This window comes from Rhododendron vialii, chromosome 7a (assembly GCF_030253575.1).
Source record: "Rhododendron vialii isolate Sample 1 chromosome 7a, ASM3025357v1".
NCBI lineage: Eukaryota > Viridiplantae > Streptophyta > Magnoliopsida > Ericales > Ericaceae > Rhododendron > Rhododendron vialii.
The window spans coordinates 14,911,109-14,977,242 of NC_080563.1; the positions used below are offsets into that span (position 1 = coordinate 14,911,109).

Here is a 66,134-nt window from a genome sequence, read left to right on the forward strand (position 1 = left end):
TATGAGAGAAGTAGAAGAAGTAGATGAAGAAAATATCAAAATAAATAAATAAATAAAATAAATACAAGACCACATGGGATTAATTGTTGATTATTTATAGCTCAACCACCTTCCAGTACTAACCCTGTAACTAACTGAGATTCTTCTCTAACTCAACACCCCTAACGACTTGCTTAATGACTAACTAACTAGCTAACTGACTTCATTTGATTAACTTGCTTGTGATGGATTGAGAATAGTTGTTAACTTATAAACTTTCTCCATGATGAAATGATAATCAACCTCCACATGCTCCGTACGAGCATGATAAATTGTCAACTCAGGACGGGAGACAACATGGGTGTTGTTCCCATCCCGACCGTCCATTTCGGCAATGGACGGCTCAAATTTCATCTTAGCCAAACAAATTTCAGTCGTTCATCCGTGTATTGTCGAGATAAAAGACCTATACACTCATTGGCAATTGATTTTAAGTTAGATATAGAGTTTCCACAAGTGGCTCGTTTATTTATCTTTTCTTATTTGCTAAAGAAAACAAGCTAAATAGATGGTTTGGTTGACTATAGTTGCTTATTTAATTACTTAACTCATCAACAAGATTAAAGGGAAAAAACAAATAACCAATTGAATGTCAAATAGTTTTGTTTATTCTGTGTCTTTCATAAGCAAATGTCCAAATAGTTTTGTTACTAGTTTATTCTGTGTCTTTCAAAAAAACAAGATAAAATAATAAGCAAATAAGGAAGGTAACCAAATGAGTGGAAGGTAAACCAAACGAGGCCTCAAATGAGTAGTGGGTTTTTTTTTTAATTCCATTCTGCATGAGCACCAATGTTGTTATGTTTATTCATCATTTTTCCTGATTGAAGTCCGGTAATTGGAATATAGTAATTCTGAGACGTTTTAACTATTATCATGGAGTATCAAAAATTTAATGTCAAAAGATTTTCTGAATCGTCAAGGCTCAAAACTTAGGAATTCGTTCCGTTTTAGCTGCTAGTACTAACTTTTACAAGAATCGGTCCATACGACACTTTATCCCGATTTCAAATCAACCTCCGCTAGTCAACGATCAGATTGGTCACCCATAACTTAAATAAACTGCTGTAAGTGAGATATAAAACCACGAACTACTACTCCCTCCGTCCCTTTTTAAGTGTCCTCTTGTTTCGTAACTCCAACTTACTAAAAAGACATCATCATTATACATTTCACGTCAACTTTTTCTTCCACTTTTCCTACTTACCCGTCATCATTATACTGTTACTCACTAACTTTTCAAAATGGATTATACTTTTAGGGACAAAATAGACAATGCACCAACTTTTACCAAATAACTTTACAAAATGGACATTTATTAATGGACAACCCAAAATGAAATACTGAACTCTAAATAAGGGACGGAATGAGTACTATACAAGGGATACGATGACGTAGCACTCGACAGTTGTATTGAAGATTTCCCTGTGATGTGGGTCTCTTTCATAGTTTTTTCTTTTGGAGCAAATGAAATGGGATTATTTTCAATGGACATTGTCAAAGAGAGCGGAGCTAACAGGGGATCGATCAAGGTCGGCAACAGAGACTTCTTCAATTACCGCATCACGGACGCACGCGCATTTGGCATCATGATTTGCATGCATCAAAGTCAGCTCTCTCTCACTTGCAAGCTGGAAAACCCCACCCCCCCCCCCAGTGACGACGATTGGGTTGTCTCGTGGCACGGCACCGTCACGCGGTACTACCACTCCCTTAATTATGATGAGTTAGGACAGAGGTGGACACAGGGGTGCAAGCGGGACCTGCGTCCCCGCAAACTCTTTAATTATCGCAATATTTCTATTATATTTTAGGTTTTGTATATAAAAATTATGAAGAAATGTTCCCTCAAAATTGTGTTATTGCTGTATGAGGATGATATTTTGGTATTAATTTATGTAAAAAATTGTGATTTGGTCCTCCCACGCCAAGAATCCTGCGCCCGCCACCGAGTTAGAATGTCTGGGTCAATTTACGCAATCATAACAAAGCACCCCTACTGATAAGAGAAGATCTATACAACAGAGAGCGGTTTTGTAAAATATCCTTCTCACAATTGTGCAAATTGAAAGGCTCGGATTAAAACCCAAAAATCTGCGACAGGTGGCGATGGAAAATCAAACTTAATATGTGTTTTACAAGGAAACTACTAAAAGCATAATACTTTGGTTGATGTGGATTGGCGGGGCTCCGTTTACCGTCGTCCCCATTCACTTGCCAGCTTCTCTCTCTCTCTCTCTCTCTCTCTCTCTCTCTCTCTCTCTCCAACGGCTACCTAGACAGGAAAACCATATAAATGTGGACTCATTAACTACAAATTAATCACCACGGAGTACAAAACAGCTCCCCCCCAAAAAAACAAAATACTTTGATTAATTTATTTTCGTATATTGATCGTCAATAGCCGTTGGAATGCCCATTCAATCACATCCCAACAAGCCTCTTCCCCCATCACAATAAGTACCTTCTCTTTCCCTCCCAAACGAAGCAAAAAAATCCCAATCCACACCCTCTAAAATCCCCCAAATACCCACATCCAATACTCATACTTGTATATATACACGCATCGGTATAAACCACCAACGTCCGATGGACTGCTTGATTCTGCCCGTGTCGGTACTGAAAGCGCGGTGTTTGTGCTCCCGGCGAGGGTACCGGGCGCTGTCCGACGAGGATTTCGGCGATTCCGATGATCCGGTGACGGTGGTGGTGGGGAAGGAGAAGAGGGAGTTCGTGGTCGAACCTTTCGTCCTAGAAGAGAACCCGTTTCGGGTGTTGATCGATTTGCTCAAGGAAGACAACTGTGTGAATTATGTCAAGAAGAAGAGGGTGGTTTACGTGGACGTGGATGTTATTTTGTTTGAGCACATGTTGTGGCTGATGAAGAATGATTGTTCTTACTTGTTTCAGCTCAATCTCAGGGACATTGTTGATTTCTATGCTCAAGAATAGGTAGAGTTAAATAAGGGGGGAAAAACAGAGGAAAAAGGTATACTCTTTTTTATTATTATTATTATTTTTAATTGGGATAATTTAATGTTGTAAAGAAACAAACAAACAATTCGTATTCATGTGTTATGATCTGACGGAATTGGATCTTCAAATTTGCAAAATTGTCGTTTGATCAGAAATTCGATAAACAAAATTGGGTGTTCTTTTGGAAAAAAAAGAAGCGTTGAAAATCATTTTCCTGTGTTATTTGTCCTGTTTATCTATTTGCAGACATGTTGGTAGCTTTGATTAACGGGTTAAAATTGAAAGTGGTGATCATATATGTTCACACTAGAGGCCTTGTAAGCCCTTGTAAGCAAAGGAGGTTACTTCTCCTCAAATTAGCAGCAAATCCCTCCAATATTTTCAGCACTATCCCCTTTTCTTCTTCTTCTTTGTAATCAAAGGGTGGAAGAGGGGACAACGAAGCGCAGCAGGCTAGCAGTCTCCTCTGAGCGTGACCATGTGGACTCTAAACGCGCAGTAGGCCTGGAAGGGACCAAAATGCTAGAGAAGAAGGACAAAGTCTTAGAGGACGTCGTTGGCACGACTCGAAACTTGGACCTCTTGACCTCCCAAACCACATGGGAGTAAGCCTTAAGCCACTATGCTACCACCCTTGGTGGTTATCGGCTTTCTTCTTCTTCTCCTCTTTTTTTTTTTTATTGTCCATTTAAGCACTATCCTGAATTTTTTTTTAAAAATGGAAAAAAGAAATTCTCACCTAAATTATTCTATATATTTTTAGCTCAAATTCACCATTGACTTGTTTTTGAGTTCTTGCCAATTTGGCTTGGGCTCATTTTAGTCGGCTGAGCAGAGTAATGCTGCAACAAATTTGTGCTTCTGCTCACTCAGGCTCAATTCCAGTTTGGCTTGAGCTCAACTCCAATCTGTCTCTATCGAGCTCAATGGCTAAAGAGCTCTAGCTATTCCACTTTCCTCACGTGTAGCATGCATAGTTGTGTTGATTATTTCTTCTCTTATTTGGCCGACTTGGACCGGGCCTTTCCAAAACTTTGTTTTGGATATTTTCTCATTAGTTTAGAATTTGGAGTAAAAAAAAAAATTCTAAAAGTTTTCATTTTCAGTTTTTTGTTTTTGTTTTCGATATTTTTTTTGAAACAAGCATCATAAAACGTGTTTGTGTTACTGTTTTTGTAATAAAATACATAATCAATTCCACTAGTTTACGAAAATTCTAGAAACACAGAAATTGCATTTTCATTTGTTATGAAAACACTTTCAGCAGCCCAAAAAATAAATAAACAAAAACTATTATGGTCTCCAAACATGTTTTTTGTTTTTATTTTTTAATAAATAAACAAAAATTCATTTCATGTTTTTCATAAACGAAAAAAAAAAACCTACAACTTTACCAAACAGGGCTTTAGGTTTTAAAAATGACTCTTCGCAAAATATAATACTAGGACTCTCTCAATTGTTTCTTACTTCCTGGGGAGAACCTTACATTTTTTTGTTAGATCTTCATTGTTCTTTATTTCCCAGAAATGATTCGTGCACAGCAGCCTTTTCCCTCCGCCCTGGGTCGCACAAAGATGATCGGAGCCGCTCATTTTATTCAAAATATATCGTTTAAGGTCTCTGTAAAAAATGAGCTTCGTTCGATATCGTTAGAGACGTTAACAAAACACCCAAAATCACTTCAGAATTTAGGCTAATTTCTGAAGTAATTTTGGATATTTTGTTAACGCCTCTAACGATATTGAACGAAGCTCATTTTTTACAGAGACCTTAAACGACATATTTTGAACAAAATGAGCGGCTCCGATCATCTTTGTACGACCCGGGGCGGGAGGAAAAGGCTGTTGTGCACAGCTGCTGTGCACAGCAGTCTGTGCACGTAGCATTGTTGTTTATTTCCCTCTCTTTAGTTGGTTAGGCAGGCCCATGACCTTTGGAAGATATTCGGCGAAACTCCGTTCCTTGGTAAATATCATTGAAATCCTGCTCTCTCTTGGTTGAAACTAAAGTTTTGAGAGACTTGATAAGAGAAGTTTTAGGTTGAGAGATCCACATTGGATTTTGGTGGGGTAGAGCTTGTATTTTTTGGTTTATGAAATTGTCTTTTTTGAGCGTTCGATTTGTCATTGTTTTGAATTATTTTCTTTGTATTAGTGTAGTCCTCTCGTCTGTTTACCCGTGAATGTAAGTTTTCGCCAAATGTAAATCGAAACATGTGTATCTTAAGGGAAATGATATTGGCACTCCAAAAATTGATACAGACACTCCAAAAACAAAAGAAAATGGCTTTGGAATTACACTGATTTTGGAGTGCCTGCATCAATTTTTGGAGTGCCAATATCATTTCTCATCTCTCTTATATTTCTATTTGTATTTTGGTTTCTCTGCATCATTTTTGCACATATTTTGACTGATTTCTTCTCTTCCATTACCACAACCATGAATGATCCTTGGTGGCTGACTGGTCCTTCAGAGGTCGGCCGCACATCAAGATAATTTGGAACAGTTTCAAATTTGGAACAGTGTCATTGTTGCTTCCTAGTTCAAGTTCCTAAGTATTTACCCTATCCTTGGAAGAATTTTTTTTTCTCTCCCCCATGTTTTTATTGAATTTCAGTTTTCCGTCAGTGTCAATGTGTCATACAAATTAACGAAAGGTCTAATTTGCCATAATGTAGGATGGGAATTTGTTAGAATCGATGGCGACATCTTTCTAACGGACAATGATACACCCACCGCGGCTCATCCATCTCGCTGCCCACTGCACGCTTGTCGGGCCCACTCCGACCACCGGATGGCCGATCTGAACCAACCAAAAATTCTAAAAAAAAAAACCGAGTGGGCTCACGCGAGAATCAACGGTATCTGACATGTGTAAGTGCTCGATCCGAACTTCCAAAAATCAGATGATCTGAGCCATTAAAAAATGGAAGTTCGGATCGAGCACTTACACATGTCGGATGCTGTTGATTCTCGCGTAGGCCCATTCAATTTTTTTTTTTTTATAGAATTTTTGGTCGGTTCGGATCTGCCGTCCGGTGGCCGGAGTGGGCCCGATGGATGAGCCGCGGTGGGCGTATCATTTCCACTTTCTAACTTTCTTTTTTTGAACACAGTCAATTCATTTCAATAACAAAGCCCGAAGGCAATACATATTTTGTCAAAAGATACAAGAATGAGCCAAAACTATCTAGATTTCGACACAGGCACCTCCTGTAGAAACAAGACCGGCGAAATCGCCATATGAGAACCAATCTAGGTCTAGATAGTAGAGAATCCCAATCGGACCGGACCCCAACTCAAATCCGAGAAGGGCATATGAAATCTGGATGGCAAGAGCCGTTCACCGAAGCAGAAGTCATTCCCCATAAACAAAGTTATTCACCGAGCAGACCCCTTCACCGGAAAAACAAGCAGCCGGACCTCAACCCACCAACACCCATAGAAACAAGGGCAAAGCCCAAGTCCTTATTCTCCCACCACCGCAGCCCACCGGATTTGGGGGAAACCCAGACCGTTAACAGACCGGACTAGGCCGGTAAACAAGCCGGACTGAAATCAGTCGGAAAAAAAAAAAAAAAAACTAGAGCTCCAAGCCCAACCGCACACCTTATTAACTCACCGAAGGCCCAAGAGGACCAGATTTGAAAACGCCGGGCAGGAGGCAAGCCAAGGGAGCCACCAAAAGCCGGCCACGCCGGCGCGGGGTCCTCGCCGTACTACTAGGCCGCCGCCCCAAAGCTGGGGTTTGGAGGCACAGACGGTGAGAGGAGAGAGAGGCGAGGAGAGACGAGAGAAAAGAGGAGAAGGGGGGAGGAGGCGGCGGCCTCCCCCCAAACGGCAGATCTGGAAAGGGATTCTCGAGAGAGGTGGGAGTTTCTCTCTTAAAACCACCAGTTGCTTTCTAACTTTCTTGAGCATTAATCTTGCAACAAATTCACTACCACGACGTGACCGATTCTGATCCATCCCAACTTTCCAAATCTAGCCCTTTTTTGTTTTCGATTTGCTGAGGCAATGTAAAAATTAAAGAAACTAGGCTCAAAATGGATTAGTTTGACATACAGAAATTTATTCAAGTGTATAGCAATCGTAATTGGTGTGCAAAGATTCAGTCCAGCTTTTATGTTCTCATCTGAGCAAACTAAACCTAGTCCTAGATACTCGCAACAGATCGAATTCGGTTCAAGATCATGAAAACTCGAACTGGGCTCTCGTCATTTTTTAACCTTATTGGGTATGAGACTAGCAACATTTCTACGAGCATCCGCAATGGGAATAATCAAATTCAATAACTAAAATGTGTCACGTCAGCATTTGATTATTCATTTAGTTCATAATCAAACTTAACAAACTTTACCTCCACATTGGTTATTTTTGCATCCCTATAAAAAAAACCCCCGCAATACGCAATGCACTTATGTCCAATTGTAAACGAGTTTTAATCACACACTCGACCACACTAAATTATTCGTCTCGATGAGACGATTCTAATGTGGGGTATTTTTTAGTTTTGAGTTTGGTTATTGGGTTTGGTTATTGGTAAAAGTTGTTAAGTTTGGTTATGGAATGGATGAAATTTGATTATTTGCTAAAAGACTTGTAACTTTGCTTATTACAATGTGAGGTGTTTTTTTAACATTGTTGTTAAGTTTGTTTATCCATACCAATTTGCTTATTACAATGTGGATGCTCTAAGAGGTATAGAGATATGGAAAAGCTCTTCCCTCTCTGCATTTCTGTGTCGTGAGTCGTGGCTTTATTTGCAAGTATATGTCAGTGTAATGCAGGCTCTGCAGCTGGGTTTCGGATCCTCTATTCCCTCCGTATCCCGTTCGCTTTTCCCCGGTACGAGGGCAAGGAGGAGGATGACACTAAAGACTAAAGAGGATAGAGTAAGCATTTAAGAGGTGTCCGATCTAAAATCAAACTTGCATTAGGTATATCCGTCGCTTGGGAGACTCAGCGAAGCGATGAGGGACATGTCAATAGTTTGTTGTGCACGTGCAGCTCGATAGCATGTGAATGCAATAGGAAGAGATGAAACATAGAGGTACACCTCAGGTAGAAACTGGGCCTGAAAGGTAAACCAGTAACCCCATTAATTTTCCAAACGTCTCACTGATCAAAGGAAATCGTTTACCCCATTGTGTGATTTGATCCCACAGCTGTGATGAAATTGTCTAAAACATGAAGCATCCCCAAATAGATGCAGGATCAGATATATTTACGGATTGACCTCGCTATGCAAAAATTTTAGCTCCGCCCTACCCAATATCCAGCTCTGTATGAATAGAAAATTCAGAGTCAATCCATCTAAAATCTATGAACAAGAAGTAGAGTTGCCTTTAGAGTACTCTAGCTTCTACTGTATTTACCAATCTTTGGGTGACTGAGAGAAAAGGAGTGCAACAGCTTAAACTTAAGAGGATTTGAACTCTTGCAAGCCAATATTAATTATGAGCTTTTGGGTTCCAAATAACGGTTGGGCCAATCTCATAGTAAAACTGAGGACGTTCTCAATATTTCAGGGCTGACCCACTTCACATCTAGTTTTTGGTGAATGAGAGGGCTAAAAGCCCATAACTTCATTTATAGAGCCCGAGTTCCACCTTATTGATACGCTTTTATTTTTCTCTTTTCAAGAGTCGGGCCGGCTCTAACATTTTGAGACCTAAAGCGAAAATAAAAAATGAAGGTCCATATTATATTTGTTCTCAAAATCTAGTACAAGTTACTACTCTAAAAAATACATCCCAACATTATGAGATTCTAAATGCATCACTTAAATATACAGTTTTATTAACAAAAACATGAATTATGTCCAAACAATCAATTTCATTTATGATCTCAAGTTTAATGGATAGAATGGATAATCCAGTCAACCTTTCTTGTGACATATAGAGCAATAAGGTAAGACTTAATCAATTATGTACAATTTTTTTCACACTGTTACATTTGGGTACTAAAATAAAAGTGACTTTGAAGGCCTAAAGAAGCGGCGGCACCTTGAGCTTTTTCTTCTTTTTTAGCTCAGGCCGGCATTACGACATCCAAGAGTACCTACTTTTGATTAAAGTCACAGTACTATTGTATGGTAAAGGGCAAGCATTTAGACTCTTAGTCCTAAAAAGATCGATTAAAAGGGTGATTAGGGCGCCTTTTCAGCCTTTAGGAAAAGGCTTCCCCGGTTGCTACGCTTAAAAGAGCCTATGTAACCTCCTCTTCATTCGGGATTAAATTATTTACACCGGCGGTGTAAATATTTGTTTTCTCCAAATCAATTACATTGTACCACGTCGTTATGTTCTATTAATTAGGACTACTGTTTTGACGACGTGATGTAAATGTAATTGATTTGGAGGAAACAAATGTTTACACCGCCGGTTTATATAATTTATTCTCTCCTCACTAATGTCTTGTATTCGACATTTCATTAATGAGTCTAAGGGTTTGTTTGGAAGCTATGGAAAATAAAAGAAAGAGAAGGAACATTAATTTCTCTAGTTTGGTTTGAGAGGTAACATAGAGGAAAATAACAAAAAGAAGAATTAAACACAATACGTGAATTTTTCTCTACACTTTCCTCAAAGTTTTATTTTTCCTTTTCCTTTCTTTTTCTCAAGCTCCAAACGGGTTGTAAATACAAGTTATGACAAGGCTAGATCAAATATCAGCTTTGCATAGGGCTGATAGCCTGATACATGAGTTACATGAGTTGAGCAGTTAATGTTGATCACGCTTAGTTTTGTAAAATTGAACGAGTGTGTTTATAAGACGAGTCGATCTCAAACAAGCTTTAATCGAGCCAATCAGAAGTCAATCTCAAGTAGTATGAATTTGCAATATCCCAAATTAAACGAGCGGAGTAGTACATTATTCGAATTTTATTTAAAAGTTTAATGACCTTCAATAAATGAATCTTAATGAAACTTGAAAGACCGAACAGAAGTAACTAGATTCGTTTATCAACCGTAACTTTTCTCCAATGGCTTATCTATTGTTTGGCAATTTTTGCTAGGGAATGAAATAGACGTGACGAATGCTAAACAACTGGTTGAGGGGAGAAACAAGAGGCCGTAAAGTGAAAATGTCCAAAATATAATCCCAAGGGCCTGTTTGGATGGGGTATTGAGAAGGGAGATTGTGATATCCCCCTTGTTAGCCCAAAGGTTTCTATAGAATACCTTATTGATTTTGATGATATCAAAACATACAGAATTGAAATATAATTAATATTGTGATATTTGGTACTCAATTGAATTCATGTTTATTTTGTAGAATTTGGTTGAAGTTCACATGGGAAGATTATACACCAAATTCCTATCTCCAATAGTCAAGGTCAAATTAGAGAAAGAGTATGACGAAGGACAAGTCTTCTCTAGATTTCTAACGGCTAGAAATAGTCTCTTAAGGAAAGAAGAGATTTGATTGAAGAAGGCTTGATTAATGAAGGTGATTGCTTACAAATAAAAGATGGAATTGTTTGGAAAGTCAAGATTGGAGAAAAATCCTTCAAACGGCTAATGGAGAAAAAGGAATGGATTTTGGCAGTCAAGAATTTATTCAATCAAGGCCATATTGTATTGGATAATTTTCCAAATATGGTTGGTGCTTCTAATGTTCAATTGTAAAGAATATATACAAGGCTAAGGAAGAAAAAAACAACAGAGACAAGCAGAGAGCTTCACGGAAATACTCTAAGGAACACATCAATCTCTCAATACTCAACTCTTCATCTTGATATCTATACACTTGTGTGAGAGGAAGCTATTATTTTGATCTTTATTGTAAAAAGAGATTGTACACCCTTGTTCATACTATTGTGAGTGTTTATCTTTTTGTGAGTGGTTTTGGAGAGAAAATCACTTGAGAATTAGATATTACTAGCACCGGAGTCAAAACTAGTTGGGTTAGTGTGACTAGCATCGGAGTCAAAATTAGTTGGAGCGATTGGGGATAGATTGCTCGTTGTAAAGGTTGTCTAGCACCTGCAAAGCTAGAAGATTGTAACTATTGGAGATAGTGCAGCAAATCCCAAGTTGGACACTTGGAGAGTGGACTAGGCCATGAAGTTGCGGACCGAACCACTATAAATCCTTGCGTTCGATTTTCTCTTCCCTACTCTCTTTACTTTCTATTTTGCACATCTATATTGCATGAGTAAATTGATATATTATTGAATAATCAGTTAATTAGTTTCATATATGCAAGTTTAGAAATCTGCATATTAGTTCTCTGTAATTTAATCTCTGCTTCGTTAAAATTGCTCAATCTGTTGTTGTGTGTTTGAGTTGGCTCAATCCTGGTTTAGTGCATTATTTCAGTTTGAATTGCATTTGGTTTTTAAAATTCCACGTTATATTTGAGATGCCCAATTCACCTCCTTCTTGGGTTGCTATTTGGACTAACATCCCTTTTAGTCCGTGGGCCCAGCCTTAAGACCTCGTTTAGGAAGCAAAATGGAGGGGGTATTAGCTAAGCCCCGAATTATATTGTACCTCCTAATACCCCGGGGGAGGATTATTTATGGGGAGGTTCTGAGGTGTTATTACATAATACCCCTCTCTTTTCCTTCATGGCCTGTATGGATGCGGGGAAAGAATTAAGGGTATTAGTTAATAAGGAGGGATAAGATAGTAGGGGATATTAGTTAATAAGGGATGACTCACATTGATGTGATATTTATGGAGGGGATATTAAATAGTAGGTTGTTTGGATAACGTATTAGAGAAGGGAGATTAAATAGTACTTCGTTTGGATGAAGGATTAATGGGGGTATAAGGAAGTGTACGTTGATGATGTAAAAAACTATTAAAATGACTATTTTGCCCTTATGCAGTATTAAATTAGATTATTCATTAAATTAAATATATAATTATGAAATTTAACTTTTATTATTTTTTTCACACATGATTAATCAAAAATTATTTAACTAATTTAATAATTTATACATAAAATAAATAAAATATTAACATTTCATTTTTAAGTGCTTTATTATATTTATGTTATACTTTTAAAAATTATGAAATTTTAAAATGTTAAATTACATACCTATTATTTGGATAAAATAAATTCAGTTTATCTTTAAAATGTTAAAACCGAATATTAGTTTGAAAATGTTTAATAAAAATACTTAATAATGTTTAAAGTAGGAAATTTTATCATTTTTTTAATTTTTTTTTATCAAAACTGATTTTTTTTGAATTTTTTAAGAAACCAAAATTTATAAAATGAACGGGGAGTAGAAACATGTGGGTGTTAGTTGAAGTCATGTGAGGAGTAGGTGCAACAAATTATTTATATCAAATTTTCTATAAATAGCACTCATTTTTCATATCTCATCTTCATTTCCTAATTTCCTATTTTGTTTTTTTCATCATTTCAATGGCACGCCGGGCTTGGAGCAAGGAGGAGGAGGATACGTTGTTAACAAAGCTTACGAGCCTTGTAGATCAGGGGGTTTGGCAAACCGACAACGGAGAGTTTCGCAATGCCTACTTGGGAGTTCTTAAAAATGAGATGCGAGTTTCTTTCCCTCATGCAGGTATAAACGAAATTCATATTGAAGGAAGGATCAAGAAATGGAAGAGTGATCATTGCATACTAGACGCTCTGCTTAGGCGTCCTGGGTTCGAGTGAAATCCAAATGAAAACAAACTAGTGGTGGAAAATGAAATTTGGAATGAATTTGTCCAAGGAAGTACTCTTCAATTTGTTCTCAATTTTGTATAAAATATTATTTTGTAAATTTTGTTAATGTTTTCCTTAATTTTATGTGTAGGATCGCCCACATCTGAGACATTTTCGGGACATGCAATTTGCCAATTTGAATTGATGGGCCTATTGCTTTGTTTGTCAGGAGAACTAGAAGTTCGAAGTTTAAGGCGGGCATTGGAAGAATAAATCGAAAGTTGTGATAATAAATGTATTGACGAATAAATTTGTAGCCTTCCTAATGTATCTCAAGTATTTAATTTTATTTGAGATTAGCACTGTTTGTCAAAATAATATGGTCTTCATTTCCAAATTTCTGAAATTAAATTTACAACTTGATTACGAATCAAATAAATGTGCAAAAAAAAAATACAACATACGTAACCTAAGAAAAAAAAATACAACAAAGAAGTTACAAATATTCGACTCCTTAACTTGGACTTCAGCTGCCTCCCAAGTTGTATAGATTCCCGAATTATACCATATGAAAACCACTCAATAACACTCTTTTCTCTGGACCTGTCATTGACTTATTTATTCCAAAACAAAGATAAACAACACATTTCAATGACAATAAATTCTATTAATTGGCTCAGATATTTCAATGGGAATGTGTGGGCTCCCCGACCGGCGCGTCCAAAGAGTCGCGACCCGGATTTTTGATATGGATGATCCGAGAAACCGAGAGTTTGTTTGAGAGAAAAAGGCTTTTGATTTAGCGAAAACGTTGAGATTTTGAATTCGGGAGCCACGTTACAAGCAAGGAAGGTTTTGTTGAAAAAGCACCCCGCTCGCCTGGTAAAGACTGGTCTCTACTAAGTATTTTAAATGGGAGATTTAATATCATTTGAAAAACTTAACTTTGATTAAAACATGTACAAAAAAGGGACATGAGGTTTAATATAACACATTGACGTGCTTGTGGTGCGAACTGTACAGTATGAAATGAATGAGCAATGTACAGAAAGTGAAATAACAACATTACAAAAGTCTGCCAATATTATGCGAAACGCCGCACGACGACTCGGATACGTCGTACGGTGTGACTAAAACACCGTGCGATGTACCTGTTTACACATTCTAGAATCAGTTCGCTTTTACATGACAAAACAAACCATAGGTCCACAAAAAAATGTTTGTTATATTTTTTGAATATCTGAAAAATGATTTATGAGACCCTTTTGTTCATCTTATCATATAAAATAATGTTAAAAGCTTTTTGAAATGTTGAAAGATTCAATAAAGTTAAAAGATGACTTTTAACGTGAAACTGTTCAATAAAGTAATAATGAATAATACTAAAAATAACGCGCAGTGCAATACGTTACGTCGTGCGATGTTCTAAAGCACCGCACGATGTATCGTATTCAGTGCAGAAACTATTTTTTTGTGCTTTTTGAATATAAAGCTTTTTCGAAGCCCAAACCCATTATAGAAGGACTAGGAAGGGACCCCGGTGAGCTCCACTCAAGGCCAAAACGTGATTTAGCCCAAGATATTTATTTATACCTTTTGATCGAGGCTTGGATGTGTTTGAAAGTGGAAGAGTGGAGGTTGATTTGGACTGAGTTTTGAGAGACTTATGAGCAAATGAGTGTAGAGAGAGAAAGAGAGAAAAATTAGTTTGAGATTGATTTTGTAATAACCCAGCTTGTGGGTTGATGTAGAGAGAGAAAGAGCTGTATATGGGTATAATGGGTGTAAAGGGTTGTAGAGAGAGAATCAAAGGGGTCCTTCTCAACTGGGGGGGGGGGGGGTGTATATATAGGCAAGAGGGCCAGAGATGATCAATACAAAGAGAAGAGATAACTTCTAGGCCGAATAAAATTTATTCTTTTTACTTGCAAGCGTGACTGACAATTTTCTGTAACTATTAAAACTTTTTCTGAAACGCCGCGCGATATAATCAAAAATGCCGTGCTATATATTGAAAATCTTGTGCGGTAGAGTAATTTTTTGAATTTTTTTGAAATGCCGCGTGGTATTTCTGAAATGCCGCGCGGTATTTAGAGACAGCACAGCACACTAAACTTCGCAAGGGCGCCCCGGACACTCCCGAACTCGGATTTGAGCGTGGTTCGAAGCATTGGAAAGCTTGTCGAGTCCTCTTTCTAACTCTCACTCAAAGATATTTTATACTACATTGAAATGTGAGCCCATTTTACCCTCAATGTATCATGAAAAAAGTTATTTTTGACAAAGCAAATGCATTTTTTTCTTTTACAATTGAATCGGAGGCCACCCTACATATTTGAAAAGGGATTTTCTTTAGGTTTAGAGAAGTAGTAACAAAGGAGCAACAATCCAAGCCTTGAAGGTATATCTTTCCTTATTTCATCATCGGGACGTTCAAAGAACCTCCGAGGTCTGGATTGGGGTGTTTACAGAATGAATTCTTGGTTACTACTTATGTTGCCAAACGGTCGTTAACCCGTTGACCCTCACAAGTGTGCTACCAAGATGAGTATCTATCCTTGAAATTTATTTCCATATCATCATAGCCATACAATAGTAGCACACTACAGTGCGCCAATGCTTAAATGGGATTGCACAAATGCACACTACTGCACCTTGCAAAAAAAAAAAAACAGCTTAAATTCTGCAGTTTGTGGACTGTTTTTATGCAATTTTAGGACACAGTTTGGACACAGCTTAGATTGAGCAAAAAAGTAGCCACTTGTACATAGGACCATAGATAAGTCAACAACAAAGCAACCAACAAAAGTGCTCAAACCAGCAGTAGCACACATAGGTTGGACACAATTTTAGGATACAGTTTGGACACAACACCACACACAGGTAGCCAAACACAGATTTGAAGCATAAACAGCAATCTAAACCCACAGAATTGCTTTAAAACCCAGTACACAGCATGAAAACTGTAGAAAACATCTTGCAAGCCCAAAAGACAGCTTTCTAAACCAAGAGAACAGCATGCAAACCCCAAAAACTGAGTTCAAGTTGCAAAAAAAAACAGCTTGCAAACTCAGAACGTAGCTTACTAAACCAAACATGGGCTCAAAAAATAAATTTTGGGAATCACAAGGGTACTTATGGCTGCAACAAAAAAAGTTACTCCGCCAAGGTATCCACCTTAATCATAAAGTTACTTATGACTGAATTGATTCATCATTGCTCATAAATAAATAGAACACACATATGTTGCAGTTTCTGAGTTTAGCATGTTGTTTTCTGAGTTTATCCTGTGAAACTTGGACTTTATCTAGACAAGCTTAGCTTATAACACACACACACACACACACACGGCTCAGCTTATAACACATCATAGCCACCAAATTTGTTCTGTATTTCCATAAAAGCATGGTAACAGCAGAAAACAGCCTTGTAAACCTCAGAAACTACAGAACATGTGTGTTTAAACCTTAGAATTTGCAGTAAAATGCATTGTAAAACTCAGAAACAACATGCTCAAGACTGAAAGCAGGCAGTCACTAGACAGAGGGTTCAAAATAGCATGAGTACCTGCAGATTTGTAACACCCCGACTCAAAATACATACGTGACTCGGCTCAAAGTGAAGACAATATTAGAACCAACGCTTGAAATTATCTAGTCTTATTTTCGGATCAAAAAAAAAAATTAGGAACATTTTCATACTGTACGCGTAAAAATTATTAGACGCCTTACTTAAAAAAAATTATTACAAATGTCAGTTGCTACATATATATGATATAAGTATGTTGTGGCCTAAAACAAATAGGTGGAATGTGCCAAAAAAGAAAAGAAAAAGAAAGCAAATGAATAAGGAATATAAACCGGAGGTTCTGTTACTTTCTAGGAAATAAGAGAATGCCATCTCATGCTTATAGATTGTCACCTAAGCATCCATGTGTTCAAAATTTGATTAATTAAGCATACATGTGTCAAAACTAGGCTAATACGGTAGCCATGTGTCAAGGCAAGACTAATTTGGAAAGCCTATAAATAGGGGTACTCTTCTAATGGTATGGGCCAAAAATAGTAAGTGTAAAAGAAACTACTATTACTGTACGGGTAGGAGAAAAAAGAAAAAAAAAGAAACACCAAGTCAGTATTAGAACAATTAGCATAGGAAAAAGAAGAAAAGAGAGGGTGTTACTGTCGTCTGGAGGTTACCACCAAGTCAATTAACACCAAGGCTACCACCACGTCATCTGGAGGTTAACAAAAGTATGAGACAAAGGATTCCAAGGTGAGATACTTATACTGTAGTTACATGATTTTCCTTTATAAAAGTAGTATGATTTTATGTTGAGAAAAGATTACAATTTTTTTAGATATGCCATGGAAAAAGATATGATAAATTTTTTATGTTAAAGATTAGAAGCACGTCAGACAAAAGTGATGACACTTTAAAATTTAAGCTAGAAAATGGAAGCAGTCAGACAAAGGAGATGACCTATTGTTGCATCCAGACAGTTGTCCCGAGTTTGGGAGACGCTTTAAAAGATACCATAACACAGAAGAGAGTTATACGGACGGAAAGAATAGGGTCCTAGTGGCCAGTGACTTGATCATTTCACACAGCAAGAGGGGTCGCTCCCCTACAGAAAGAGTAAGCTATTGGATGAACATCATAAGATTATTTATTTCAGATTATGCAAGCAATGAAGTTAAGAATTCTTTCCATGGTATAAAACGTGCAACTTTGGTATTTGTATCTTACACAAGTATTCGGCTTATAAAAATTAATATTTTTCACAGATAATAAAGAATAGAGATGGAGTTGCTGCTGCCCTGAGACATGCTTATTGTACTTTTGTATAAATATTGTAAAGATGTTCTCTTTCAGAAGACTTGGATTTTGTAATAAAACTTAATAAATATTTTTGAAATAAAATAGTTATGTATTTCTCAAGCTATTGTCTCCAAATTGATTTATGAAAAAAAAGAGAGGCTTGGATGAGCCTTAGGACTCATCGGCCGGTCACGATGACTCGACGCAAGTTCCTAGAGTCTTGTGTCGGGGTCGTGATAAGATTAGCATGCTATTTTCTGCAGTTTGCACACACGCACACATAGTGGGTTTAAAATGTAGAGAACAGGAAACTGCTGAACAGAAACAGCCTGGACACAAAGCAGCCAAAAATTGGACAGAGGTTCAATCAATATTTCATCATAGCCCAATAAAACCACTTATGCCATTTGGCTCAGAAAACTATCATCATAGCCCATACAAAACCAACCCAATAACTGTAATAAATAGGCAACAAACTGAATTGCACACCTGAACTGGATTGGGCTAAGTGCAGAAATAGCAGTTGCACAATCCGGAAACAACAAGCAGAAACAACAAGGTAAGTGTAAAAACCTGCCAGCTGCGCGCGCGCGTGCACACACACACATATACTGTTTAGTGGCCGCACCCCAGACCTGCACTAAACCCTGCACATCCCTCCCACACCTGCACAACTCAGAAACAATAAGCAAAAACCAACACCTGCAGAAACACACACCTAAAACCCAGAACACAGCCACCAAAGCCAAAGAATTTCTGAAGCAATAGACATAAATCATTAACCACTCATTGGCTATCCAAAGTTGGAACACAGGCGCACGAACACACACACATATGGTACTTATGACTTAAAGTTGAACAAAAAAAATATTTGAGCTCAGACATTGGAAGTTAATCATAAGGGCACTCATTGGCTGCAACAAATGTTACCCCGCCAAGACACCTATCTCAATTAACAAATGAATTGATTCATCATTGCCCTAGTTAGTTACACATTAACCTGTCATGCAAAAATTTATAATATTACATCTCCATAATTACCAAATAACTACATCAAATGTACCAATACAAGGCATACAAGGCCTGCACCTATGATCATTCACCATTCTTCATAGTTTACCTCCTACAAGTTTAGCATGATTTAAAATTTCATTACACATTAAACGAATGGCCTATACTATACGACAATTATGTTAGCCACTTTAAAAAAATGGGTTAAGTACCAATCCTGCTTATAATGGTACTTAAACAACTTTAAAAAGGCACATGTGCACATTACTAAATAGGACCATAGACGATGCTACTAAGGATGGCCTCCAAATATGCTTGTCTCTTATCGGACTTGATGTCGTAGAAGTTGTCTACCCTTTGCTCTTTTTGGCATATTACCGCACTTAACTTGAACTTGTCTGTCAATGTAATATCGAGCTTTAACAGCTCATCTGGCACTTGAGTGCGTCTTTTCCATATGCCTCGAGCTTAAGGTCATCCAATTCTCCATGCTTGCAAGCATGGACAACTCTTTATCACCTATTCTTGTCCTTTTCCTCCCCTTTGTGCCTCTAGCATTGGGCTACAACATTGAGGTTTTAGGAGTGGATGTGGGGAGTGAGCTATGAGGTGTGAATGTTGGAGGTATGAGAGTTGTGGGAGTAGCGGGAGATAACGGGGTTAGATTTGGGAATGCACCATAAGTCTTCACTAAATTGAGGAATATAGCAATCGTTAAGAGGGGGGTGGGAGTTTGGTTCACATGCAACACTTGCGTGCCCCATTTTCCCTGGAGTCTCTGCTCCCTCCCCCGTAGCTATATCCTTTCCGAATATGAATTGCCAATCATTAAATGACAAGAAGGTTTTTCCGTACATGCCATTTGCCTTTTTAGGATGGGCCTACATAGAAGTTGGCTGTTAGTACAAATTTCCATGCCTTAATATTGACTTAAAGTATTGGAACGAAAAATTGAAATTTTGGAAGTTACCTTTTCATATTCGTCTCATAGGTCTTTCTCCATTAAGACGCGTTTGTTGACATCATCCCACCCGAAGCGGCTAAGGGCAATAATGTCAACAATTTTCGCCTACGTTACTTTCCAATACTTCACCTTTGAGCCAATATGGGGGTTAGCCTTAAGGTCGGTCCCTGGTAGGAACTTCTCCAACTCTTTCTCTAAGTGGTTGAAGAAATCACATCTGAAGCCATTTTCGGCTCTCCACTTGTCCCCCACCAACTCATTCACAATGCACTTCATTAGTGCACCATCCTTAGTCCTCTAATTCCTACGTTTTTGCTTCGCAGGCATATCCACTACTTTGACTTGATTGTCCATTGCTGCAAATGCATTGTTTAAGTTGAATATACGAATGTAAAGTACGACCTCACACATTAAGGAGTACATTGGGAAATAGATTGGTACGTTAAACGTTGTCCAAACACAAATGTTACAAAAGAAATGCTACGTTACAAGCTTTTCAAACACAAATGTTACAAAGATGTTCCAAACATTACAATTACAATGCTATCACAAATTCGACAAACTAAGTCTCCATAGGTCAAATATTTGGGTCTTGTCCCCCACCATTGGCTAACCAATGGTTATACATGACTGTAGCCAGCGCATCCCTCCTCGCAGACCACTCATTAGAAGAATCTATAGTGCCAACGTGATCATCATCAGGGACATCGTTCACGTGATCTCGTTCCCACGTGTCGTATTCTTGTTCAATGGGATCATTGGGCATCTCTCTCTTTATTAGGTTATGGAGAAGACACCATACTGTCACAATACAGGTATGGGTCCTTATAAGGTAATAGGAGGCTGATCTCGATATTTCAAACCGCACCTTAAGAACCCCAAAACTCCTCTCAATGACATTCCTAGCAACGGAGTTCTTCCTTTGTTTTGATTTTCTGATGAGTAAGCCCATTTTCTATGGTACACAAATCATTTTTTGGTGTAGGGTACCTAAAAAGTCAGTTTAGTGGTAGTATTCCACATTGAGTAGAACCCTATTTTTAGGGGTTCAACTAATCTAACAAACACACTGCCCTGAGTCAGCCGTGTTCAGCCACAAACCAACACAAATGTAGAACATAATCTTGTTCACCCACAAACCTAATCTGAGAGAGAGAGAGAGAGAGAGAGAGAGAGAGAGAGAGAGAGAGAGAGAGAGAGAGAGAGAGAGATCATGGAGTTACATACAAAAAATGAGTTAACACACAACCCTAACTCACCCAAAATCCACAGCCATAGAACGTAGAAATTATAATGAATAGAAAACCCATCAAGCACCTTGAATCTGAGTTAATTGAAGTCATACCTGAGTTAATCGAAGCTCCAAGTGGTTGCACGCACCAAATCGCCACCCTCTTTGCTTGTTGAACAGCACCAGATTAGGGTAGCGACTGAAATGGGTAGCTGGGGGTGGGGAAAAGGGGATAAGGAGTGGTACAATCATCAGATATCGAGGGGGATTAGGGGGTATAACGTATGGACTCCTCAAGCCTTGGCCGAAAATAATACCGCCGTTTGCCCTCTGCTCCGGTCTTAGCCAACGAAGGGGATAACGAAGACCCCTGGCATTTTGCCTTCCCAAATGTCGGATTAGAACTGGACCCAGGTATAAAAGAGGGGTGTTAAGATATCCTGGCCTCTTCTACTGCATCCAAATGGTCCCTTAACTACAATATAACCTTATCCCCCCATTTTATCCCTCATCTAAACCAAGTACTATTTAATCCCCTTGTCACATCAATGTGAGCCCACCCTTCTTACATAATACCCCATATTATCTTATCCCCCTTCATAACTAATACCTCCATTCTTTATCCCGTATTCAAACGGGCCCCAAGTGGCTTTGCTAAATATCCATAAGAAAGTTAATACTATGATTACTAGTAGAGCTGTAAACGAGCTGAACCGAGCCGAATATTAGAATACTCAGATTCGTTCGTTAAGTTTTTTAGCGAACTCGAGCTCGAGCCGAACTCGAACCGAGCTTGCCCAGGTTTGGGTCGAACTCGAGCTTGTTTACGAGCCTTAACGATTCAATAATATCATATTTTTATGTTCTTATACAGGTCTAAACTGCAAATAAAATTTTCATTATGTACATAAATATGTTCATATACATATAAAAAGATAAAAACATATACATAAGTAAATTTTTAGTAATTGTAAATGTTTAGACTTGTACAAGTTTTAAAATTTTTACTATATAACTATATAAAATCCCCATGATACACATATACTTCAGGTTCGCGAGCCTAATCGAGCCGAATACTGCTGTGTTCATGTTCGGTTCATTTATGAAACGAGCCTAAAATTGAGGTTCAGGTTCGGTTCATTTAGTAGACGAATCGAACTCGAACGAGCCTTTACCGAGTCGAGTCTCGAACAGTTCACGAACGGCTCAGTTCATTTACAGCCCTAATTACTAGTCCTGCATGAGGTAGCATTATATGGTAGTCCAGTGTAGGTACCATATACTTATGCATTTGACTAGGGCTCAAACCTTACTAACTGCAACGAACAACTGACTTTTGCCAAGCTAAAAGAAAACAAATATATGTACATTTCAAATCTTTGGTGACTGGTTGGTTTACTTGGTCATTAACTTCAGGATTTCGGAATTAGTTACCCAACTAAAAAAAACTATGGTTTTTGCTGGAACAACTATGTACAATTTTTTTTTTTCTAGGTAAACAAGCACATTTTTAATTTTGTATATCTAGATTTCTCTTTGTAATCCATCATATGTTGTGGAGGAAAAAAAAAAAAAACGGAGTTCAAACTTTAAAACCAAAGTCCTGTTTGTTGCAGCAACTTTTAGACATTAGAAGCACCATATGTGACATTAGAAGTACCATATGTGACATCTCAAAGACACTTCTTCTTCTTCTTTTTATAGGCAACAAAATTTTATTAAAACTCGACAAATGATACATCGAGAGAAGGTCAAATACTAGCCCCATAGACTGAAGCATAATATGAGGCAAAAAGTGCCAAAAGAAACGAAACGATACATCCAATGAAATATTGAATTGGTCCAAACTTGATAACAAAACTCCAAGCCTGAATTTGAAACCATAGGCCCAATCATGTGTTGCTGTTAACGTCCTGGGTTGCTTTTTGCTGCCGCTGAAGCGTTGCTGCAAGCTAGCTGCTGCTGCTGCTGCTGCTGCAGTGTGATTATTCCCAAACAGGCATGTGGTTGTGGTACCAATCATTTTCTGATCACGTCCTGGTTGTAATTAATTAGGTTACTAGTTTAATTTTCACTCAGAGTCATATGAGTTGGATATCCTAATTATTAAATACAATAACTTATTAGGCACATTAATTAAGTTAGTAATCTCCACCCATTATCTTAATCCCAAATGAGTTGCCATCCATCATTATTGCCGAGCACAGAGCATCTCTGTTGAGCTAAGTATTAGCTATAGTATATGTCGCACCCACTTTGTCATCAGGTTAGATTCGATTAAGATGTTGTGGGATATGTGAAAAGGAAAACTGTTTTTTTCCCCATGGGATCGAGGGATCTGGGGATGCTGCAAAGCGGCTCCCTGTAGAACACCTTAAGGAGTATTCGGATCGTCCAAAAGTGTTTTCAGCGGTTCGGATTAAAAACAAGCTCTTCTAGAGAAAAGTTAACTCTTTCCAGGAAGAGTTTGTTTTCAATCCGGACCATTGATTGTCGAGATTGACGATCTGGATATGCCCTGTAGGGCGCTTAACAAGGAGCTGCTTTGCAGCATATTCGGGTCCGAGATCAAGAGAGGCATATTTTGTATTATAATTGTTAATTCACTATTATGTTGGATGCTTATGCAGTTAAAATTACGAGTGTAAGAAAAAATCTGATAAATTGAAGCGGAAACTGAAACTAGACCAAACTGGTGATTTGGTTTGGCTCCTAAAATTTACCTGTTCGGCCCGGTTTGATTTGTAGCCAAACTGGAAAAAATCGGTTTGATTTGGTTCGCCACCATCCAATCTGAAATACACTTACCGAACTATATATATATAGACACACACAATTGTAAAACATAGATAGGTTCCTATTCTGAGTATTCTTTAACATTTTTTGAATTTTTGTATTGTTTTTAGTATTTTGCTACTGTTGATTGCCAATAGGCCGCTCGAGTTGGTTGGGGGGCTGCTCGAGGGACCTAGAGGAGCATTCTGAGAAGGCAGTGCAACACAAGAACAAATAAGTCGGTGGCTGTTGGACCGGCCTAAAGACTGCTTCAGCGAGCTATGTTTAGAACAAAATCGTCGATCTTCTTTTTTATGGTTTAGCGAAAGTCAATAATATTGTTAATTATAATTAATGAGATTTAAATCAATTAATTTATTCATATTGTGCACTCTTTCCGGACCTAATAGAAGCGCAACCACTGTTTTTTTTCAAAGGGCGAAACCAACTCGTAAGATGTTATGAGATTTGATTCCTTGAGATATTTGACGGGATCTTATGACTAACGCGTTCAAGATTGAGTGTACGTATTCAATAGCTCAAGAAGCCCTTCGATGGAGCTCAAAGGCATTGGAGGTTGACCTAGCTAGGAGGATTTTGGTGAAGAGATCAAGGATTTGAGGACTTTGGAAGCTAGAAGACGTCTATTTTAGCGCGGTTCGCGAGGATTTGGTAAAGCTGAACTTGTCCAATTAATATTTTAGTATTCATAAGTTGGTTGTAGTAATAAATTCATTGTGTCCGGCCGCAACCTATTAATTATAATGCTTACCTTTTTCCATCTTGCGAATTTTTTCTCCTCGATTCTTCACGTATTTATATGTGATCGATGCTATAGTGGAGGCCAGGGTGAAGCCCTCCTCTTCTGTTCAAGCATTGCACCAGACCCATTCTTACACCGATTGTGATGCTATAATTCTAGACTGTCTTTTCTCTCACGTTAAGCATAATTGCACTAGGGTAGTTTATATGTCGGCCAAGAAATTAATCTCTATTAGGTATGGGAAGGATGAACCGGAGGGGTGACTCTCCCAATGGTTATAATCTTTAGCCCTTGATGATGTTAGGGTGCCAGTCCCTTCTTTTTATGTAGCAATAGAATCTTTTTCTCTCTTGATATATAGATTTGATTGTATAGTAAGAATTGTTGAGTCTAATCAATGTAATTACAAATCAAACGGGATTCTAATGACCTAAAACCCGTTCCAATTTGATTCTGCCCAAAGCAAAAGAAAGATGACAAAAAAATTAAACAAACATATCAAGCTGTACATGTAGTAAATCATGAAACCGTTCACTTTAACCAAAAATAAAAACTTTTTGAGAAATCGGTCAAAGCCAATTAGCGTAAAACTCCCGTCTTGTCTAAACCTTATTGAGAAATCGGTCAAAAACCAATTAGCATAAAACTCCTATCTCATCACTGAAGCACAAAACAGACTGAATCAAGCTTCACAAACCCAATAAAATTACCTTTCAGTTTGAGATTGGGAGTAGAAGCTATTAACTAATTAAGGCCTGCTATTGCATCATTTTTTCAACCAATAAACAAAGTGCATGTTCAGCAAAGTGATAGGACAATACTTATATCCTAGTGCTTACGACAATATTAAAACAGAAGTATACATTCTGCCATTTTCTTTGCCCCTCATGCTGTGTACCTCCCAAAAGATACTGCTATTTGCAATGCTTATATCTTTTTTTTTGGTAAATGCAATGCTTATATCTTATTACTACTACATGCTAATATCTGGGATAAGAATCAGGGATATGTTACAGTGTCATTGCTTAATGGCTGTTTTGAAATCTTGCAACATCAAAACAGAGATGCATATTCCGTCATTTCGGGTCGTGTTCGGCGGACATTATTTATTATGTGTATGAATTAAGACGTAAAATTAGAAAATTTTCAAAGTAGAATGTAGTAGTAAATAATAAACAAAGTAATTAAGGAATTTGTATGGTATTGGTGTGGAGTGATGACATGGGTAACCATTGCCTAAAACTATAATGTCAATGGCCATCAGACCGGTTATAATTGAAATTCATGTTAAATAACAGTACTCATTGTACTGATCAAATTTGTCAGTAGTCCTAGTGTACCGCCCCTTCCTTCACCACCACCACTGTTCTTCACGACCACTGTCACCACTGTAGCTACCACTATCACCTCTACCCCCATGCCACCACTACCACTAGCACGATCACCGCATCAACACTCCACCATTGCTGCCACCCACCCCCACTCAACAACAATTACTATCACCACCACCACCACTCCAACGGTGTCACAACTACACTACCACCACCAATAACCATTACCAATGTCTCTTCGCAACCACACCACACATGCGTAGTCATCACGTGTTCACCGCCTCCACCACTACCACCACCACCACAAACACGTGAAGTCCATTAATAAAACTAAAAAAGAACAATCACAAATACTTTAATCAAAGTTAATTTATCTTTGTATCAGTTGTTTTAATTCATCTCTTAATATTTTTATCAAACAATTTTTGAATTTAAAAAATTCAATTTTCAATACTTAATTTTTCAGCTTTTACCTATTAGTTTCAATTTTGTCATAGAGCACCTTATTTTGTGTGTGGACTTATAGACAGTTGTTTTGTATATGAATTTAAACACACACACACACACACTTAAGGTCCGACAAAAATAAGCAAAAGTAATTGTACTAGCACAGATGTCCGCACATATATTCAGATACAGATATATTTCGAACCGTTCGATACAAGTAAATCTCACACAATAATTATGAGACTCATACATGTCGAATGGTTTAGAACTGCAAAATATTTGTGCCCAAATTTATACACGAATGCCTGTGTCAGTAACATTTTTCAGTCAGCAAATATGATGACAGCGTGTAGGATGTGATAAGCAAACACAAGAGGTGACAAACAAATTAGGGACGATGACTGTTTGCATGGGTTTCAGCAAAACTTCAGTTTCTTCTCCAATTGAGAGGGAGGCATGTTGTGTATATATATATTAATATAGAAAAACACATAGTGGGGGAGCATCTTTTCCCAGAAGAAGTGGATCCAGAAATTCAGCTCCAACATTTAATGCCATTACAATTTTACACTCATTGTTTCAATCATCTATCTGTACCCAAGGCGGATAAAAAAAACATAAAATATCTATATGCACTCAAGAGTGTGTACTTTTAGTCCTGTGTAGTGTCAATAGCAGAATTGTAAAAATATATTTTTCAAAAGAAGATTGTCATGCAATTCTGCGGTTGAAATTGTATGGAATCAAAAGAATATGAACTTTTTTGATACAAAAAATTTGGCCTCCAATTCAAAAGGGCAGCATCCTTTTTTATTTTTTTGACACGAAAAAGGGCAGCATCCTCACTCACTGGGAAACCCTTGCTATCACTCTTTTTTTATTCATCATCAGTCTGGTACAAACAATGTTAAAAATAAAATAAAATAAGATAATAAACACAAATCTTGTGGAGTTATTTTCTTCATGTCAAAGAATCTAGGAAAAAAAAACTGGGCAAAAGATTCTGATAAGAAAAAAAACTCCACAACCACAAGATTATTTTAGAGGATCAAAAGGACAAAAACCTCCGCAAGATTCCAAGAAAAATGGACGTTGCAAATCAAGAAGAGGTCCAAAGCACTAATAATTTCTAAACGCATCAAAGCTAAATTGTCAAACCATTTCCTTAACAGGGAGATAGAGAGAGAGAGAGAGAGTTACATGAAAAAAAAAAACAAGAAGAAAAACTATTTCCACAAGCTCAATCAATAAAAACCCAGAAAGATTAGAAACGATTAGAAACAGAAATTAAACAATCGATCGAGAACAGCGAAGAACCATAATCATCATCAACGATCATGTTTAACAAAATTTCCTGACCTTCATGATTCAACCATTTCTATTTCCACCCAAAATGCATCAGTTTCAGCTCAATCAAATCCCCATCTGCCCTCAGAAAAATTGTTCTGTTTCCCAAAATTTCTCCAACTCAAATTTCATCATCAAAATGACGGACGCCCCATTGAATTCCCTGCCCAGCCATCACCCGTTAACTGACTATTACCACCCATGTTCAGCGGTAAGTTGAAAAAAGGAAGCCCAGCAGACGCATCAGGAAATGGGTTGTTACTATTGTTGTTGTTATTAACCCCGCCTGCACCGGATACGTCCGGTGCAGGCGACTGCATCTGGAGCTGCGGGGCCGGCTCCTCCTCCTCCAGCGGCAGTCTCTCGTACGCCACGTTCGTGAACGACGACGCGATCACGATCACCGGCCCCGCGGCCGTCAGCTCCCCCACCACGTTCCCCCCCACCACCTGCCCCTGCCCTCCCGCCAGGAACACCGTCAGGCTCGTCGCCCCCGGCGGCGCCGGGGGCGGCAGGAACGACCCCGTCAAGGACAGTATCTCGAACCTCCCCTGCAGAGTCACCACCGCCCCCGCCCCCGCCGGCTGCCGGAGGCTGACGTTCGTGACGGTGCCGGTGCCGCTCAGCACGCATATCCCGCGCTGCCGGCGGCGGGCGTACTCCGCCACCGAGTCGAAGACGTCGCACCCGCTTCCAATTTCCAAGATATGGGCCCGGAGCGTGTTGGCGCTCTCCTTCGTGATGATTACGGGCGGCTTGGGCTTGTTCTTCGATCCGGCCGGCCGGCCCCTGGGACGGCGGCCGCCGATGTCGGTGCTGCCGTTGGAGCCGGCGTTGGAGAGGTCGAGGCCCTGGTGGTCACTGGAGAAGCTGGGGTGGTGGAGATTGTGTAGGAAATGAGAGTCTAAATCAGCCATGGATAGTAGTGGTGCTATAGAAAGGGAGAAAAGAAATAGAAACAAAGAGGCAACAGAGAACAGGGTGGGAGAGCAAATATTAAAATTGACAAGGTTAGATTAATACTACTGAACTGTCTTTCGGGTTTGGTTTTGTTTTATTTTAAGAGAGAGAGGGAGGGGAAATTGACAGTCAGATCCGGATCGAGCTTTGAACTGTTGATAAGAATAGAGAGATATTTGATAATACTACAAGTGGAGTGAGGATTTGGTGAGGGCAGAGGAAGGAGAGGGGAAGGAGGGGGAGGAGGACTGCGGCTGACAATGACATTTTAATGGTTGTGTATCCGTCTCGGTGGACCGACTAATTCGTGACCCAACTACTTCGGGAGATCAATCATACCGTTCATTAGGTTGAGCTCGATATAAATATTGGCATCGCGAAGGCAAAAACTTAATTCCGAAAGCAAGGACTTTGTAGCAAGCGGAGTGGTAGGTAGCCAAATGATAAGTACAAGGTACTCCAGTGCATTTGATACTGGGAGTTCGAACCAATAATCTATTTCTTGCCGATTTAAAAAAAAAAGTGTACAATTTCTTTGTTGGATGAAAGCATTCTAAAGATTTCAGAATTCAAAGAGATTATTTGCAGGAGTTTATATGTTCTTTCATTTCCAGTCAAAACAACAGAGTCGAAAAGATTCGAGAATTTGGGAGTAACTTTTCCTAGAAAGGGGAAAAAATTTAAAAAAACCAGTACAGAGGTATGACTTCCAAAATAGATCAATGATGAGAAAGAGACGACAATTTATTGAAGTAGGATCATGTGTTTTGAGATGGGTGCGTTTGTGGATGGGGTTAGACGATGGTGTTGTGTTCTGGGACACATCTTGTCTTCTTGGGTGGCGTTGGGATAAATTATAAGGTGCTTCTGGAGCACCACGTGCACCGAGTATCTTCTCTCTTGTCTTGTGGCTGGACAATGCCCGAGTTCAAGTCTCCACAGTCCATTACTGGGTTAAGCATATTTCTAACATCACCCGCACGTGATAGAAACCTTAGCTTCGGTCCCGAAATAGTTGTTACGGAATCCCTTGTAGATTGTGGTGTGGTGTGATGAGACGATACTCCCTAACAAATGTGCATGTGATAAGGCACCCTATTTGCACTTCAATTTCATTGTTGTTGTGGAATTCGCATCAATATACGATGGAGAAGATTCCTATTTCTTAGGAAATAAGATTCAATTCAAAATCAATTGGCAATGAATGGAGAAGCCGTCCATACTCATATATTAGTTTTTAGGATATAATTAATCAATATAGAACCCCTAACCCGCACGTGAAGATGGATTCATAACATATGAATCACAACGAAATAAGGTCCATTTAAGGAATTAACAATGGGATAATCAATCAAGAAATTAAATCTTGTCGAAAAACCTCTGAAAACCTAATTGTAACATGTCAGTGTGCTTTTGCATTTTCTGTGATGGAGCCCACATCAATACAAAGCCGATCCTGAATTTCCATGGGCTTAACGCGATGATGAAAAAATGAGGCCGTTCTGTTGAACTATTAGGGCATCTCCAATGCATACTCTATATCTTCAAATCTCTCTGCATTCCTCCATTTTGGAGGAATTAATCAATCCAACCCATCATCTATATTTGCCTCCATTTTGGAGGATTGGTTTTGATACTCCATATTTGAAGGATCGAAAATTTATGGAGGAATAGAGGCAAAAATGAAGTATATTGGATTGGAGAGGCTGAGTTTGGTCCCCAACTCCAAATCTCTACTTTTTTTCTTTTGTTTCCGGTTGAGGGAATGAAAGAATGAAGGAATAGAGATGTGTGGATTGGAGTTAATAAGAATTGTAAAATCCTTCAAAATCACTTTTTCAATATAAAATTATATTTTGATCCTCCAAAATGAAAGAATGGAAATTGTTGGATTGGAGATGCCCTTATAAGTGGTAAGAAAAATAGGAAGGGCTTCCAAAATTCAAAATTTTTTGGAGGCTGAAACAACCGCAAAACCAGTTTTATCTCAGGGGTGGCTTTGCATCAATATATGATATTGTGTTCGTTTTGGGTTTCAAAACCCAACTTCTCTCCTTCCGCATGATTTCTAATAAATTTTCTCTATTTATTTATCTTCATTCATTATTTCAAAAAAATCTCTCTCAAAATCCAAAAGGAACAAAACGGGACTGTAGTACAGGAGCAGTGAATAATCACTTGCATGTGGGGTTAGACCTTTTTTAATCGTGGTTAAGACTATGTAAGCTTTGACCAAGTCTTTTTTGGTTGAGAGGAAACGTGAGGGAGCTGGGGATTCCAAATTTTCTAATCGAAGAAAAGTAAACAACCAAGGGGGAAGGAAACAAGTGGTGCGGCGCTTGGGTCCCACTTTTGTCGTCTCTCTCTCTCTCTCTCTCTCTCTCTCTCTCTCTCTCGCTCTCTCGCTCCCTCCCACCCACCCTGGATGGACGGCCCAATTTTGCCTCCGCCAGTGTAAACTACCTGGATGCTGCATTCTCAAGGAGTAAACTACCTGTGCCGTCGTTCACGCAGAATTTTTCCATTGGGTCTTGCTTTCGGAAGACTATTTTGGGCTTTCATTGGCTTGTTCGTTTAAGGGACACTATATGTTTCTCTCTCTTCATTACATTTTAAAATATTTTTCAAAATCTAAGCCGAACAGATTTACATAAAATGTCAAAAAATACAAACTCCGATAACATTTTTTTTTTGCACTTTTTGTACATTTTCGTATGTTCTTATAGACTTTTCACACGTTCCATTACATTTTTCCAACTTCAGCAAAAACCCACCGAGTTCTTTTTAGCATTTTCTTTTTTTACATTAGTGTCAACTCTTGTCTAACTTGTTTGTGACTTTTTAGCGTGGTCTCCGATTTTGTTTTGGTTTGTCTCGATGGGAAAAAAAATTTAAGAGAAAAGCGAAAAACAGTCCCAAAATAGTCGTTGTCACAAACACTTATTGTCCATGTCCCGCTATATATATCTTGTCTCTTACAGTAATTTACAATCTAAATAATTGATGATGATCCGCTTGCAAAAGTTATGGTTTGATGATTTATTATAAATACTACCATATAAAACCCTTTAAAATATGGTACTCACCATGTAAAAATGTTACTCTGGCTGTGTTTAATAACTACTCCTCATTACTGATTAATTATCTTTAAATAGCGGATCCCGGGCATCCATTGTCTATTGCGAATGTGATCCTTACAATTCAAATAAACCATTAAACCATGTTATTATGTAGCCATTGACACTCTACTTTTTGTCTTTTTTCTATTTGAAATTACAACAATTGCTATTTAAAGTGGATGTATACTAACAAAATAAAGGGTAATTCGGTAATTTCACATAGGATAAAGAAAAAAATAAAGTGCCAATGACCAAATGTGGAGTGCTAAAATCAATTTCCATTATGTATTCTTTTATCATTTAGTAAACACGAGTCTTGTCTTATTCTCCCAATTATGAATCTACTGTGGTTTATAGATTTTTATTTGCAGGTACTGTAGAAATAACAGTCCCGTAAACTGTTGTTAACCTCCTTTCAAAAAAAAACTGTTGTTAACCCATAATGTTCTAGAGTTCACTAATCAGATAAGTTAGTTAATACTTCTTCTTTTTTGGTTAATGATGATAGTGGGTGCCCTCCGCTTTTTTATAATTTCACTCCAATATTTTAATTGCAGTGGTCAAAATACATATAACATGAACACTAAAAAACAACATTAGATTGTGGTTATCAATATTTAGAGTACCAAAATCATTTTGCTTTGTTTCTGTAACAATTCGTTTATAGGAGCATCCACACCAGCCAAAATATATATATTACTCCATACTGCAAGGAGATTAAATTCTTACCACCTTGGGTAGCAACCCCATGATTTTTCCATGGTGTGTTCATTGCAGTGATTTGAACTGTGCATTTTGTAGGACCCGTAGAATAGTATATCCACGTTAAAAATTTAGCTTTATCGTATATAAAAATTGAATTTTGGTTAAAAAATAGGCAGTCATGGATAGTTTTACTTGACAAAATCAAACCATCCATTTTACGAACCAAAATTCAATTTCTGATATATCTCTCAATATCCGATGAATCTAATTTTTTGCGTAGATGTATTACCATGCGGTTCTTATAAAATGAATGGTTCAGATTACTGCAATGAATGTACGGTGGGACCCACAAATGGCAGCGGTGGAAATGATGGGTGTTCCACCTAGGGTGGAAAGAATTTAGGACATGTTCGGTTTGGGTCGGGTCTCTAGACCCAAACCTTCTCTCTGCGTATGGTCCCCAAAAACTTTTCTCTCTAATTATTACTCTCATTTCTCTTTCTATCTCTCTCCTCCCAAATCCAAAATCCCCAACCGAACAAGCCCTTAAGAGCATCCACATTGTAATAAGCAAATTGGTATGGATAAGCAAACTTAACAACAATGCTAAAAAAATACCTCACATTGTAATAAGCAAAGTTACAAGTCTTTTAGCAAATAAACAAATTCCACCCATTCCATAACCAAACTTAACAACTTTTACCAATAACCAAAACTCAATAACTAAACCTAATAACCAAATTCAAAACTAAAAAATTAAAAAACACCTCACATTAGAATCGTCTCATCGAGACGAATAATTTGGTGTGGTCGGGTGCGTGATTGGAACTCGTTTGCAATTGGACATAGGTGCATTGCGTATTGTGAGGGTTTTTTTTAAAGGGATACAAAAATAACCAATGTGGAGGTCAAGTTTGTTATGTTTGATTATGAACTAAATGGATAATCAAATGCTGACGTAGCACATTTTGGTTATTGATTTTGATTATTTCCATTGTGGATGCTCTAATCTCTACTGGTAGATATGCTCGTGGCATGTTGACTCTAGAGAAATGGGAAAGAGATGATTCGGTGGTGTTCTGCATTCTCCCTTAAAAAATAAGTATACTTATTTACAATTTTCAAACTTAAAAAAATAATAGGCTTATTAAAATAAAAAACATGCAATATGGATATTGTTTAATAGATCTCCATGAAATCTAGCAAACCCTGAAAAAAAATTGAAAAATTATTTTTGTATGCCCATTATTTTTAAGTTTGAAAATAGGTCATTATTTTTTAAGTACTTATTTGAGAATCTAGAACGGACCCGAAGAGACACATATCATGTTATCATTTATCTGTGTTCTTTTTTAAATTATAAGTTTTATTATTCACTTAAAAACTTAAATTAAATTTAAATATGTTTGAAGCATCTTTTTATAATTTGAATAAAAGTTCAAACTTTTTAGTTAAATAAGTACAAAATGATAAAAAAAGACATGAATGTCTAAGTTGCTTTTGGAGTTGTATAGAAGCACTCTTGAATGAAGTTTATTTTTTTTTGGTTAATGTGTTTTTTACACCTCCAAATAAACCAAAAAAAATTATATTGAAGCTTAATATAATCTCATTTTTTTCGTCGAATAAGCTAAATAAATTAATAAGTGATTTTCCACATTGATATCAAAACCAGTTCATCAACCTTTTTTAAAATAAGTTAAATTAGTTTAAAAAATAAAATAAAAAAGTTAGCTTACAGCTTTACACTCGCTCCATCTCCAAATTTTGGTCCACTACGGAAAAATGGTGTAAGTTTTGAATCAATAAATAAAATACTTTGCCCCTATTCTTTGAATCAAATTAAAAATCTCAATTGACACGAAAAAAAATGAAAAATGTGCATACAAATAATTTTGAAATGGATGTATAAGAAAACGGAATCATAGTAACATCAGCTATTTATAACCCCCAAGGGGTTTTGGCCAAGTGTGAATGAGAAAGCAAATAAGTATTTGTCATCTATGAAGTCGCATGTTCTATCCCCCGAAGTCAAGCATTTCAAATCTTTGGGCCACTAGAGGATTTGTCCGGTCGTTAACTTCAAGGCCCAAAATTAGTCAAGGAAGCGCAAACTGGCCCAAACATCAGTTAGGAAAAAAACAAGCCTCAGCTATTTATCCTTCCAAAACTGTCACCTCATTATTAATTGGTTTCATATGGTATTGATGTGTTGATTTACAACTTGATCATGTTGATCATTATCCATTTTCCATTGTTGAATTGTGGCTACTTGGGATTAAATTTTATCAAAACTGAACAATAGAGAAATAACTTTAAAATTGCCCCATGAAGGCTTTGCATTCTCATTTTGCCTGTAGAAAGACTTACCCCTAATATTTTCATGAAAATGCAAAGCAATGGAGATATAGTAAAAAAAAAACAACTTAGAATCTGTTCTTCAGATTTTATCCTGAACACTATTATGATGCAAAATTTGTTTTGCAAATATCATTCAAATATTGACGCGTATTTCATAATCTATCCTTATTACTATTATACAATAATTACTCCATAACGATTAGTATATAATCTAGAAGTAAAATTTTTTAAAAAGGAAAATTTATATAAATGGTCCTCCTAATCATTCCAGTCTCATTTTCGTCTTCCAAGTATCAATTACAACTCTTTTGACCTTTAAGTTTGGTTTTTGTACCAAATTAGTTCAACTGATAACTTCTGTCAGTCAAACTGGACGAAAAAAATCAGTTTGATGACAGTTTGGATCTTGCAGTTCGTACCATGTTGGTCCAATTCATAACGTCTGCCCTCAATCTAATTTTTTCTGTTCAGTTTAGCTGATAGAAGTTATCAATTGAACCAATTTGGTGCAAAAACCAAACTTGAAGGTCAAAAGAATTGCAATTAATACTTGAAAGACAAAAATGCAACTCTGGTAAAACTAGGAGGACCATTTCTATAAATTTCCCTTTTAAAAATTACTGTACAAAAAACAATTTGTTCGCAATATTCCCTTGTTTTTGCGTGGCTGTTGAAGCAGTCACGTGCGGTCTGGAAGTCAAAGAACAGAGAAGGGAGGGCTGGGAAAAGCCAACCGTACAGCTGTCGGGCACGATGGATTTTGTGGCCCCACCCCTTCCCTGTCTATTTCTCGCATCGGGAATTAGTCAAACACGTGCAACAGGACTGAGATTCAGTCCTGTTTCCCTTTCCTCAAGTCTAGTTCAATTTTGGATCATTTGTGAGCTCTTTTCAGGTCAATAATAATGATCGAAATTGTTCATTTTTTAGAGCTTATGACTTTGACCATGTTGAAAATCTCGTTGATCAGATACCATTTTATATGATTTCGAAATGCATTGAGTTTTACATAATTCTATTATACGGGTTGCAATATAGTATTACACACATATTTTTTTACGAACTTAATTGCATTTTGAAATCATATTTAAGAGTATCTGATCATCGTGATTTTCGACGTGATCGATACTCTCGACAAACTCTATAGAATAAAAGATTCTGATCATTATCGTGGACGTATTTTAAGGGCTGACAAATAACCCCAAAACTGAACCGGACTAGGAGGAAGAAAATTGGATTCGATCTGTACCCTATTTATAGGAGCCCTTAAACAAGGGGGTCCTTTAATTGGGGATAACCACCTTATCTGCCCCCCACTTGGGTATTTAATGTACTGTCTGTCTTCACTCTTCACTGCATGTCTCTTGTTAAACAATTGACTAGTAGTACATCGCTTGGAAAGATTATTGGGTGTAATATTTGCTCACCCCACAATTGATTTTTGCACTTTATAGTATACTATATGAATGTAGTAATTATTTGTGATCATATTTCTAGAATCGTGTATGAGTTTATTCAAACTATATATGTGATAATTTTGTTGATAATATTTTTGTAATTTAAATTGGCTTAATTGATGTTGTCTTTCTTTATATCTTCTAAATTCTGGTTTTATAGTATCTGCTAACTCCACATTCGAATTCTGCGTCCGTCCCTATGTAATTCAAGAAACATGCATGCACCGCACCGAACATAATATTAAATAAGATTTGGAATGTAAGGGATTGAAGGTATCTAGAAACATTGGTAGTACTCTTTTTATTATGGCTTGGATATGAATTGAGGTAAAGGCTACATCTCAGGGTTAGTCACAAATCCTTTGCCTTCTGAACAAAAAACTTTACTAAAGTTAGGGCATACACAACAACCTAGTAGGTCATCCATAAATGACCGTCAGCCCACATAAATGTGAAGTTTCAATGGGTTGTTGGAGGCATATTAAGGTATACTACGTACGTGGTTATTTGTTTTATTTGTGCAGAGATGATAAAAAAACTACAAATTTAAGCACTGATTTAATTAAGGTTTAAATCAGCGATTGTGTAAGTAACATATTGACTTGATTTAAGGATCCGAGTCCAAAACAAGGAGGGGGGAACTAGAAAGGCGCTTCTTGATTTAACGAAAAAAATACATCCTTTTATATAAATGAAATGCGCTTCTTGTAGCATTTTTTTTTAGATAAATGAAAACTTTGATAAATGAAATGCGCTTCTTGTAGCATTTTCTTTTAGATAAATGAAAACTTTGATCATGATGAAATTGACACAAGAAACACGGCATAAAATCTTCTTGTTTTGCTTATTTAAAAACTCCAAATTTTTCCATATAGTAGAAATGGAGGTGACCATTGATCACAACTGACCATATGGTTCTGTAATAATATTGCAGCATTACTACAGCTAGGAACTTGCAGTTCATTTCAAGATCACACTATACATTGCCGAGAAAAAAAAGATCACACTATACATAATTAAACAACGAGAGAAACTTATTCACGGTTTAGCCGTGAACAAGTTGTTTACAACAGCAATCAATCATGACCGTTCAAATGTGTTCTGCACGGTCCAGATTTTAATGAACTTTTCCGGAGAAAAGTTGAACTTTTCTTCATTAACATATGGACCATCCAAAACACTTTTGGACGGTCGCGATTGGCTTCGTAAATAACTATTTGCGGCTATCCACAGTTAAAAAGATTTTCTCTTAACCAACAAGACATAAACGGCCGTTACACCTAATCACCTAACTAATCAATGGAATACTAGCTCATCAGTCCAGTCAAATACTTAATTAGGAAGGAAAAGATAATCTAGATTAGTACTAACAAAAATGATACTCACACAACTGTTGTGTAACAAATTTCGGCCGTCCAGATGTGTTTGGACGGCTTAGATTTAAAAAAAAAAAAAACTCTTCCAAGAAATATTTTAACTTTTCCGGAGAAAAGTTTGAGTGAATTCTGACAATTTATTACAACAATGGATGGATGGAAATTGGTTGTGTTTGGTGTTTTGCACAACTGTTGTATGAGCAGTAGCTTTGGTTGGTACTAATAGGAGTGAACTGCCTAATCACCATGTGAATTTGCACACTCCTTTCATTCACCTCTTCTTTATTTATTTATTTTTTTTTTTATGTTTGCTTATTTGCTCAAAAAGCATGGATCACATTTTCTTTTAATGGAACCTCTTTTAGTGAGATTGGTTCTCTAGAAATTAGTGGTCATAAGCTTGTCCGGATATCCCGAGTTTTAGAAAGAAAAACAAACTAGTAGTTCAATCATTCAGGAATTTTACGAATGAAGTTTTAGAAAGAAAAGCAAACTAGTGGTTGAATCATTCAGGAATTTTACGAATGAACAATATATGTGCTATTTTATTTAACTTAACCTTAAGCGAACTGAAGTTGCAATTTATGTTAACCCAGTGTGCCAAAGTTTCAACTGATTGGACAATCTAACAACTATATAGGGAAATCTACGTACGTGCCTTATACCTAATTACATCACATGCGATCCAAAATGCGAGTATGAAAGCTTCTTTTGAAAATATTTGAAACTACGCGCTAAAGTTTGACAACAAATATTAAGAGCAAGAGTGTAGGGTGATAATCGAGAGTAGAAGCGAAAGGTCATTACCGAGAATTATGTGACCTAGCCTCATAGTCTCATACTAGACATATTGGGCCTGTTTGGATGGGGTATTGTAAATAGGTGTTGTGTTATCCCCCTTTTAACACCTGGGACCCATCCTTATACCCCGTTTGGCAGTCAAAAGTGGAGGGGGTATTCCCTTGACCTCGTGTTCAACTACACCACCTAATACCGCCTGAGGGGGTGTTTACACCCGTTTTTGGCACCCAGTCCTAGGTAAGCGTGGGAAGGCTACCCGCGCTCACACCGCACACGCGCCATTGGATTTTCCGCTCACGCCTACCCGGCGGAAAAGTGGGAAACAGGGGGTGTTGGCGATGGGCTACCTTCGACCAGTCGCTGTGGAATCCCCCCAAATCCCCCTCTTTTTCGGACGAATCTACCTCTCCTAATCCCCCTTTCCCACCCCGAGGTACCCATTTTCCTGTCTCAACTCTCGCCGCACTGGTTCTTCGAAGAGACGAGAGGGTTGTGGCGATTTTGGGTGGTTTTCGATTTGAGTTCGATTCGTGAGGTATGGGTTTGATTTTTTTGTACCTTTTCAGTTGCTATTCTTCCCGCACTCTCTTTGTTGCTATTTCTATTCCATGGCAGTGTTAGGATCGATTTTGTTTGGTAGGGTTTTGTGGGTTTCGATTTTGTGTATTTCTATTCCATGGCACTCTCTCTGTTGCTATTTCAATTCCATGACAGTGTTGGATTTGATTTTGTATGCTAGGGTTTTGTGGGATTCGACTGGTATGCATGGGTGTTCGATTCCATGGGTTTCGAATTTGTTTCTGATTATTCCATGGCAGTGTAAGGTTTGATTTTGTATGCTATGGTTTTGTGGGTTTCGATTGGTATGCATGGGTTGTCGATTCCATGGGTTTCGATTTTGTTTCTGATTTTTAGGGTGAAGATTATGAAACCCCAATTTATAAGGATAAAATTTACCAACCTAATTAGTTAGGCACATTTTCACCAAAAAAATATGTTGGCCACATGGGAATTCACATAACAAAATTGTTGGACACATTTTCAACTACCAAATAATGTATTTTTCCAAAAAAATTAAAAAAAATGAATTTTTAAAAAAAATGAATTTTATCAATTTATAACTGACTTTTTTTATTTTGTAATATTATTAAATTAGTTTATTTGTTAGTCAAATTAAATATTACGGCTTAAAAGTGTGAAATATTAATTATATTTTTAATTATATATATAACGTAATACATATTTAAGTTAATTTGGGACTGCACAAGGGCAAAAAGGTCATTTGACAGTTTTTTACATCATTCACCATTCCCTATACCCCATATTAATCCTCTATCCAAACAAAATATTATTTAATCCCCATTATGTAATACCTCATCTAAACAACCTACTATTTAATACTCTCTCCATAAACATCACAATAATATGGGTCATTCATTATTAACCAATACCTCTACTATCCAATTTCTCCTTCTTACATAACACCTCCAAACCTACTATTTAATACTCTCTCCATAAACATCACAACAATGTGGGTCATTCATTATTAACCAATACCTCTACTATCCAATTTCTCCTTCTTACATAACACCTCCAAACCTAATCCTGTATCCAAACGAGTCCATTAAGATAAAGGTAGTCTCCCAACATTTCGCCCTTTTTGAACAAAAAAGTACTTTTAGGCAGAGTTTGGATCTATAGTTTGTAGAGGGATTTTTCAAGTAGAAAAAGAAGCTAATGAAGAAATTCTACTTCAATTAATCCAGTTTTCAATGCAAGGAAGAAGAATCAGTGTTTTTAATTTTTCACCACAAATTCAAGATTCAAAAATCAGTGTAATTTTTTTCTCAACAAGCATTTTAAGAATTGGGTACCTGGATATATTATGTGCACCTCACAAAGGTTTGAATCGTCAATAACAAGTGATCCCAACGTTCAAAGAAAAAAAAAGTGACCCCAAGAGTTCTTGTCTGACAGTGGAAGTCCAACCTAGGAGTTTGGGGTTGGAAACCCCTTATTGTCATGTTCCTATTCGATCAACCCTTTGAGTTGAGCAACAAATATATATATATATATATATATATATATATATATATATATATATATATATATATATATATATATATATATACCCAAAAAAATGCCCCAAAGTTCCCGATCAAATTTTGATGATCCGAACTATTTAATGTGTTTAAAATGTGTTTTTAAGGGTACCTACGTTTTTAAGGGTACCCGCGAGAAATCGGCTCAAAATATGACTAAGAAGTGTTCGATCCAAACAGTTTTTCATAATCAAGCACTTTTCGATCATATTTTGAGCTGATTTCTCGCGGGTACCCTTAAAACATGTTTTAAACACATTATTGGTTTAGATCATAAAAAATTGATCATGAACAGATTTTGGGTATTTTTTTAGTACTCTATCTGTCCCAATTTAAGTGTCCTTTACCGGAAATCGTGTTATTTAAGAATTCAAATATTTTGCTCCAAACTTTCAAAATTAACCTTAAAAACTGTGAAGTTGATTATATGTATTGAAATGGCTTATATCTTTTAATATGAATCTCAAAAAATATGTAATATAGATATTGTTTGATAAATCTCAATTAATTTTATTATTCAAAATCATGAAAAATATTGTAAATTGAAAGATATTTTCAATCTAAAAATAAAACGAATATAAAAAACTGTCAAATCAATTAGGAAGAAAATGTTACTTTTTAGGAGTAAAATTGAAAATTTGGCATACTTTCATGGTTATTTTTAGAAAATGAACACTTATTTTGAGACATCCTAAAATAAAAATGTAGACACTTAAATTGATACAGGTAAAGGATTGCAAAACTTGCAGAGACGTCCAATCGAAAGGGCATTCAATGCACTCCACTGCAGTATGTTGTGGTCTATTCTCTTTTATAAAGAGCGTAAATTGCTATTCCCCCCTGACACACCCCCCGGCCCCACCTGCCCTTTCCCAAATTACCCCCTCCTCTCTCTCTCTTTCCCTTTTCTCTCTCTTTCTTTACAGTTTGCTCTTTTCTATTCTTGTTTTTTTCCAGTTTGGTTTTTTTTTTTCATTTTATTTCCTTTTCTTTCTTTCCAGTTTGAATTTTTTTTTCTCTTTAATAATATGTTCAAGTCTAATTCTAGACTTTGTAAAGTAATTGAGAGAAAAAAAAGTGTTTCAATTGATCATGTTTATCCGACTGTTTTATTTTTCGTTTTTTGTCCTTTATAGATTAAAACATATAATTACGAAAATAAGTGTTTCAATTTTTGATCCGTTTGAACCAATGCAAAGATGTTATTTTTCTGATCATTTCATCCTAAATGGTCGTAATAAATTTTTGGCTCCAAGGGCTTTCATTGAACACCCTAAGAGAGTCTTTAAACTAAATAATGAGTCGTAGGGTGCTCGTTGAAAGGCCGTAAAGCAAAAAATTCATTAAAATTACAATTACTGTTCGGGAACTAATTACGAAATGTATTTTGCAAACGACATATTAATCCAGAATACAAATATTATATTTAGGATTACTTTTTTTTTAACTATAGTACAATTTAATAAATTTGTTAACCATTATTTAACATAGATCCTCTTAACTGATTCAGTAGTATGTTGCTTCAAATCACGTTTCTACTCCATAGGATTGCAAATGGCTGGTTTCAATTTTTTTTTTAAAACTAAAAAGGAAACGTTTTAGGGGCTTCGTATGGGCTACTGTGCCAATGGGGACAGCAGAGCCCTCGGGCCCCCTACTTTTTAATTTATTTTTTTATTTAATTACTTATATCTTATTTATTTAATTTCTATAAATACACCATTTGTATATTTAAAAATATAATTCAAAAATTAAGTACTTTAATTTTCAATTCAGTTAAATCAGAGCAAAGATCGTTTTTTTTTAAAATGGTTATAATGAATTTTTTGGTTTAAAGCCTTTCAACAAATACTCTAAGACTCATTATTTAGTTTCAAGACTCTCTTAGGGTGTTCATTGAAAGGCCTTGAAGCAAAAAATTTATTACGACCATTTAAGATGAAATGATCAGAAAAATAACATCTTTGCACTGGTTCAAACGGATTGAAAATTGAAACACTTCTTTTCGTAACTATATTTTTTAATCTATAAAGGACAAAAAAATAAAAATAAAACAGTCGGATAAACATGATCAATTGAAACACTTTTTTTCTCTCAATTACTTTATAAAGCCTACAATTATACTTGAACCTATTATTAAAGAGAAAAAAAATTCAAACTGGAAAGAAAGAAAAGGAAATAAAATGAAAAAAAAAAAACCAAATTGAAAAAAAAAAGAAAAAAGAAAAAGAAAAGAGCAAACTGTAAAGAAAGAAAAAAGAGAGAGAGAAAGAGAGACGGGGGTAATGTGGGAAAAGGGGGGGGGGGGGGGCGGGGGGAATAGCAGGTCTCGCTTTGAAACTAATAATCACATCAATTTGACAAAGTACAACAAATCAACTTCGGCCCCATTTTCAAAAGAGAAAAATGTACTTATTTTTTAAGAAGGTAATTTCAAACTCAAAAATCATATGTTTATGCAAATAATTTTTCTATCAATATGGAACTTGTTTGATAGATCTTATTGAGATCTTTAATACGGTGTAAAAAAAATTGAAAAATTATTTTTCATTTATATTATTTTTGAGTTTAAAAATATGAAATAAGTATTTATTTAAAAAAAAAAATGGAGTCTTCCTAAAGTGGTTACACAAAAGCCAACTTGAATCTGTAAACTCCATTATTATATATATATTCAATGAATGAGGGTAAAATACTGCTTTCAAAGGGGTCCTACAATAAAAACAAATGTGCCTTAAAATAACACCCATTAGACCATAGATTCCATGGTATTTGAAATCTTAATTAAAAACCAAAAAGAAGAGGTTAAGGAAATTATGGATGGGTTATGTCCCAGCTGGAGTCCCAGCGTCCAATCATGAGGGACCCATGTGGCTGATAATGACTACATTGTCGTATGTTAGTGTCATATTGCAATTTGCATTGTTGTAGGGACGACAATCTCACATTAACTAATGGTTAATCAATCCGAATCTATTTTTGAATGCCATTACTATTTTGATTTTTAATTAATTTGAAAAAAAGAATTAGTTCGGTCTTGATTTCGGTTATTTTAGTTTTATGCTATATTTTGTTGTTGGCTATTTTAATATCTTTGAACTCTATGGATTCACTCTTTGTGTTTTTGGGAGATGGAGTTTTATGTTTTTTTTTTTTTTTGGTGAACTCTATGGTGATTATGTGTTAATAAGATGGATTGATCACTTTGCGTTAACTGCTCTTGTTATTATTTTACATTGTTCTTAATTTTTTTACACCCCTCTTGTCTAGTTGATTACGGTGGGGTGATTAAAAATGTTGACCTGCAACGGTTTTGGTAAAAAATGGAATCAAACCGAACCGAACCGGAAACCAACAGTTTTGGTTATGATTTAGATGAAAAAACGCCCGGGAATTTCGGTTACGGTTTTGGTTTTAGTGATTAATAAATTCCGTTTTTGGTTTCGGTTTTACCAATACGCGAACCGTTGCCATCCATACTTAAATAGTGCAATTTTGTTGAACCGCTTGAAATTAAGTTGAGTGACGAATTCAAGTTGGATTATTTTTTATCTTTTTTTTTTGTTTGTTATTTTGCGTCTATTATCTGTGGATTATTGATTCATCTCGATAAACGAAATAAAAAATTATAAACCAAACTAGATATTAGTAAATAATCCAAAATAGATATTTTGGAGTATTTTTGTCTTTAGTGATTTTTTTTTTAGGATTTTGAAAATAATTTTTTACATTTTAAATTCCTCTCATTGAGATAACCCAACAATCCACCAAACATTGATGCAAAACTAAAAAAGATGAAAAAAAAGAGAAGGGAATAAAGATACAAAAAATAATAATAATAATAATAATAATAATAATAATAATAATAATAATAATAATATAAGCCAAAAACAGCCTAAATTCCATTTCTCGATAGAGATCGTTCTTTTTTAGAAATAAGTTAATAGAAATTTTTAAAAAATCAATTCAATTGGATGTATATACTCGATCAAATAACCTTGTTTTGGTTCCAATCTTTGTCTAATACTATTTTAGTTCAAGAATTGAATTTAATTAGATCAAGCAGTTACGAATATCCAATTGAGGTAGTTTTTTGTTATTTTGTCTAAAAAAAATCAAGAGTGTAGAAATGAATGGCGCTGATCATCAAAGTAGGTCCCGATGTAAATCCCACACAGAGTGGATGAATATTCACCCGGTTTATAAACTTGAAAGCTAACCTAGTTCGTTGAAAATCATAGATTATATTTTTTGTTCGAAAATTTTCTTTATTGAGAATAAAATTTTCCAATGGCTATAAAGCATTTTTAATTTCTTAAAACCAGCCCATCAAACCCATCACTTCTCAACCCGGAAAACTTCAAGACAAAATAAATAAATAAATAAATAACCCAAAAACACGTTTCACCAGTCCAGCCCATTTATAGATTTAGCAATATTTAAGACCCAAACTCTTCACCAAAACCCACCATGCTTCAGCCCAGCCAAGTAACTTATATATTTGAAGTTTGAACCATTCCCGCCAGCCCAGTAGCAAAACAGAAAAAATACAATCTAACTCTTGTTCACAGCCATAGTGATGAAAATGCAGTGTAATTTAACTTTAACGGCCTACTTGGCAGAGGGAAATGGGAGCCGGATATGGGCCATTATCTCCTGATCCTGATATAAAAATCCGGCCCGGTGTTTGTGTTCTTTTGTGGTACGCCCAGATATACATATCCCCTCGAAGGGGGATAAGTTTCGGACACCCGTTGAGGTTAAATAACAGGCCCCCGGGATGATGGGCTTGATCATTCGATATGCTTGTTGTGGTCTTATGCACTCTGCACATACCCTGTTCTCATCCATTAATTTGTTTTCATGGACAGGGGAAATCTCAAGGACGTACTGCAACAGAGGCTAAAGCAACCAAATTAAGTAGTACAATGAAGTTAGAAGATGAAACAACACCAAAATGTGGAACAGAAGGGTATTCCTCTCATTTGGCTATACTGGGTTGCTAGCTAGCTAGCTAGTCCCCTGTCCATTGCTTTTGACTGATTCTCCCATTTCCTCTACGTTATTTTCCCATACTCAAAAAAGGCATATTGGTCGTTTGGTGTTAGAAAATCATTAATCCACTCTCTACTTGTTTGTTCAACAAACAATATTTTGACCAAATTCTAAAATTTAAAAATTTTGAGTCGTGATTACGATTCAAGTGTATTAGTTACTAACCAATACAGATTATTGTCATAACTTATGTACATCCAACTGAGCAGTGGATGGTTCAAATCAGTCGTTTGTGCCGAAATGGACGGCCGAATTGGCAGCACTAAAACCCTGTAGTGTAACTGTGCACCGCAGAAAACCCCAATCCGTAGAATAGCAACCACGAATGGGTGCACCGTACACCCTTAAAAATCTCTTGGTGCACTGAATAATCTGTCCTCAAATAATGTCTCTCACGATATCTTCTCTCATATAAAACAACTCTCCCCAGGCGATCGACTTACTCAATGGCAGCGGGTTTCAGAAATTCAATGAGTAAATTTTAAATTATGACGTTAGGAGCAGGGCCGGCCCAAGGTATTTGGATGCTCTGGGCGAAGTGGTGGAATAGTGCCCTACATAGAAGAAATTTTTTTCTGCAAAAAGATACTTCAAAAAATACCGTACCAGGACTTGAACCCAAACATCTTATGTGGAAGACCAAACATCTTAACACTGAACCACCAAAGGAATTTGTATTATAATTACATACAGAAAATATATATACTTATCTAAAAAGGAGTGCCCCATTTTTTGCCAAAATATAGAGGCCCAAGACGGCGGCGTCTTGGGCCTCCCTATTGAGCCGGCCCTGCTTAGGAGTCGACTCTATACAGTTCTCTCGGCATGATCATATGCTAATTCGATACAAAAAGGTGTACTATTATTATTCTAACAACATAATTAAACAGAACTTAAGCATAATAATGTCTCATCGATGGAACATGGCTCAAGCAATTTGCACCAATCAAACATTCGCTTTTACTACTACTTTTTATATAGTCAAAAGAAGGGTGTGGACAAGAATTGGAAACCCGACAAAAATAGGAAGTCTTTAGTATTGGAGGCAACAACTAACAAGTAATGGGCATCATCTTCCACACTTGTTTAGGGAATCAACTACATTTTATCTTTGAGATTTTTGCGCTTCCCTCAAATGAAATTTACGGTGTATGACATTAATTTACGGGTACGAATGTGTCACATCAAAAGAATTACTAGAAATCATCATGACGTATATGTTTCGTTCTTATTTTCTACTACCTTACGCCCCTTAAATTATAAATACAACACGATTGCATTTTTATCACCATTGCATGTATTTTTATTTTTTATTTTTGAATACAACCTCCTGGGTATGGGAAGGGTCCATAAATTTTCTTTTAGGTGTGTATGTAATAACCTTATTAAATGTATATTTGACTTGAATTAATGAGGTCTTTTCAGACGTAATGAGCTCTTGTCAAATCTCCAATAAAAGAATGGGCAATTTGCAAGAAAAACCATCAATGATTGGAGGGTTTATTATATTGTCTAAATGAATATGCAGAGGAAATGGTTTGCCTAGCTGGAACAGCCGTGGAATGATGTGGACGTGGACGCCTACTTTCTCCAAGGAGGAAATCCACGCAGGCACACCTCTCTCTCTCTCTCTCTCTCTCTCTCAATTTTGTTACAAAAAAGGCATTTTTTAATGACTCAAAGTATTAGCCAAACTTGCGCACACCAAAAGTCGTATCTGGGAATTGTACCAATGTGTGATCCGGATTCGCGCTCGAAGGAAAACCATGCAAGCACATCTCTCTCTCTCCCTCAATTTTGTTTAAAACTCTCTCTCTCTCTCTCAATTTTGTTTGAAAAAGCCATTTCTTTAATGAGTCAGAGTATTCGTCCAACTTGCGAGCACCAAAAGTAATATCTGGGTATCAATTCCATCGTCAACCTGCGGGGGGTAAGTTTATATAGACTGAACTCTTAAGCTCTTAAGAGTTGATTGTGTCTATGAAATTTCAAACACGGTAGCTAAGAGAGTAACTCTTTACTCTCTATCTTTGACCACTAGATAAGTACCGACACAATGGACTTAAAATTAGAGTTCTCATACTCACTTTTCCGGTATTGTTTGTTCATTTTTGAAATTAATTAGTGTCATTTGTGGGGATCAAATAATGAGACAATTCCGCTCATAATGTTTTGATTTGCTTGCATCAATTTTAAAATTTCTATTAATTCTTTAAATTTTGACAAAAAAGTTAAAAACTATATCACGAAAATAATTTAAATTTTTATTAGAAACTGAAGTTTTACGGGGGGAAAAATTGGTAATATTAGACGGAGGGAGTACTATTCCTCTACCTCCCAAACCCAAACTAGTATTATTATTATTTTTTTCTTTTTTTTTTCTTTTTTGGCCAAACTAGTATTCGACCTTGACAATATTTTTCCTGAGTTGTCCGTTAAACCTCATCAAAGACAGAGAAAGTCGTTGTTTCCTGAGGAGAAAAAAGAAAAAGAAAAAGAAAAAAGAGAGCCACAGGATCGAAATACTGCACTACCGCTGATTTTAAAAAATAAAAGAAATACAGCAGTACCAAAACAAATACTCCAAGATAATTACTACAGTAATTAATTTAAAAAGTCAACTTTTGGGTATGGCCTAGTTTTTGTTTTTATTTTTTATTTGAGAAGGGTATGGCCCCGTTCATATCACATGGGTTCTTATCTCCTCTGAATTTTCTATTAATTGGAAAGTGTTGACAAAGTCATCGATCGCATTGACATGCCAAGGTTAATCCCCCCCCCCCCAACTTTTCCAATTTGTTTAGAACTTGTACTCATTTATATTACTATAGGCTATATATACTCAGCAATAATATGGATTCTTTAATTAAACTCTATTTCACAATTTGGATCTAAATCAGAAGGATCAGATACGAATAATCATTTGATCCGCATGTATAGTGATGGATCTAAAAATTTATACGGAAATGATACTCACACAACCGTTGTGTGTGTTGTGTAACCAATTCTGACCGTTCAGATGCGTTTGGACGTTCTAGATTTTAAAAAAACTCTTCAAAAGAAAAGTTTAACTCTTCCAAGGAAAAATTTGAACGAATCTTGACCATTTATTACAACAATTGACGGATGGAGATTGGTTGTGTTTGATGTTTTGAACAACCGTTGTGCATGTAGCATCTTTGAAATTTATATTAGTGGAGTCACATGTTACTTATTAAAACAGTAAAATTTAGAAAAAAATTGTACATATTGGTTACCTTTAGATATACTCCATCCGTCCCAAAAAGTTGGACACTTTTGAAACTGTGTACTATTTTAGATTGCTTATACCTTTCAATTTATAAATTTTTATGTGATTTTGAAAATTTCATTTAATAACATTAATTAAAATCTATTAAACAAGATCCATATTGCATATTTTTTTGACATTCACATTGAATAATATAGGCGATTGAAAATGGCACACTATCCTAAAAGTGCCCAACTTTTTGGGACGGAGATAGTAATTAATAGAACATGGTGTGTTTGCACAAAGGTGAGGGTGAAAATTGAGCACTCTAAGAACGAAAAAGCTAAGGAAACCGGCGGGAGCCATCGACAGTGGAAACTGACGGGCACGCAAGGTCTACTTCAAGTCCCGTACGGATGATCTGATCTGTTCAATAATTTTATAAAAAAAACAAGTGTGCCAGTGAAGAATTGGCTCAATTCGATGTGTCTAGGTGCTTGATCCAATCTTCTATTTTTTCATCGATCCGAAATCTAAATGAAAAAATAAAAGATTAGATCGAGTAGCTACACATATTAGATTGAGTTGATTTTTCACAGGTTCACTCATTTTTTAAAAAAAATTATTGAATGGCTCTCCGTTTGACCATCGGTTCCCACCATCAGTGGCTCCCGGAGATTTCCGTAGCGAAATTCTCTAAGAAATAGTCTCACAAATATCCAAATAAATGAAATTTAGAGTAATTTTCATTGGAACAATAGTTTACATATGTAAGGATATTAACGTAAATCTACAAAATGAGGAGTTGCAAAGAGAGACCATTATAGGTCGTTCATTTTTAGAGACGCATGTATTGTATATAGTAGTCTATGATTGATCTAATTTTTTCGCTAGTGCTCGACAAGTTCTATAGTATGAATAGATTAAAACATAAAATACTGGGTGAGCCCAATTTCGCAAAAGGTAAACGATATTCGCACTCCAAAAATTGATGTAGGCACTTCAAAATCGGACCCGAGAGTGCTATAGTGCACCCCTGCACTACACGTGTAGTGCAGCCAATCTGGCCATTCATCTCGGTAATGGACGGCTCGGATTTTTATCCGAACAATAAACAGCTAGGATTTGTAGGAGTTCGAATTAAATCCAAGCCATCCATGCCGAAATAGACGGTCGGATTGGCTGCACTACAACCCCTCCCATTCCTCCAAAATCAGTATAATTCCAAAGCTACTTTCCTTTGTTTTTAAGAGTGCCTCCATTAATTTTTGGAGTGTCAATATAATTTTCCTTTCGAAAAGTCTTCTAGCCTACTGGATACTTCCATTCGATATTGATATCCATATCGTATCTGTATCAGATACTGATATACTACTCTAATGCTCTTGTGTGCATATTTCTAAAATATCCATTTACATTTTTGGTTGTTGAAGAATTAGATACTTCTCGAATTCTGATCATAGCTTTTGTATCGCATGTGTTGGTGTAAAATGGTTTGGAATATACAAAGGAAGCCAAAATTTTAAAAGCTCTCTGTTTTGTAGAGAAAAAAATGTACGAATATGATTAAAATAGCATAATCTTTTATAGTATTTGAATATTCTCATTGGTGTGGTACATGTATTTGATCAATAAAATAAAATTTCAAAAAACAACCAAGCACACTAGGGTCAGATTGAACTGTCAAGCCACCGCAAGTGAGCCAATAATCCCATCCCGCATGCCGTCAACACCCACTTGACATTTTTATTAGGTTGCGTTCTTGTAAATTTATAAATCTGAAAGAACATTATCTCTAAAAAATACCCTAATCTGCAGGCGAACTAACAACTTTTGAAAGGACGAGAAACAAAACTCTCATAGATCACAAAAAATCTTTGATCCGAAAAGACAGAAAAAAAACAAATCAAAGGCAAAACTATAAAAGAAGATGTTTAGAACTAGTATCATGATCTTCCCCGTACAAGGGCGTGACAAGAAATATATTTGTGACTGCTAGGGCTGAGAAAGAGAGAACCGGGGGAAGAGATGAGATCACACACAGTAGAGTTACAACCTTAAACAAATGAAAAATATATGGTGCATAGTAGTTTTTAGTTTAGGGCATGTACACAAACGAGACAACACCCAATTTGCAAAGAGAGATGCTACATACATTACCATCCATCCACTACATCTTTTATTGGGTTCATTCAGGGTCCCAAAAAAATACAGAAAAATGTTTATAAATTTTAGAATAATATTTTATGAGGCCTTGTAAAAAATCAGCTCTAACGGATAGCGGTAAGTATTATTTCTTGATTTGTAGGGGCAAAACTGCTCAACTGTACAGTTTCGCCTCTACGAATCAAGAAATAATACTTATCGATATTTGTTGGAGCTGATTTTTTACAGGGCCCCATAATATATTATTTTAAAATTTATGAACATTTTTCTGTATTTTTTTGAAATTCGAGGTGGGCCTTACAAAAAATATAATGAATGATGTAGTGGTTAGAGGTAGCGTACCTAGACTTATTGATTTGGAAATATATACTATATAAATTTACAGTACTCATCGCGCATGCGCGGACTTCATACACTGCAATAAGTGAGACCGTACTCATTCATATGAGTATTTGTACATTTATTATTTGTTATTCATGGGTTAGTTATGAACAAATTATTTACGGCAACAACTAGTCGTGACCATCCAAAAGTGTTTTGAACGGTCCGAATTTTAGGTGAACTTTTTTACGGAAAAGTTCAACTCTTTTTTAAAAAGTTTCATTAACATTTGAACCATTCAACACACTTTTAGAAGGACTCGATTGACTCCGTAAACAACTATTTACGGTTCCACCGTTAAAAAGATTTTCTCAAGGCATATAGTATATGTTTTAGTTTTCCTTCAAACAAAAATGCTCCGATCAAGACAAAAATGCAAGAATTTAGACACAGATATATTCAAAATAATTCAATGTTATGGGCTCCAAATGATCTTTCGCGTGAAATTTACTCCAAATGATTTTAAATACATTTATATCTGAATCTGTACGTATTATATGAAGATCGTATGTATGTGCCCATAACATTGCTCTTGAAAAACACACACTATAAGAGCATCCACATTGTAATAAGCAAATTAGTATGGATAAACAAACTTAACAACAATGCTAAAAAAATACCTCACATTAGGCCATCCACAGTGGTATAATCAAAAGCCAATTGTTTTTAAAGTTAACAATGTTTGTGCAAAAGATGGCTCACAATGGTATAATCAAACTTAGCAACATCTTTAGAAATAATCAAATTTTGGGTTTTGGATAACCAAAACTAACAATCTTTTTCAATAATCAAAATATGTGGACTCCACACCACATAAGTTAACTAGTTCCAAAATTTGTATACACGCGTGTTTCAATTGGTATTTTTTTCTTCTCTCCTTCGCCTACTTTATATCTTTCTTCACTTTACCCACAAACTATTTCTCTTTCTTTTCCTCAAAAAGTGAAGCTCATATCTCTCGATCATCTACAATTCAACCCATCATCGCTAGATTAAGGTATTTCACTCTTATTTCCCATTTTTATTTTTTCCCTAAAAAAAAATCATAATAGGAGGGAAGAAAGTTACCGATTTTTCCCCAAAATTAAGAGAGAGAATCTATATATTTTTGTCAAAAAAAAATGTAAATGGAGGGAAGTGAATGACAGGAAATAGAGGTGGAGAGAGAGTGGAATTGTAGTGGACTCTTATTTTAGTTATGGACTAGAGGTGACCATTGTGAAGCTCAACATTGTTAAGCTTAACAACCTCTTAAGTGAATAATCAAAAGCTGATGTGTCAACTTTTGGTTATCCTTTTTTGATTATACCACTGTGGATGGCCTTATAATAAGCAAAGTTACAAGTCTTTTAGCAAATAACCAAATTCCACCCATTTCATAACCAAACTTAACAACCTTTACCAATAACCAAATTCAAAACTAAAAAATTAAAAAACATCTCACATTTGAATCGTTTCATCGAGACAAATAATTTGGTGTGGTCGGGTACGTAATTGAAACTCGTTTGCAATTGGACATAGGTGCATTGCGTATTGTGGGGTTTTTTTTATAGGGATACAAAAAAAACCAATGTGGAGGTCAAGTTTGTTAAGTTTAATTATGAACTAAATGAATAATCAAATGCTGACGTGGCACATTTTAGTTATCGTTTTTTATTATTCCCATTGCGAATGCTCTAAGATTCTTCACATTTATCCACCATTATTCCATTATTAAATTCAAATAACAAACAAAATACCCACTTCCTAAAATTTCCCAAGTTTAATCCCATCCATTCTCCGTATTCACCCACCAATATAAACAAATAAAATTTCGTAATCTCTCTCTCTTCACTCTCTCTCTCTCTCCATTGCAACAATGGAGAAAGGGCAAACCTCCTCCACGACAGAAGAAGATCAACAACCCACCACCACCCACCACCTGACCCTCCCACCGTCTCTGACCCAAGACGAGTTCACCGAGATAAACCACTTCATCTCCGAGTTCCACACGTACCGGGTCAACCCCGGCCAATGCTCCTCCCTCCTCGCCCAGCGCGTCCACGCCCCGCGCTACGTCGTCTGGTCCATCGTCCGGCAATTCGACAAGCCCCAGACCTACAAGCATTTCATCAAGAGCTGCACCGTGGGTGAAGACTTCGACATGACCCCCGGGTGCACGCGTGAGGTCAACGTCATCTCCGGGCTGCCGGCCGCGACCAGCACCGAGCGGCTCGACGTGCTTGACGACGACCGGTGCGTGACCGGGTTCAGCATCACGGGGGGCGAGCACCGGCTGAGGAACTACAAGTCGCTGACGACGGTGCACGAGCTGGAGCGCGAAGGGCGGATCTGGACCGTTGTCCTCGAGTCGTACCTCGTGGACGTGCCGGAGGGGAACACGGAGGAGGACACCCGGCTCTTTGCCGATACGGTGGTGAGGTTGAATCTGCAGAAACTAGCGTCGCTCGCCGAAGGGTTGGCCCGTGACGGGGACGGCAGATCACAGGTGATTTGAATAATCAGTAGTAGTAGTGCTACTGCTACGTGGTTTTACGGAGAAGAAATTAACCAGAAAGTTTTATTTTTATTTTTTTTACGTATTTTTCTTTTGGGGGTTATGTTTTGTTTTTTGTTTTTGTTTTTGTTTTTCTTTTCTTTTCTTGGAGTTTACGAAAGGAATCGTTGTGTGAATTGGAAAAGAAAGAGAATGGCATGAGATTGCCAGCCTGTAGTAGATGGTTGAAGTGTTGTGTGAGAGAGAGAGAGAGAGAGAGAGATGGGCAGTATGGTCAATGAAGTGTACAGAAAACGATGGCATGGCTCATCGGATGGTGTAATATTTTTTCGCTTTTCTAATAGTTTAATTGATGTTTAATTTCGTTTTTAATTAGATAAATGTGGATAACATATTTTCCTTACATTAATTAGTGATTCCTGGAGGGGAAAAAGAAAAAAAAGAACGTCTTGAGGTGGAGGATTGTAGTCGATTATTCCAAGATCTAATTCCAGTTTTTTTTCTAATGAAGTGAAAATGCGTTTATGATATGAAGTTTGTTTTACGTTCGTTTATTTTAGTGCTTCAACCCGAAGCAATAGCTTCTAACTAGTTCAGTGAATAAGATGGCTGAACTCCAGCTCACTCAAAAATATGAGACGACAGTGAGCCGCGGGTAGGCTCGTTCTGATCTTGTAACTCAGTACAAGATCACAACCATGAAGACTGCATGCTACCAATTAAAAAACGAAAATCAAAATTAAAGGCCACTTTATCTAGAGTTATCGTTTTGACCTTTAGCTAAAAGTGGTTTTTCCTCTTTCTTTTTACCTCAAATCAAGAAGGAGTATTTATTGGAGTATTATTGGGGATGCTTTCAAGAATTTAAGAATCGATTCACCCCTAATCCAGGCGATTAAAAGGTAAAAGAAGGAATCCATTTTACTCGAAAGTTGTTCCATCACATTATTAATTATAAGAATTGCGTATTAGTATTTCAGTAATTGTAGTTTTCTCAACGAAGTGATTTATAATCCTGGAAATGGTAGACTAATTTTTATAGATTTTTCAACCATTAAAATTATTTTTTCACGTAGTATCATACTCCCTCCGTCCCTTTTTAAGTGTCCTGCTTCGTAACTCCAACTTATTAAAAAGACATCATCATTACACATTTCACATCAACTTTTTCCTCTACTTTCCCTACTTACCCATCATCATTACACTTTTACTCATTAACTTTTCAAAATAAAATCTATTTTTATGGACAAAATAGACAATACACCAACTTTTACCCCCCTAACTTTACAAAATGGACACTTATTAAGGGACAGCTTAAAATGGAATACTGGACACAAAAAAAGAGACGGAGGAAGTACTAAATTGCATTTGTATAATTTCTTGTTTATTTTAGAATACTCCCTCCATCTCAAAATAATAGCTCACTGCAAAAAGACGTGTAATTTTCGAAGAAACAAAAAAAGTAAAGTATTTTTGTTCATAATTTTTTGAATTTTCTTGCATCAAACTAAAGATTTCAATTAATTATCAAAAAAAAAAATCTCAATTAATTTTTTTAAAATTGTTCTGAAGAAATTGTGCATCAATTTTTCCAGTTGATAATACTGTGACATAGCTATTTATCCACCAATGTTATATTATATCCGTAGTGTCTTCCTTATTTTAAGTTCTAGGTTCGCCATTGATGTTACAAAGGTTTTCAATCCCGTCCCAATTTATTTGCTTGTTATGGCTAATTCAACTTTTTAAAGAGTCAAAGTTATAAAAGTTTAGATTTTTACAATTATCCCACAATTGAACTTGAGTATATATTTCAATTCAAAACTTGAGGGGCAAATTGAAAGTTTTGTCCTATTTGAATAGTTATTTTTTAAAAAGAGGTAAACATTTTGAGAGGTTCAAAATGAAAACATGAGCAGATAAAATGAAACTCAGGGAGTACTAACCATAACCAAAAACATTGGTGTATGAGACTCGGAGATAAAAATAATAATACTGCCACTCAATAGGAATTTGAGATGTTGTAGAGCGGTGCAGAGCGGTCTATCCGTCGCTCATCTCTGTATTCGATGCTCGGATTTTACCCAAGCAATAGACGATGCAGATTTGTATGTGCTCAGGTTCGATCTGAACCGTTTGTGTCGAGATGAACAACCGGTTTGATTGCGCGCTCTGCACCCGCTAGGCAACATTCCGGATCCCACTTAATAAAACCAAAAGATCTGAGGAAAATAAAAGGAAAAACCCAAAAGAGGAAAGGACGTTATCTAAAACAAAGAAAACAACAAACCGGGTAATAGTGGAAAAGTTGGGGGGAATGAAGACCTAGTACTTTAGGGTAAACAACTTTTAATATTGTGCTTGTCGCCATTGAATTTTTTATTTATTTATTGTCCTTGTCCTCGTTTAGTTGACTAGCTCGACGTTTAGATATATTACAATTAAAGGCGAAAATTTTCAATACTGAGTGGGTACCACGTGGTGCCCATTAGGCGTATCCGAGCTGTTCGTTGCGTTTTTTGACAATTCGGATTTGGAGAGAACAAAAGGAGAGAGAAAGTGTTGGGGTGAAAGGAGAGAGTGAATTTCAATCCGAGCCGTCCAAAAATGTATTGGACAGACCGGATGTACCAAATAGGCACCACGTGGGTATAGATATATCCACCCGGCACCAAAAAAATTCCTCCAATTAAAGACAGGGAGAGTACAGTTGTTTTTTGGACTACTATTTTTGGGTGAGGGTGAAAGTAGTCTAGATCCTGGCTGCTGCAGCTGTGGAATTTGTAGGGATATGCTCAAGTGGTGCCCCAGCATTTCTGTTAAAATTGTCGTTTATTACTAGCATGATAGCTTGGCATGAAAGGAAGGGGAGGGGCGACCTGGCGACCTGTTTTTCTCAGCATTATAATCATAGAGCCTTCAAACCCGCTACAAATTTAGGAGCAGAGACCGAAACCCAAAGGTGATTGTCCCACTTGAAGTCAGAGCGATATCAGTAAGGGAGATGCTAGAGGGGTTCAGAAACCCGAGTCGTGGGGCCACCGCTTCTGGGTTTGAGGGATTCGTTAGCACGTCTTGAACTCACGACCCCTGATCTCGCCAAAGACCTGTGGACCATCAGATCACCACCCCAAGTGATAATTTATTAATAGCATGAATGTGTTGTATTGTGAAGTATGTACTCTGCTCGGGAAAACTTTTTAAAGAGAGATGTAAATGATAACGTGTCTTCTTTTTTTTTTTTTTAATGAGATTTTAAACTTCGTCCAATTCAGTCGCACGAAAAAGAGAAAAGGATCAAAATTTCAAAGTTTCTACAACCTTTTTTATGGTCAGTTATCAGAAAAGTTGCGTAATGCACAAATTCAAATATTTCACGACAAAACTTTCTTGCAAAATACATTATGCTGAAATTAAAGAAAAAGATTTTAGTTTTTCTACAGAAATTTTTTTCAACAGAATACACAAGAAAATAATGTCGTAGTACTTAAAGGTAAAGTAGAGGCTCCTCAGTTCCTTCCGTTGAAAATATTGTGTGAGAAATGTTTGAAAATATATATAGTCTTCGCTCAGTACTTTTCCTAAGAAAACATTTTTTATGTGAAATATTCCCAACAACTGAACGAAACCTTTACTCTACCTTTAAAATTACTATTTTCTTCGTCTTTTTTTAAGTGTCCAATTTTGTAAATTCACCTTTTTATTGAAACGATATCATTACACTTCAAATATTACTCTCTCCATCCCAAAATCTTTGATCTTTTTCGATATTCGCGTCATTCTTTAAACAAGATATCTCCTAATTTATGACATTTTGCATAATTTTGAAAAGAGAAATGATATTGGCACTCCAAAAATTGATGCAGGCACTCCAAAATCAGTGTAACTCCAAAGCCAATTTCCTTTGTTTTTTGGAGTGCCTGCATCAATTTTTGAAGTGCCAATATCATTTTCCTTTGAAAATTTTGTATTAAAAATCTAATCAAGAACAATCAAACAAGATCCATATTGCATATTTTTTGAGATTCATATTAAAAGATATAAGAGTTTAAAGAACGACACAAATATCGAAAAAGTTCAAAGATTTTGGGACGGAGGGAGTATAAATTTTCATAATCACCCCCTATGGAGATACATCATCATTACACTTTTTTCACTACATTTTCAAAAAAGATATGCTCAAAAGGGAAAAATAGAAAATTTAGTAACTTTTTCAAAGGAACACATATTAGGGACAACTGAAAATAGAATATTGGACCATAAAAAGGAGACATAAGAAGTATTAATTTTTTACAAGTGCAAGTTTGTAAAAATTCGCGTACTTTTTTCTTTGAATTTCTCAATAGATTAAAAATTTGGGACAACCCGTAATATAGAATACTCAGCAAATAAAATAACATAGAGAAGGTATTTATTAATTTATGATAAGAAATGGTGAATGAGGCTGCTAATTGGCGTAGCCGCCATTCTTTGGGCGTGATCACAAAAATTTTAAGAAATGCCAGAAGGATCTGAAGAGTCATAACAACTATTGTTCCTTCCACCCATTCCAGTCGAATGACCAATAAGCAAGAACTAGATCACGAAATCGATAGAATAACTAAAGGGTGTGGATAGCACATATACATAAAACTCTGTGACTTTTCAAGATAGAAAAAACGGTGCAATTTGGTTAAGTTATTGGTTAAACCAAAACCAAAACTAAAACATATATCAAAAATCAAAATCGTAACAAAATTGACGGTTTTCATTTTATTTAATTCGTAACCAAAGCCAGGGTTAGCTGTTCTATTCGATTTTTCACCAAAATTTGTGATCAACATTTCTAACATAGTTAATACATTATATGTCCAATTACAAAATTTCCAAATAAAGCCAACAAATCAATACACCAAAGGTTCAAAGACACTAAATATCCATCATCCGACAACAAAATAACATAAAATTTCCAACAAACTAATATACAATATCTATCAAATTATACAGCTTTGAATTTTGAATCTTCATAGCTATCAAATTCAACCAAAAAGCAAAGAGTTAAATTACTTTTAACAACACATAATGTTAAGGCTGTAACAAATGTAAGATGAATGGCAATTACCTCGCGAGTAACTCATGAATCCTCGGCCGACTCTACATCATTATAAATAGGTATGTATGTATTTAGAACATATATATAAAAGTATTTGTGTAATTATCTTAGTTCGGTTATGGTGATTGTTCATTTTTCTGTGCGATTATCATATGAAACAAAAATCAGAACCGAACCAGCCGGTTTTTCAAAAACAAAACCTAGGTTAAAAAATCGGTTAAGAACCGCACCAATCTGTAGTTTGGTACGATTCGGTAATCAACGGTTTGGACGAGATTGACATCCCTATTTCTGGACCAAACCCTGTAGAAATTAATAACCAGTTAAGTGAACTACTAACCCGGGAGGTGTTTAGAAGTCATTCTGAGGTAATGGACTGATCTCCCTTCTTCTTCCATCGGACCCACTCTAAACACAATGCTAGGAGTAGTACCAATCAAGAAGATAGATATCCGATGATCTATAAAAGTCATGGACAGTTAAACCCCCAAGCGGTTTTGCAAAGTCAGCGTGAGAAAATTAATGTGTTCATCTTCCATAACATCGAATGTTTAAAATTTCATGGAGACAAAACATTCTAAACCTTGAGGCTACTGGAGGATTTGCCTGAATGTTAACTTTAGGGTCTCGGAATAAGTTAATGTGCGCATAATCTAACCGGACCTCCTGTTGTATAAAAAAAAAGAGTCATGTCCAGTTCATGTTTATTTGTTTTCGTCAAGTCAATGAAAAAATTTGGTGGTTGGGGGGTCGTGGGCAATGGTGGCTCAAGATATTTGTGATAGGATGTACAGAAATTACCTTAATTCTACTAGATGATTTATTAACCAAAAATATATATGTACAAAATCTCATATAGTTGTATAAATAGTACAGTCAAAAAATATAACTTTTATTCTAAAAAAAATTAACTACGAGGCAAAATGAGAACTTAAAAATATATACTATTTTTTTGACAAAAATTTAAATTTTTTGAAAATTGTTGTATTTCGTAGTAGACAGTGTTTCGAGAATAGAGGGGAAATTTTTTTACAGTTGTCCTAAATGAGTTTTCATATTTTGTGCCAACATTTAACCAGCGTATTAATCTACTAAAAAGTCTAAAACCCTTGTGAAAGTATTCTTTAGGATGACATGATGAGATTTTCTATCGTAGTCTTAAATTCGAAGCAATATTATTAATTCAAATTAACAAGATTTGCAGTGTAGTTGAATTTTTTTTAAAACTTTGTCATGTTTTGTAAGTTAACTAGACAAAAAAAAAAAAGAAAAGAAGAGTTATTGTCATGAATGGGAAAATAGCACATTTAGACAATTGACAATAAAGATGGAGAGAGAATACAAAGTACAACACTTACACCAATATATTCTTCTTTTCACTTTCTTTGTACAATTTTTTAAATTATGATTATGAGCTTTATTTGACCTAATGTGTTAGGTGTTCAAATATAAATAACTTGAATTGATGAGCTGTAATTGGGTTGTGATGAAGTGTTCAATTAGTTTTGGGTCAGGTGTTCAATTCTTTTTGAGTTAGGTGTTCAAGACTTTAATTTAGAATTGTGTGTTCATTGATATTTACGTTGGGTGTTCAAATAAATACTATATGGCCCATAATTTTTACATATATTCCAAGCAAAAAAAAATTGTTTGGGTGTTCAGTTGACCATGGAACTTACAAAGTGGAGCCACCTCTGACTCGTGGGGCCATTGCTAGTATCCCATACAAGTATATACACGTATATATTTACATATACGTACACATCCCACACATATACCTACACCATGAAATAGTATGTTACTAATGTTAGTAATTTTGTATAGTACGACCTTGGATTTTATTCAGCTGGCAAATGGCTGTTTATTTAGTTATACCTACACTAGCAAATGTATTTTACGGGGTTATTTTAATGTTTTTTCTGCCCAGTTAGTTTAACTTTTTAAACTGGGCAGAAAAGGCTTGGTAGACCCAAGAAGGCAAGGTGAAGCGAGTTAAACCCGATCAAAATTAGCAGGGTAGGCGAGCCGTCCGGTGGTGTGAATACCTGTCCGGTGGCTGTCCAACAATATCTCCCTAGCGAAGTCCCTTCACCTTCGGATTCATGGACCTCTTGGTGAGATTTGTGGTAGGCAGGGCCTGCAAGAGGAAAAATAAGGACGACGACAACATGGTGAAGTACCACATCCGGCGATGGGGAGGGGGTTATTTGGATTCAATGGAACTCTTACAACCGGCGATGTTCGAGGAGTTGAGGTTATTTGGTTCGAGCCTTAAGTTCCCTCCTCCTTGCCTTCTTGGGCCTACCAGCCCTCTTCTTCTTCACATCTAGTGGGAGCAACTGCACGTTATCGGTTCATGTCCACATCTCCTTGATATTGATACTATGGAGTACGGCAACGAGCTATCCTCAATTCGTAACCATGCCTTTGCAATATTCACAAGAAATGTGAAGGAAGCAATTGCAGTTTCATTTTAATTATTGAGAGAAACTTGATAAGAACGTTGAAAGCTATTTTTCGTATATTTCTACGGATATATATACTTGAATATCCACGTTATATTCATTTCTTTATGGCCCTTGGTTGATTGAAATCTTTATATACCGTTTGATTGGATAAAATATGGTTTGGTTTTTGGTTGTTGAGATCAGATTTCTTGAGAAGTTGTTTTCCCAAGTAAAGGTGTGATGATGTGAATAGTGAAAGGGAGAGGATCGTGAGGGACTTAAACGGACGGACGGATGAACACGGTGAGGGTACTTGTGGATTTTTACATAGCCCCATTGTCATAATTTAAAATGTTGAATATTTAAAGCTAATGATTGAGAAGATCAATTGTACCAAAAATCATGTCCATCGCTATTGATCAATACATGTAGCAACAGATTATCTTGAAATAAGTGGATCTCTTATCCAATATGAAAAAAGTATTCTAAAGGCTTATAATTGATTGAAGTATGGTCAATATATTTTTAGGAGGGATTCATTTTCTCAACAAGTTTTGCAAATTAAAATTGAGACATTTCCATCGCCAAAATAAATTTGAGAAAAAACCCACAAATGCTTCTAACGTCTTTCGAGTCCTTTCATCCAAGTGTCTCAGAGATTCTCGCTCTCTCTCTCTCTAATATATTTTCAGCATGCACCTTATCGCGATTTATATTCGTATGCAAATGAGTGGCGGTTCGAACACCTCACCATTCTCATTACCCTATAAACACAAACCCACCAACGCAGTAGCTGATTTCCAATAAAAGCAATGCTACAACCAGGGAGAGAAAGAAAAAGAAAAAAAAAAAAAAAACAAAGATTGTTTCACAAATGTGTCTTCCGGAATTAACGGGGTGTGATAAATATGAATTACAGTAATTCCGTACGATAGATGTGGAGTCTACATCATTGGCCGATTCTGAACTCATTCGATCGCATCCGAATGCGTGCCTTTCACTCTGCTGCATCCGCAACTTGTGTTTTTTTTTTTCTTCTTCTTCTTCTTTTCAATAAACCCTTTCGATCGAATAATATCCATTTTCTCAATTGATTGGATGGGAGTGATTTGATGTATATACATAAATAAATAGACACTTTATATCTGATGAGGGATCCCGCACGGGCTTACCGTGCGGGACTCCCCTTTCCCGATAGAATTGCAACGATCCGAGCCGCTCAATGTGTTCAGAACATGATTTTAAGAATACTCTCAATAAAATCAGCAAAACAATGATCGGAAAAGGCTTGATCCAATCAGTTTTTTACTAAATCGTTCAATAAAAAATTGTTCCGATCAAGCCTTTCCAAATCATTTTTTTTGCTGATTTCTCGCAATTACACTTAAAATCAAGTTCTGATCACTTTTAGCGGCTCAGATCGTTCCAATTCGATCGGAAAAAGGGAGTTCCGCACGGTAAGCCCGTGCGGGATCCTTTACGAGAATTGGACTCTATAAATAGATATAGAAATAGAGGGGCAAAATACTATAATACGATTGGAGGAAAGCAGAGCACGTGAACAGCACTAACATCATCATAATATGATGACATCATGACAAACCAAGCCCAATAAAAGAAGCAAATGACAAAGAAAGAAAGAAAGAAAGCGATTGCCTCTTGCTTTCTGGTGGCTGCAACTTGCCAACTTGACGATTAATTTACTAATAAGTAGTTAAAGAAAAGAAAGACATTAATAATAATAATAATAACTTTTTGAGATTGTGATGAAGTGAATGGAAAGAAAACTGGTAATGGCCACTCATACGAAAGTGGCTGCCAAATTATTAAAAAAAAAGCGTGCGGAAATTTGTGGATGTGCATCATTGTGTGTACTGTGTGGAGCTGGAAATTAAGGATGGATTTGCAGTTGAATCGGAATCATTCATATTGATAATTATTGGTTCAGATTTGTGAAATTTTACAAGTTTTTTATTACCGGTAAAAGATTGAAAACAAATCTGGATCAATAAAAATACTATACGACAGTTGCGATCACTTGGACCGCGCCTCTGCAGTCCATGACAAGCCAGATTCGAAAATTAAACCACCAAATTGCCCATCGAGATAAAAAATAATAATTCTTAGCTTGACCAATTTTTTGTAGTAACAAAAAACTTACTTAAAATATGAGAATTGGTTAAGACTTGAGTTACAATTTGCGTGAGTGAGCAGAAGCGAGAGCGCGAGCCTGAAAGTGTCTTTTAAACGCATCTCAATCTACTAAAATTCGCGAGAACGAGAATTGAGAATCGAAGTGCCAAGCATTTTGAAGAATTATGTCCATTAACGAAGGTTAAGACATGGATATCCTCTTTGGGTACAATTGGACGGGATGGTCGAAATCTGGCCGAGATTTGGATCACTCATTTTTATATTTTTCACAAAAGTCATGTTTATGTCGCATTTGATATATTTTCCTAACACATTTATCTGACGAAAATAGTTTTGAAAACATTGCAAAACTAGATCGAAAACTTGTTTGAAAGTAAATGTGTTTGAAACATCTATATCTATATTATAAAACAGAGCGGTTTTTATCTACCAATACAAACATGATAACCTCTACAGCCGTTAATCGCCTTCAAGGTAAGATCGTAGCCGTCCAATTAAGAGAATGTTTGCTTAATATATACACTTTTTTTTTCCAATTTATTATCTTTTGGTTTTTTCCTTTTTTAAGTTGATATTTTCTTTTTCTTTTTTTTTCGCCATTCATTAATCCTAATCTATTCCATCTTAGGGGACTTGGGAGGGGGATAAGTGTTTACGGGAATCGAACTATGCCCATGTGCATGGGAGTATAGAAGAGACATCAACTGCATTCCACTCTACTTGCAAGTTAATATTATTTCAAGAGGGTTGATAATTAACCTGTAAATTATTGCCTTTTTTTTTAATTTCTTCTTTGTACCTTGGCATGAGCTTTTTAAAGTGAGGCAAAGAGTGGGTATGTTATATTGAACGAATAGAGCAGACAACTTATTTAAGTTGGAATTGTATTTCATTTGAACGTATCTTTAGGCACAGGAGGGAATCCACTAGTATCAAGCAATATCTAATCATTATGATTTTTGACATGACTTGATGTCATCAACAAAGGATCAAAAAAACAAGAATGGCCCGCAAATGGGCTCCTGGAGCGGGCTAACTTGGATCCTCTTCTGTTATTCATTTGCGGATCATTCCAGGTTTTTTTGCTTGGTAGTCATTTTGTAACATTTGAAACTGCACACATCACTTTCAACAAAAGGAAGGGCGAAAATATAATTTTACACATACATTTCACAATCTTTGGTTTTAATTGGGATCCTTATTAGTAGACGGGAGAATTGGGTCTACAGAATTAGTCGAGATGCGCAAACTGGCCTAGACACCTGAGTTAACTAAAAAATAATTTTTTGTACAAGACAATACCAAATAAAAAAAAGTGTAACACAATAATACTTGCCAAAAGTATTAAGACAATAATAATACTACCACACACTTGCAAAGGTATAATTAATTGGCTGAAACGGCCGTATCACTCTCTCCTTTCACATTGCAATGGAGACTCATAGATTTATATGTTGCAACATCAAAATTTAAGGATCAATATTATGGTGCTTTAAGATCACTAATCAAGCACGTACGTCAATTTACAATTGTGTTTCCATGTGTACGTAATCGTTACCGGCCACATGTGTTTTCAATATATACAACCTGATTTTCTTTTCTTTTTTTAACGGCAAAAAAAGAAATATTATATTAATAAAGAAGCCCTACACCATGGCAAGCTAAAGTTATTCAAGCTTCAAGAATTGACAAGAAATCAATCCGAACATTGCCCAAAAGAGCCACCCCAAAAGGAGCCAACAAAACAGCACCAAAACCACAGGAAGACACCCCCGCTCACCCCCAAAAACCAAAACACACCTCACCAAGGCTCTAAAGAATTAGAAAACTAGGCATGCCCTGCCACTTTATCAGCTCTGTCCAAGCTTCAGCTACTATATCTACAAATTTGCTTATGACTTCATCCTCCTCACCATCATACCCCAATCCCATAATCTTGTTGCAGGTCCAAATTGCTTGTGCTTCATCCAGAATTATTCTGTTTCTGTTAATAACTCAATTTGAAGAGATAGATGCAGAGAGTGCTAGGGTTACAACGCTAGACCTATACACCGCACACTTTGGTTTGTTATTTCTACTCTTGTTATTGAAGGAGTTGACCCTTGTAAATCCCAGAATATCATCAATTGTCTTCCTCTTTTTCTTCCCTTTTACCCAGGGCCGGCCCTACACTTTTCGGGGCCCTAGGCCGGCTCAGATTTTGGGGCCCTTTATAATTTTGTTGTAATTTTTTTAAGAAGTATTACGTACAGGAATTTTGAAAATAGTTGTACAATATTTTTTCCGATTTATGAAAGGGAACAATTTAAACAATGATAGCTTGCCGTGTTTTTTGATTTAATTTATCATGGTGGAAAAATGTAAACCCATCACATGAAATATATCTGACAAAGAGGTTGTCATCTCTGTTATTTAATTGAAAATTACTGATTAAATGGGTAATCAAACTAATCAAATATCTATTGTACTCTCAAATAAATAACATACTTACCAACAAAAAGTATTGTTTGAAAGCTCCAAAAAAAAAATTGTTCTTGCCAACGAAAAGAATTTTTTGAAAGCTCAAAAAATTTATTTTCTTGATGTAATTCAAGTTAACAGTAACTTTTGTAGAGTTAGAAGGAAAAATAATTAAGGTTTGAAATAAAAAAAATTAATATGACGCGAGAGAAACCAATTCACATTCACAAGAAAAAAAGGTTTGGGTGAAGTTTAAAAATACACGTACAGAGGTTTGAACCATGAACCACAAACTCATAATAATGAAAGAATTGTCACTGGACCATTCAGATTGTGCTGTACAAATCCCACTAACTATATTTATATATACAAACTTAATCCTAAAAGGGGCCCCCATTTTCGACCTTTTTTTTTAGGGGCCCAAGGCCCGGGCC

At 36.3% G+C, this 66,134-nt stretch overlaps 3 protein-coding genes across 3 annotated transcripts; 2 read left to right on the forward strand and 1 right to left on the reverse strand.

Annotated features, from left to right (window-relative positions):
* The first annotated feature begins 2,225 nt into the window (after window positions 1–2,225).
* On the forward strand, window positions 2,226–3,224 carry LOC131333726 (auxin-responsive protein SAUR78). The gene has a single exon (XM_058368432.1). It carries the CDS (start codon window positions 2,629–2,631, stop codon window positions 2,989–2,991), a length of 363 nt encoding a protein of 120 aa, XP_058224415.1. The 5' UTR covers window positions 2,226–2,628; the 3' UTR covers window positions 2,992–3,224.
* Window positions 3,225–27,097: 23,873 nt separating this feature from the next.
* On the reverse strand, window positions 27,098–28,555 carry LOC131333706 (AT-hook motif nuclear-localized protein 23-like). Its single transcript, XM_058368391.1, has one exon. The coding sequence runs from the start codon at window positions 28,253–28,255 to the stop codon at window positions 27,473–27,475; it is 783 nt and encodes a 260-aa protein (XP_058224374.1). The 5' UTR covers window positions 28,256–28,555; the 3' UTR covers window positions 27,098–27,472.
* A 24,281-nt stretch (window positions 28,556–52,836) lies between these two features.
* Window positions 52,837–53,907, forward strand: LOC131333714 (abscisic acid receptor PYR1-like). Its single transcript, XM_058368409.1, has one exon. It carries the CDS (start codon window positions 52,909–52,911, stop codon window positions 53,545–53,547), a length of 639 nt encoding a protein of 212 aa, XP_058224392.1. The 5' UTR covers window positions 52,837–52,908; the 3' UTR covers window positions 53,548–53,907.
* The last annotated feature ends 12,227 nt before the right edge of the window (window positions 53,908–66,134 follow it).

Excerpts from the sequence above, each read along its gene's own strand:
- LOC131333714 (XM_058368409.1), top strand. The coding sequence starts at position 52,909 with ATGGAGAAAGGGCAAACCTCCTCCACGACAGAAGAAGATCAACAACCC.
- LOC131333706 (XM_058368391.1), bottom strand. The coding sequence starts at position 28,255 with ATGGCTGATTTAGACTCTCATTTCCTACACAATCTCCACCACCCCAGC.
- LOC131333726 (XM_058368432.1), top strand. The coding sequence starts at position 2,629 with ATGGACTGCTTGATTCTGCCCGTGTCGGTACTGAAAGCGCGGTGTTTG.